This window comes from Drosophila busckii, chromosome 3L (genome assembly GCF_011750605.1).
Source record: "Drosophila busckii strain San Diego stock center, stock number 13000-0081.31 chromosome 3L, ASM1175060v1, whole genome shotgun sequence".
NCBI lineage: Eukaryota > Metazoa > Arthropoda > Insecta > Diptera > Drosophilidae > Drosophila > Drosophila busckii.
Window position 1 is genome coordinate 746,202 of NC_046606.1, and position 72,089 is coordinate 818,290.

A 72,089-nucleotide genomic window follows, 5' to 3' on the forward strand; every position below is an offset into this window, starting at 1 on the left:
GATTACCGCCTGCAGCAGCAGCAGCTGTTGTTGCTACTAGTATTGTTGCCAGCTTTTAGGCACGCGCTCTGCAGCGTTGCCAACACACAGAAAAAGAAAAAGAAAAAAAGCATTAAAAGCCCTTTTGCTTAATTTATAGCCAAGCCGGCCGGCTTGAACTCTGCATTTTTTTTTTCTTAGGGCAGGTTCAGCTTTATGAGCTGTTGTTGTTGTTGTTATTGCCGACAGCGACGCTAGCGCTTCGTTGCGCGTTAACTTCGTGCTCGTTAGAGCTTCGTGTGTTAGTTAGCTGAGTGCCCACACGACTACTACGTGCAGTTTAGAAAATGACATCTCCAAAATGTCAGCTGTCAGCAGTTTGTGGCTTTAAAATGTGGAGCACAATCATATGAATTACTGCGAGAGCCGACGACGACGACGAAGAGAGAGCGTAAGCGCATACGCTGGAAGTTTTATAGCGCTGTCGTTTGAAACGTTTTGGCATTTTGCTGAAACACTGGAAGCTCGGCTCGGCTCAGTTTTATAGCAAGCAGCTTAAGAGCGCGCTGTTTGTTTACTTAAGAGCAACTGGAAGCGGCGGCATTTACATTGCTTGCTTATAAGAACGTTTGACAAGCACACATAATTTAAAAACATAAACATTAACATAATTTTGTTATATGTTTACATAATTATATTATATTTATTTATTGTTTATCATTGTTTATCCATCTTGCCTGACACGCCGAATTATTTGTAATAACAATTTCCCGTTTGGTTCCAGTGTGCAACAGCATGTGAGAGCCAACGTAAAGAGAGCGACGCACACACGAAACTGCAATTAACATGCAATTGCCAAAAAAGGCGCTCGCTCTCCCGCTCTCTTGCTCTCGCATAACAAGAAAACAAAACAACTCATTAATTATAAGCATAAATATTATTATTAAGCGCTATGATATTAATAAACATTTAACATAAATATATATTAAGCATTTAATTATAAATGATGCTTAGGCATTTAAAACATATTTGGACTCAATCACGTATGTATTAGAATTTGCTTAGGCACTCAAGCCGGCTTCACATTGCTACGCAACGCATTGGAAAAAGCCTTTGGCTGCTGCTGCGCTGCTGCTGCGCTGCTGCTGCTGCTGCTGCCTCTGCTCGGTCGCTGCTGCGCTGCTGCTCGCGTTTGGAGCTCGAGTGCAGCGAAGTTTTGGCGAACTGTGTGCAGTTTTCGCTCGCCTTCAGTTGAAAACGAACGATTTAAGCGTAAAGTTCAAAAGCGGGCGGTGTTTGCGAAAATTTGTAAATCAAATGCGACCTAACGGTAAAGCACAACAACAGAATATATATTTTGCGTGTTTTTTGCTACTTTGAACCAAAAACAAACTTACAGTGTTTTGTTTAAATTTTTGTGTGTCTTTAGACTAACAGTTAATCGCTTGAGGCGGGTAAGTTTGCGTTTGTGTGCGTGTGTGCGTTTGCTACAAGTGACGCGTGTGAGCAAAGAATAAATATTTTGCATGTGCTGGCAGCTGTTTTTATTTTACCGTTCGTTGCAGCAAAATGCGTAAAGGCATTTTGACTGCATGTTATTATTTTACAGTTAGCTAAAATCATTTCGAGCACTTTGCTTTTGTTTTCTCGTTTGTCACTCATTTGATTTTGTGGCTGCGTAAGCTGCTTACGTTATTTACAGTTAATTTTGCTTTGTTATGATTGCCAATTATTTGCTTAAATATTGAGACTTGAATTGAACAAAACAGCTGCTCAGTTAGTGCTTATAACAATACTAAATATGCAAATAAATAATGTTAAATAAAACGCGTGTGTTTAAAAACATAAAAGATTTAATACAATTAAAGCAAATTGCCAATTCAAAAGCTATAAACAACTAATATAGGTAAGTGGCGCATAATTTATTTAAATTTAATTGCAACTGCAGCTGATTTGCATTGACAGCTGATTGACAGTTTAATGAATTTTAATTTAGTTAATGAATTATTTTTCGCTGGCCATTGTTGTCAATATTCTGGGAATACGGCGTAGTTGCCATGAAAGGAAAGCCGTAAGCTTTATGGCCTTTGCTGTTGAAGTTCACGACCTTTCAAACAAATTCTGTGAAAGTTGAAATATAAATACAACAAATTCTAGTGAAAAAAGCTAATGAAATTGAAATTTAGCTAGAAAGGCTTGAATATGAAAATATTGTTACTAGTTTAAATGAGTTAATAATAATAGCAGGCGCTAGATATAAACAAAGCGAGCAGCGCTGTAAAAGGATGTCTAACAGTTGTGCTTGTCAGTCAGTCAATCAGTCAAGAGCGCAAGCAATTTGCGTATAAACAAAAGCCAAAAATGCTAAAAAGTATTTTAATTAAACACAAATACAAAAAATACTCAAGTAAATATCAGATGACTGCAGTTTTTAATTTGCGGCAGCCGCTGCCGCCGCCTTCGATTGTCATTTAGTTGGCAAAGTGATGGGCGTGGCAGACATCCAGGCCAGGTGGGCGTGCCTCACTTCAGGTGAAGTGCGAATTGAAGCGCCGCTTGAGTGCGACCAAAAGAAAAGCACGCTGCTCAAGTGGAAAAGCGCTTCAAGTGTGGGTAAAGCCAAGAGATGGAAAACAAAAAAAAAAAAAAAAATAAAGGAAAAATGTTTGCTAAAGATGCAGCTCAACAACAACAACAACGAGAAGAAAAATAATAACAACAGCAACAATCAACTACAGCTGCTTTTGTCAGTCCCGAAGGTTTTTTTTTTCCATTGCTGCTTGCTGCAAGTAAAAAAAACGTGAATGAATGAAAATTGCTGTTGGGAATTTTACAAGCATTATGCGTAGACACAAAAGCAAAAAAAAAAAAACATAAATATATGCACAAGTATGCAAAAGCGAAGGCATAAGCAATGCAAGTCAAATCTATTGATACTTGCATTTGGTAGTTAAGGTCCTTGAGCTTGCGATAAAAAAAGTTGCTTTGGCTTCAAGTGTGTGTGTGGCATGGAGAAAGCGTCTTTGTTTTTCAGTTTAAATTGCAAGCAAGAAAAGAAAAGTGTAAGTTTGATTAAATTTTGTAAATTTCTGGAATTTAAGTTGCTAAATTTTTGCTTGCCAGCGTGAATTCTGTGTAAATTTTAAGCACATTTATTTATGAATAAAACTGCAAGCAACTAACCATCTATATTTGCAATTAGTAATATAAATTTCCAGTCACATAAATCAAAATTTTAATTGACAGTAAACTGTGTACAAATTCTAAGAACGTTTAGTTTTTGCTAACAAAGAAATAATTTTCAGTTATAAAACTATAAAAAAATTCTTGGTAGCATTTCAATGCGTTAAATTGCAATTGCGTTTAACTGAAATTTAAGTAGACTAAACAGCATTTCGTATAATATTTTAATGCTTACAAAAAAAATGAATACAAATTTAGTAATAAATTTTTGCTAGCTGCAGTAATTAACAATAAATTAAATAATATTTAAAAGAAATTTGTGTGTAGAAAAATCAATTTAATATTTGTGTTAATTTCTTTTAAATATAAACTATAAGAAAAATGCATTTTTGCTAGCTGCATTAATTAACAACAAATCAAATAAATAGAAAAGAATAAATAAGTAAAAGAAATAGAAAAATCAGTTTTGTGTTAATATAGAAATAACTTGCAGTATTATAAAAATATAGTCAATGCTTTTGTTTTCTATAAAAATTTATACTTTAGTTCAAGGGATAAATTTTGGGATAGATTTTGCTAGCTGCATTATTTAATAAGAAATCAATTATTTATTAATTGTGAATTGTGTGTAGCCCTAGTCAAAGAATAATATAAACCAACTTAATGGTTGTGTTAGTTTCTTTTAAATATAGAAGGAATTTTCACATCATATAAATATATAGTCTGAATTCCAATTGCATTAAACTGAAATCAAAACAGATTTTGGTAATTTTTAAATGCTTACAAAATATAAAACTTTAGTACAAGTGCTTAAATTTCGTAGTTACATTAATCAACAACAAATCGAATAATTATTTAAAATTTATGGCACATACCGCTGCCTTTTATATGTTTTAAGTGTCTGTAAATAAAATAAATGCAATATATAGAACATTAAACTGCACAACAGCTGCACTGCAATATTAACACACACACACACACACACATTTAGGCGCAGCCTACAATTACACTTCGAATTCGGGTCAAACATTTTTTTTAACTAGTGCGAGCACTTTGCATTTTATCGACGCTTAAAAACTGACAAACCCAAATAACTAAAGCCAATAAATTTAAATAAATAAACTGGTGTACGGAAAGTTTTTTGGGGTGGCCGCGGTAACTAAAATGTGGCAAATAAATGCAAAAACAAATTTTTGCAACGCGTTGCTAACGAAAAGCCATAAAAATGTCAACGCGCATTTCAATTAAAAATGCAACACGAAAAATTAAAGTGCGCTTTTAGGCGCGCACGCACGCACACACAATTTAAAATTAAACAAATAATTACAGGCAAGCGAAATCAATTAACGTTAATTACGCACAGCTAAAAAAAAAACTAACAGTAGCTAATATTGAATACAATATTCACTAAAATTATAATTTTTTTTTCTATTGTTGTTTGCGCGCTACTGTAATAAATATTTCCTGACATTTTGTGGCATTTTCGCATGTCAATAATATTTATTGTTATTATTTCAAAAAGGCATTAGCCCCGTACGCTCACCCCCCCCCCCCCCCCAGGTGGGGCACTAAGCACTTGCTGCTTGCCACAAAATCAACTACAATATGCATAATAATTTGTAGTAGTTACTAAATTGGTTTGGGAAATTGCGCCGCCTACGAAGAACGAGCAATAATTGTTACAAATCGAAAAAATAGCAGCAGCAATTTTTTCTGTAATTTTTCACAACAGTATTTGTTTTTTTTTTATTTCTATTGTTTCTACATTGGCGGCATGCAAATCGATTTGTGGCGTTTGGCACGCAAACTTTGACAAACAGCAAAAATAAATATATATAAACATTAAACAGAGTAAATTGGTTAGATTTTTGTCAGCCTGTGCCTCGCTGTCATGTTGCCTCACTGTTTGCTAATATATTTGTCAAGTGTTGAATAAATATTTGCTAGAGCTTGCAGCTAAAGCATAATTTGATTAAGTTGAAGTTAAGCGAAGTAGCGCGGGTAGTAAATTGGATTTAATACTATTTGATAATTTAAGCTATAAAAGGCAAATGGTTAAAGTATTATTTATTAAAATTATTGTTTTACATAGGCCAAAGTATAATAATTAATACTATATTTTGTTTTTAATTATATCTTCTATTGAAATGCTGTTAAACTTAAAAATTAACATAAATGTTGCTCGCTTTTCATTTATTTGCAGTCTAAATGCTAAAAAGATATGAAAAATTACATTACAAATTATACAAATTATATATTTAATATATCTCTGTCTTACAATTTAAAGTATTTTATAAATACAAGAGCTCTTTACTTATATTTAACCTATTAATGCGTATTAGTTAAGCTAATGCTGATAGAATTTTACTTTATAAAATTGTGTTGCATACTTTTCAAACTGTGGGCGTCGCTGTTTTCATATCTTTATATTTTTGGTAAACTGAGTCGTCATTCTAGCTGTTAAATATCACCAAATACAAGGAAGAGTTAGAATTAGATTAAATATATTCTGATGATTCAGAATTTAGCAACAAGCCAAAGACTAGCTAAGCTAATTAGCTGCCAATTGCTATGACTTAAACAGCAAAGCTGCTTAAATAGCAATGCTAATTAATAGTAGCTGATTTCAATTTTGTAATAAACTTTTTATAAACAATTTACTAAAATCGCTGATTGCTTTACATGCAAAGTACTTTGCCTGCTGCTTTATAAAATTTATCGTGTGTCATAAGCGCATATTGCAATACAACGTGTGTCAATATAGCACTTGCTGTATGTATGTGTGTGTGTATTTATGTACTGTGCACAGTTGTCGACTGACAAGCCACAAAAAACGGCCTCGAGCCTTCGCCGCTTTTGAAGGCACAGCCAGCACTCACTTTAGCGCATTTGAGAGAGCCCGTAGGCTTTATAGACAAGCGGGGAGGAGGGGGGGGCAAGCGGATTTTTGGGGCGCACACAAAAGCGCGTAAGCGTATTATTAATGGCATGCGTGGTGAGTGCTGCTGCATATGTGTGTGTGTGTGTGTGTTTGCAATTGTGCGGCACAAAATCCAAAACGAGAAGCAGCAGCCAGCGCATGTTTCATATTTACTGTGCTGGGCGTCGATGCCCCAACATTTTGAACAGTTTCAGCCACTAGGTCTATCTATCAGCTACAGCTCGCTTCGCTTTTTTAATGAAAATGCAAAAAAAACAGCACAAAGCATTGCTGTTAAATTAAATTTTTGGGCAATGCATATGCAGCTGCTGAAGTTGTCATTATATGCGCTGATTTTTGCTTTAGTAGTTGTAGAAATGAATTTTCTAGCTGCTGTAGCTAAGCTCAAAAAAGTATGCTACAAAAATGTAGCCAAACAAAGAGCGCTGTGCTTACAATTTGTTGTTGTTTCAGCTACTGCTGCGCGTATGTGTGTATGTGTGTGTGTGTGTGTGTAGACTACCCCATAATTTCCGTTTTGATTAATGAATGTTGAAATGTCGAAAATTGTTTGCTGACGTCCAAAGCACGCTCATAGAACTTTTCGCTCTCTATGTACGTGTGTGTGTGTGTGTGTGTGCAGCAGACGCTTGTTAGCAACAAATAAACAACATGTAGCAGCAGCTTGGCAGAGTATGAAGTTTGTACTAACGTGCCGCATAAATGTCAAATATCAATCAAATTCGCACTTTACGGGGCAAATCGCTTATAGCCGGACACGCCCCAATGGTCCGCAGTTGCTTTAATTGATAAGAGGGTAGCACTAAAGCTGTAAATTACAATAGCTTAAGCTGTGTTAATTGTTGCTAATTGAGTTCGAATAAAAATCGATAGCAATGCAATTTTTATTGCCATTTGCAACACTTTATAAACATAAACCTGCAATTTGCTTAAACGCGTATCAGCAGTAAACTGCTAGATCATACAGTTAGTACACATAAGTATATGTCTATGGCAGTAGTAGAAAAAATTATAGTGCGCTCAACACATTTTATATGCCAGGGCCAAAAGTTTTGCATTTGTTGTTAGCCGCGTCGTCGGCTCAATGCATTTTGGTAGCCTGCCCAACATTGCATGTCAATGTTGAGTATACAGCAAACAAAAAAAAAAGAATCTGCCACACCCCCACGCCCTACAAACTCCCACGCTGCGTGGCTTTATTGTCAACAACAAACAAACAACAACAACAACATTGCTGCCAAAGTTTAAACAGTTTTACAAAGTTCAATTTACTGTTGTTGTGTTTTATTTTTTCTGCGTGGTATTTTTTTTTTTTTTTTTTTTGGGGCAAAAGTTAATTGAACTGCTAACGCCCACAAAATTTGTATAGCATGGCAAATGGCAGGCTATAGTTTATAGCCAAACTAAAGTTGAGAGAGTGGATTGACAAACTTATTTGATTGGTTAGTTTTTCATTATCTTGCATGCAAGACATAGCCGCTGCGCTGAAAACTTTAATTTAACTATAACCTTTTTTTTTTAAACAAAAGTGTAAACTATAGGGCTTAGCTTGCTGACAGCTTTAGTAAGCCAAAGTCTTAAGAGCAGAGACAGAAAAAAAAAAACAGACTAATGAACATGTTGGTTAGAAAAAAGTGCATAGAGAGAATGGCGAAAATTCAATTATGGCAAAGCGCATGAAGGTAAAGCAAGCAGCAGAAAGAAATATAAGCCACTTGCCAAACAGCACTTGAATGTGTTAATATGCTAGGTTTTAATAAATGAAATATTTTAAAGCTAAAATTGGCACATTTGTCATTTTTATTAGTGAGCTTAAAGCATTTTCTAAGTATTACTACAAAGTATATGGCTTAAAGTTTATAAACTTTTCCTAGCGTTGCCAGCGAGCATATACACTTATGTGTAAGCAATTGAGCTACACTTTATTATGTTTCATAGTATTTAGTAATATTTTTAGTTATTGATTCTTGCTCAGAGTTGCTTTTTATCGATAGCTGTAAGCAGTAATCAATCTACTATACTTTTTAGCCAATTTGAAGCTTAGATTAGCTAATTAATTTAATGTTTGCTAACTTTAATATTAAACTTATTAACTAATAAGCTTAAAATAGGCTAAAATATAGTACACTTTTTGTATATTAATATTATTTGCTCTAAGTTATATTATGTTTCATAGTAGTAAGTAATATTTTTAGTTATAAACAGCAACTCTGAGATATCGATAAGTATAAGCAGTAGCGCATTTTAAGCTTAGATTAGCTAATAAGTTTAATGTTTTCCTCACTTTAATTGTACACTTTTTATAAAAATAATATTATTTGAAGTATGCTGAACTAAAATATACACTTTTTAGGCGCTTAAGTGCTAAAGCTTTGTTTTATATCTGACATTAGCCTATTTTTAAAATATACGATTAGATAAAAAGTTTAATGTTTCCTAAATTTTTGTAAACAATATTCTTTTCTATAAGTTATATACTTGCTAAAGTAAAGTATGCACGATTAAAATATACACTTTTGAGACATTTTATATAATATATATGTTTCAAGCCCAACTTTGTTATACACTTTTTGTAAAATTAGCATTAATGTTATATGCCTGCTACTGATTGCAGCTAACGCGCTTATTGAACTTGTTTATATGACACACACACACACACACATGCAAACGCTTTTGTTTGCATTTGCAGTTGCATGCATCTAACTCTGCAATATAGCAAACTTTTTGCTTCACATAAACTATAGAAACAGCATAGAAAAAAAAGATAGAAATTGGTAGAAAAACAAAAACGAAACTTTATCTGTGGTTTTGCATTGTATGCATATTGTTGGCTCTCACACACTCTTGCGCTCTCTCTCTCTTACACTTTTGCTGTGGTTACACACACCAGCTCCATGGCATGGGCACACACACACACACACACTTCTTCTGCTTTTTTGGCAAAGCTCGTTGGCTTTTCGTCTGACTCGTGTGCTTAGTCATTGTCTTTGCGTACAACTTCCGTCTGCCATTCGCCGCATGTTGACGTTGACTTTGCCAAATGCCCCTCAAACTTTAACGCTACGCAAAATGTCTAGCCGAAAGAAAATTGCTGCTGCAAAAACCAACAGCAAAAAAATGTTGCATACTTTTGCGTGGAATTTGAAGTATTCTCTGTGTGTGTGTTTTTTTTGTTTTTTGTAAATTTTTGTGTGTTGCATTTGCAAGTGAGTAAAAACAAAAATATTTTTGGTATGTCTGGTAAATATATGGGGTATATATGGGGTAGTAGTAGTAGTACAAAGTGAGTGAGCGATGTTTGGTAAATTAGAAAATATTGCTGAGGTGCTGCAAATTGAACAAACAGCATATGGAGAGCTGATAAATCATTTAAGATATTGATTAAAGCTGCAAATTTGGCACAATTTTTTTCATTTCAATTTAGTTATGCATTTAATTTGATTAAAAGTTGCTTCGATCAGTTATGCTTGCTCTCTGACTGTTGAAAACAATTAAATAGTTCAACAGTTTATGGCCACAGAAATGAATCATTGCCAAACGTGGCCAAACGTGGCCGCACATGCATGTCTTTAAATATGTGTATGTGTGTGTGTGTGTAGTTATAAATTAATGTTAATACGTTGCACATTAATAGGCTGCATAATAAATTAATTATGAGTGCGCGCCTTGCCAGATACTTTTTGATGCACCGATGAAATTGTGTCTCATTTCCGTCAAGTAATTAAAACCAGTCGACAGTGAAATTATGTTTAAAAATAAAAAACAATACGAATGCGAAATTTATAGTAAAAACTGCCATTGACTGGCATTTGATATATATATATATATATTTTTTTTTTTAAATTTACATGCCTTTTGTCAATTGTTTTTAATTTATTTTTCTTTTATTACCACTTAATGAAGAAAAATGTTAACTGGCAATATACACATAGCCATATAATTATTGCCGCCACACAGGATGTGTGCCATGTCTAGCTTATGTCTCTTTCTTTTTTATTTTTTTGTGCGCTGTGTGTTCATAATTAATTATTTGTTGATGTGTCTGATGAGGCCACAAATAAAATAAAAGCGCAAGAACAATGACTGCTGAAAATGTTATTAATGTGCAGCATTTAACTGCAAAAATTGATTGATATGCTGAGCAGTTATAAATGATAGCATTTAAATTTTTAAATTTTTAGCAACCCATTCAAAGAAAATCAATTACTTAGTAATTTCTATATCAATCAAGCGTAAGTTCAACACATGAACAAAAAGTAAGAAAATCAATGTAAGCGCCACAACATTTGTAGGCCGCACTTTACAAACCTAATCAAAGTTTTACACATCAATTGTTTCTAGGCTGAGACAGACGGACAGACAGACAGACGAACGGACAGTTAGTCAGTCAATGCGACAGATATAAGTAAAGAAGCTGCCACATGGCATGAATGAACAATAAGTAAAAGAAAAGCAACAACAAAAGCAAAAAAAAAAGGTATGAAAGTGGAAAATTGTGGAAATCTGTCAACGGAAAATATTTGAATATCGCCGCTGACGTCTTTGGCTTGTGCCCATGTGAATGAATGTTGAATGAGCAGCAATTCAAGTGTGCAAAAAGCACAAACAACCAGTAGCATGCCCCAAAAGCGAAGCTTGTGGCAAGCAGCAGTAGCAGCAGCAGTTGCCAAACCAAAAACCTGTCTGTATGTCTTGTCTGTCGATTTCCGGTTTCGATTTCATTTGCTACAGCGAGTTTCTAACACACACACACACACACACACACACACACTTGTGTATATATTTTTTATTTTTCTGTTTAGTTTTTGTTTATTTAGCAAACGCAAATTGTATACCTTTGTCTATTTCGTTTGCAATTTCTATTTGCTGCTGCTCTGGCTTGCTTAAGTATTTTTCTTTTTTGCTTGCCTTTGCTTGCTGCTAAAAAGTTCTTTGTGCAAATATTTCACGTATAAATTGAGTGTTGATTGGAAGGCAGGAGAGAGCGAGAGAGTGAGATAGAGCTATAGCAACATATCCAGTGGTTGAGCTTTGTAACAAATTGAGAAAAATTCCTGTAAATTTATTTGCAAGTTTCCTTATGCTTTAAGTTAGATTCTTGCTGCATAAATATGCCATAAAAGCAATAAATACAGCAATAAAAAAAACGCATGTTTTTCATATATATAAAAAGCTATTTAAACTAATAAGCCCAAATAGCAGTTTAGCAACTACTTGAAAGTGTTTGGATTTGTCTGCAAAGCAAAGTTTTTTGTTATTTTGTACAAATGCCAAATTGATGTGCCCCAACGTATAAATTTACGCTAGTCACGATTTTGTAATTTGCAATTGTTGTTGTAAGCAAACAATAAGAAAAGCGCAAGAGAGTGAAACTGAAGGTAATAAAAAGGCGCCGAAAAATGATTAAACATAAAAATGCGGCACATATCAAAATGTTCACACACACACACGCAGCTCATTAATGTGCCTGGCGTTGAGACATGCTTGGCAATTACTCATTTTACGATGATCGCACAATGGTCAACGGGGCGTATACGCAACGGTCACGTGAATTGCGCTTAAACATTTGCGGCGGCTTTAATAAGCGCTCAGCCATACCCAATTGTCATTGTTTGAGTTTGTCTCACACGCACAGCAGCAGTCGCTACAACAACAACAACAACAAAATGAATAATGTGGATTTAATGTCCTTAATATCCGAAGCAAGCCACAAAAGAAAGCAAAAGGCGCAAAGAACAAAACCAAAGCAAAGCTAAGCGACAGTTTTGCGCTTACACTGCTACAAAAAATTAGCTAAAATAGATAAAAATAAATAAAGTGTAGTATACAAATGCTAGCTATAGACATGTTAAGTCTTAGATATAAATGTAGAGCATACAGCATTCGTTATAAATTTGCTTGTGGCTTAAGCTTTTTTTGTTTGTAGTAAATTAGGCAACAGTTAAACCAGCTGAGGCAAGCGGCAAGCAGCGCGACGAGTCCTTGCCACACAGTACGCACACATTTAGCTGACAACACACACACACAGACGCAACGCACACACACGCACAGGAAGTTTGAATTTAATGGCGAGCGGCCATTGTTGCGAGGGCAGCGTTTTTTGGTTGGGCGTGGCTTGTGTGCGTCTGTGTGTGGTCGCAACATCTAAGCGGCAACGGAAGTGCGCGCTTAAGTGCTCATTATGTTTAGTTAATGCCGCTATTTATTAGAAAATCTAATGGGTTTTATACCAAAGAGCGAGAGAGCGCGTCGCTTTGCGTTTTTGTATTGTCATTTATTTGCTTATTTGTTGATTTATGCGCCGATCATTTATAACAACTTGGCGCTCAGCAATTTGTAAGCAGTTGTTTGTTGTTGTTTTTTTAGTGCATAATTTAAATTTATGCTGCTTTATTAGGCAAATGGTGTGGAACTTTTTACTCTTGGCGCCCTTGAGTTTATTGGCAGCGCGCTTTTGTAAATGATTGGTGCGCATAAATAAATATAAATGGCGGCCAAAAATGAAGCTGACAGCCACAAGGACATGTAAAGCAAGCTGTGGCCTGAAAGGCTTATGTTTTAAATATTTAACTGAGTTACGTTTGCTTGAGGCGGAGACTCGGTATATTTGAAAACGATTTGTCAATATTTTATAGGCAAGCATGTGAAGCAGTTGAAGAGAAATTTATGCAGTGAGCTTAACTTTAAGTGTAAAATAAGCCTTGCATATTTTTATAAATATTTTTTAAGCCTTAAGAGCTTTAAGAAATTCTTTTGGGTGTAGTTTTTATAGAAAAATTAATTTTTTAATTGCCAACAAATATCAAAGCACAAATATAAGAGCTTAGTAATGTAATAATTGAGCCACATAATAATAAAATATAGCGCATTATTATTATGAACGAAACTGATCGACATTGGCAGCAAACTATTAACAAAATCCAACCTAAATTAGCTAAGCTAAGCCTAAATATAATTTAAGCCTCACAGACAGTTAATTGCTTAGTCAAATTGATGTACAGTTGGACATGCACTATTAATGGCATCGAGTGTGGCCACTGACCGGCGCGAGTCTTGTACATAAATCAAGCAGCCGACATATTAGCCTCAGGCCTATAAAAAATAGAGAGAGAGCGACTAAAAAAAAATTGTGCTGAGGCTGAGAGGCAAAACTGCAGCCGTACGTAAAGCCAAAAAGCCAAATTGACTGAGTGATTGCCCGGCTGTTTGACAGCAACATCAGCAGCTCGCATCTGAGGCCGCAGCCATAGAAATTGTGACAAAGGAGAGAATAGTGAATGGTGGGGGGGGGGGGGGGGGGGGAGGGGCGGGTAATGGCCAGGAGTTTACCTTGGCTAATGTGCTATGCACGCGTTGAATAATGTGATGGCGATGTCGACAGCTGCACAGGGGAAGACGGACGTACAAGAGGGTTGTGAAATTTGCTTGGTTAGCCAAAAAGTAGGCAACATTTCCGAGTTTGATAGACAAATAGCGCAGCGGACAAGAAGTTGAGTGAATAGAGCGATCTGTCAGTTAGAAATTAGTAAAGATGCTTAGGCTTAAGCTAATTGATAATGCTTTTAGCGCAAAAGATTACACTAGACTACAAAAAGTTCATTGCAAACTTGAACTGAATTAAAAATTAGAGAGAAATCAGTTAAGTTGCTAAGCTTAACTAATTTTTAATGCCTTTAAGGCAAAATAATATAAACAATTACAGTATTTAATACTTTTTATATATATGCTCTTTTAAATTTAAATAATTTTTGTTATTATTTTCATTTCATTTATAATAAAAGATTTCTTAGTGATATGTTAGTGAGAAATTTGATGTTTAGGCTTAGGCTAATTTACAAGAAATTATTTTATATTTTTTATATAGTCTTTTTTTAATTTAAATAATTTTTTTTTAATATTATTTTTTATTGCTACCTTCAAATTTAATATTATATATAGTTATTTATTAGCTGCAGCTTTAATTTACTGGCACTTGCAACATTTTCACGCTTTAGTCTTGTTGGCTGTTGCCATAAGGCTGCATGTCTAAAACTTTACCTAACTGTGCACGATAGATGGCGCCACTTAATCTTTTACGCAGCATGCAAAAGCACGAACGTTGCACAAACAACCACAAGCAGCAACCAAATCCACAACAGCGTATAAATCTCATGTCTTGGTCGCAAAAGTTTTTTTTTCTCCAGACCGCACACACACAAACACACACAGCTAACCGGAATAGCCGTTTGAGTCCGCTGGCATTCTTTACGTAAATCCAAAGTTTTGTGCGGCGTATACGTAATACGTCTCACGCTTTGCTCTCTCGCTCACCTTACACGCACATCTCTTGCTCTGCAGCTGTCAGGTGTCAAAGTGTTGCAGTCAATGAGCTTTCCTTGCCAGCTTCGCTGCTCGGCCAACAACAACTTTTAGTGTTGGGCTTGGGTTTGGGTTTGGGTTGTGGGGTCGCCTTTTGGCTGCCCCAATGTTGTTGATAACGACGATAGCATCTTCTTTGCGCCAAAGCCAAAAGCAGCAGCAGCTGTCCTTTATCGTTGTCGTCATTTCTCTTCTATTCGGTTTTTGTCAAAAGCCTGGGCAACAATCCATAAACGAACAAATTGCCTGAAAATCAATTTTGTTGGCCAACGGCGACGTCGACGGCGGCGGCGGCTACTTTTGTATCAACTTTTCTTGCAACGCCTAAGTCGTAGCTTTTCTTTCTTTGCTGCTGGCTTTGTTAGCAAGTGTTTTGCTGCTTACGACTTTTCTCTTATTTTTTCTTTCTTGGCAGCAGACATTGGCATTGGCATAAGTAGCTTGACTTTTTATATATATACTATATATGGCATTTGTTGAACTGTTGAAATTTATGCGCATGTTTTGTCTGCGAACTCATGAGGTGTAAGAATTCCAATGTGTGACCTCAAAGTAGTGTCTGACTGTCTGGCCATAAACTACAGACGAAACTAGTTAGTTTGACTGCCAGCTGGTCAACAACAACAACAAAAAAGGAAAAGAAGTCAAGAGCTCTGTCTGGTAGTTGCAATCGAAAGGTTATGGCATAAAGTTTGCTTTTGATTTTGATATAAACAAAGTCGCGTGGCTTTAAAAGCAGAAAACGTTAAACATGTTTAAAGTTCAAAGATTTACAATATTTATATTAATTATTGATATTGTAAATCTAATAATGAAATTTTTGGTTTTAGCAAATCTTTACTTATTATTTATGCTATATAAATATATTTTTATTATTAATTAAGAAATCAGATAATGAAATTTTGTAGTTTCAAAGCTCTTTTTGGTTGAAGCAAATCTTAACTAGTTTTTTATGCTATGCAGTCAATTAAAATATTATTTTAAAAATATATTTATTATTAATTAAGAAATCAAATAATGAAATTTTTAATTTCAATGCTCTTTTTGGCTTAATTCAATTATATAAAATAATTCAAATTATATAAAATAAATTTTTATATTTAGTTAAATTAAGTAATTAATTTTTTATACTATTTATAATTGTTATTGGCAATTTTGTTGCCAAAATTATTAAAGTTATTAAATTTTGATCGCTGCTCAATTTAAATTCACTTTGCAGCTGTAGCTTAATTTCTGCCTAATATGTTAGCTCTCAAATTCATTAAAGCCAAGTTAGCTTCGAGTTCACAAGTTGCTTTCGATTTGTCACATTAAACGCTTGACTTAATTCCCAAATGCTTATGACTGAACAATTAGCCACCGACTGACAATTGCACAGAGAGAATATTATGGTCAGCTATAGCCTGAGCCTGAGCCTGAGCCTGCCTGCCTGCCTATTTATGCTGCTTAACGATTAAGCTCTAAATGTCACTTAAATGTCATTTGATTAGACGTAGACAGGCAAGTCCTGTAACCAACTGGGCTGTGGGCTGGCAGTGAGTTGCAGTTGCTGCAGCCAAACCAAAGGTGAACAATTATCGGCACTTAAGCGTGGCAAATAGCGCGAGCCAAGGATGCAACATAATTTAGTCTGGGGGGCAGCAGCTGGCGGCCAACGGAGCGCAGCTTCATTTCCTGTTGCTGCAAATGCAACTGAGCGTACATAATTAATTATTTGTGCAACTGTTGCAACTGCCCAAGTATGTATGTGTGTGTGTGTGTGTGTATTTGTGTTTGGCAATGCGATTTACTTTTCTCACACAAACAAATACACATGCGCTTTCACTACTCTCTCTCTCTCTCCTGCTCTCTCTTTGCGCCACAGCTGTGGTCAATTAACAAATGTTTGCGGTCAAAATTGCATACAAATTGAATGACTTGGTCCATGGGCAGTGTATGTTAGTCAACTGATTGATAAATCGATCGATGCATGCATCAAGTGTGTGTGAGACAAAAAAAGAGACTAATAAACTTTTCATTAACTTGAGTTAATTAAAAGAAAACTTTGGCTAATTCATTAGATATGTTATAAAGTTAATGCAGCTCAAAAATTCTGTAAATTGTTTAAAGAGCAAAGTTGTCGATGCTTCAAACTAATCGATACTTTTTTTGCTCGATATTCAATTTAGCTACTAATCAAAATTCCACATACGCTAATTATTATTAAGTCAAGTTCAATAAACAGCAAAAATTATGAAAATAGTTTAAACAGCAAAAATATGTCGATACTTAAAACTAATCGATAATTTTCTTGCTCGATATTCAAATTAGAAAAATTCCACATACGTTAATTATTATTAAATCAGTTCAACAAACAGAAAAAATTCAGCAAAAATTATAAAAATAGTTTACACAGTCTTAGACTTGGAGACTAAAGCTTACAAATGTTGATACTCCAAACTAATCGATAATTTTCTGATCGATATTGAGGTGGAGATTGTTGCGACTAATAAAAATTTATATAAATGTATTAAGCGAAAAAAAAATAGTAGTAGTAAAAATAGTAAAAACAGCTTAAAGAGCAAAGAAATTCTTAGACTGCATACCATGTTTGTGTGTGTGTGTGTGTGTCAATAAAATGACGAATGTTTTACAAGCGGCAATTAATCCGTCTGTATGCTTTGGCTCTGCCCCCCAGCCAACCCACGAATGAGGCAAGCACATAAAATTTTGCGGCATATACGTGACCATAATTGCAACAAGAGACGAAACTGGCCGTAAAACACACAAACACATAAAAAAACACAGAGAGCGAGAGAAGCAGCAGCACAAGTGGCAGCAACAAAGACACACAGAAGCTAAAGGCGACAAAAACTACAAAATTGCGCAGTGCAGTTTGGCGGGGAGGGGGCGCAGCAGGGCGTGGCATATAAAAGAAGAAAAAATTGCAAGGCAGCAGCAGCAGCAGCAGCAGTGGCAGCTATATAAAATGAAGGATAACAAGGATTTACATTAATTCAGTGGCGACATCGTAAAATGCCAAGACAGAAAAGCCACAAATGTTAACTATACAAAGTTGCTATTGTTGTTGTTGTTATTGTTGTTGTTGCTGGCACAAAGTTTTTTAATTGAAAACTAGCAGAGAGTATCATAGCATCAGCATATGGCTTGGCAGTCCAGGATACGCGCAATTAATCAATTGTGGTCTATGATAAACTTCAAATGTGTATAACACGCTTCAATTTATAAAACACGCTCAGCTGGCAAAAGGCGCCAAAGCGACAGCCATCAATCAAAGCCGCTTTCGGGGTGTGTGTGTGTGTGTGTGACTTAAAGATCTTTAAAGGCAGCACTTGCTTTTTTTTTTCAATTTAATAAGTGCTCGCCTGGTTTGGCTCTGGGCGCGCACTCAAGCATATGATAGGGATAATGTTGCATCGATTTTTATACGAAACGCTGTCTAAGGCCTGTAAGCAAACACCCACCCATCCACCCACTCACTCACTCACTCAAGTGTCAGTTGGCATTCAAAAGCTTTGGCACGTCCAGTTACGTAGAAAAATCTTAGCTTAGCTTAAAAGCCAGACGGCCACAGTTTTAAATGCATTGAGAGAAATTTGATTGGCAGCAACATTTATTCAATTTTATAATACCAAGTGCAGTAGTTTATATTTCTATATGTTTATTAAAAAGTACAGAAAGTGACGCCATGTTATGCTTACAGACTTATGTTAGTCTGCTTAACATTTTTATGTTAAAAGCTAACATCGATAGTTTCTTAATATCGAAGCAAAGTTTTTAGTTATCGCTCCTAGTCTGTTAGTCTGTTATATAAATATTATTATGTAGCTAATCTTTAGTCTTGGATTTGAGTCTGCCTATAAATTTCTTGCAGTGTAGCGTAGGCTTAGGCATAAACACTTAGAAAATCGTTGGGCATTTGACAAAAAAAAAAACGCAAGCTACAGCTTTTGTTTACTTGTCTGCCTATATAACAATAACAAATGTATTATGTGCATTGTTTTTTTGCTGAAACGTTGCTGCTAGAATTTACAATATTTAGTAAATTGTTTAAATAAGTTTAGTCAAACTCTTGGCAGTTTACTTTGGTACATTTGCTTATCGATCTTCAATATCAACTCAAAGCTAAAATCAATGGATTGACCACATCGAGCAGACTCTATAAGTCAGCAGGCATTTTAAATAAAATATTTATTGTTATAAATTTTTGCTTTATATGCATGGAAATTGTAAATGAACTATGATTAGTTAATAAAGTGCTTCAAGGCAAAAGCGAAACCTTAGCTATGCCTCAATCTAATTGTTTGCACAGTAGGGAACTGTCTCGCCATTATGCACACGGAACTGCAACAAAGCAATAGGAAGGAAGAGAGAGAGAGAGAGAGAGAGCGCGCGAAACCCACTTGAGTTTGCACCTTGTTGGCTCTTCACTTTGGCCATTTTAATTTCATTTTCGCTTATTGCAATTTTCTTGCTGTGCAAACTTTTTTCGACCCCCACCCCCCACGCCCAATGGCAAAACACAAACGAGGCAAAAGTTTAATTTTCGTGGTTACTTTGGCTCGCAAAACTTGCGGCGTATTTCATTTGTAAATAGCGCAAAATGGCAACAGGATATTGATGCAGCCTGAAGCCTGCAGCCAGCAGCAGCATCCTTTTGTCTGTCTATTGTCTGCAGCATAGTGCACTACTCATAGCTAATGTGTGTGTGTGTGTGCCAGTCTGTGTCTGTGTGTTAGTTGGCAACTTTTCATTAAACACACCTTAAGGCAGCGCAAATGGCGCAAACTTTGTCCTGCCAAGCAGGACACATGTGTCCTTTCTTTTCAAATTTCGTCACACCCCACCGACCCCTTTACTATTGTTGTGTTTTGCCCTCTCGCTCTCACTCTCTCTCTCACTCTTGCTGCTCTACTAAAGTAACTCAAAAGAAATTCTTTTCCTTACGGCGCACGGTATTTGCCTTTGGTTGGCAAGTGCAAATAAAAGCGGAAATGAAAATTGTGTGCCTGCAAGCCAAAGGCGCACCCCTCACCCCTCACCAGCACCCTGAGGAAATCTCTGACTCGCACTCACACACACACAGCTTCGAAATAAGTTAAAGTAGCTAGTTTTTAGCCAAGTTTCCTCTACTTTCGCCTTTCTTTCTGCTCTTCCTTGCCAGTTACATTTCATTTGTGTCACGTCGCACATTCGCCTTTGACAGTTTCAAGCAGGTTCTCTCTTTGCTGGAGAAGCGTGCAAAAAATTGCTCTAAATAGTTTCGAATGTTATTACACTGCCGCTGCTCTTCGCCTCACCCCTTTGAGAGCGTCTTACTTGCATGCGATTTGTATCTGTGCCTTCATTCGTTCTTTATTTTTTGCTTTTAGCGCCACAATTGGCCTGAAGTGGCCATTGATGAAAGGCAGCGCGTATTTTGCCTTTGTGTTGTGCCAATATCTATTTCATTCAATCAGCGCCATGTATTTGCACAAAACTGAGCTAACACGTTCATGTGTGTGTGTGTGTGTGTGTGTTTAAAATATCTGCGGAATTTAGTTCATAGTTTGTTTTCTTTAAATTTATATAGCATAAGCCTTAAAGTCAGTTGCCTACCTCAGACCCAAAGAACTTAGAGAGAGCTTAGCACATTTATTTTATTTGCTAGATATGAATCCATATTTATTCTCCTAATCAGGCAATTAATTAGAGTCAAGCTAGCTATAGACAAAGTCATAAAAGCTTTATATGCCTTGCTTTATTTTTAATTAGCTTTGTGCACATTGAAAATTTATAATATTATTTAAGCTTTGTTATTTCGCTCTTTAAGTTTTCGTTAGCTCTGCGCAAGTTTTTGTTAGATTGTCTAAGATCTGCCATATTATGTTTATATGCCTCAAGTAGCTCATTCTTCTCAATAAGTGAAGATTTTAGAGAACTTAGCTCTACGTTTAACTGTCCATATGATTTTAATAACGCATCAACATTCTGCGCTTTGAGTTTGTCTTGCAGCTGATTCACATATTTTAGGATCGGCTTCACTGTCTCGTATGTATATCTACCACACTGCTCGTCCATAAAGGGTGATGTGAGGGTGCGAGGCTAACACAACAAAAAGTATTTTAAATTATCACAAATTAAATTTCATTTGCTGCTCACCTTAGGCTCGTCGCTGGCTGAAGCTTCAAGGACTCCATTTATAGCCAATATGAAAATTAAAAAAATATAATTCCACTTCATTTTAAAAATTAACTTTCTCTCTCTTAGCTCAACGTATGACTGCAAATAAAATGTAATACGCAAATTAAATCAGTTAAATTGATTTTGAGCTTAAAATTTATTTTAAATGTGACATAAACATGACCAATTAGCATGATGCTTGCTAGCGTTTATTTAATAGTAGAAAATTATAATTTGTATGCTTTAAATGTTATAGTTTATATTTTGAGCTGCATAAATTGTGCATAAATTTAATTAAGCTGCGTTTTCACAATATTTTGAGCGTTATTTAACTTATGTAATCACAATTTGTTGCCATTTCATGCTACTGCCTAAGAAGATGCCACGAAGTGTAAAGTTAACGTTTGATGCTAGTTTGACTTTGCTTTATTGGAAATTAAAAGGTGAACAGCGCTTAGCATTGATTACTGATATTTAAAGCAAGCAAATTTTTAGTCACAATTGTCATTTATCGCTCAGTCCCCCTCAACCTACAGGACGAATGAGCATTTTAACTTATTTCAAGAGCGGTATTATCACGCCAATGAATAGCGAGACTATGTTTTTTTTTGCAGTATGATAGTACTTTACATTTAAATTACTGCAGATAGAGATATATGAATTATTTGCTTAAATATGTTGTGGGCTTTTAGATACATACCACTTAACACAATCATTGTACCACCAACCTCCAGTCCTATAACGCAGTTGCACAGGTTGTAACCCTTCCAACTTTTCAATTATCCCGATCTTTAGTTGTAAATTTCATATGTTCATGGTATCTCATCTGATCGTTATTCTCGTAAGCCCCAGTATATGCACCCAACGATTGCAATTCAAATAGATCAGCCTCGCTTCCCACTCGCAAATTGTCATAGTGAGCGGCGAACCATTCGTTGTTAAACTTTTCTATGTAAATATATAATTCATGTCGCTGTGAGTGTGTAATGTGGTGGATCTTGGTCAAACCCAGAAGGAAATCCCCATCGAAGGATCCAAAGCCGTCGCGATAAGCATTCCAATCCCTCTGGAAATTCTGTGTTCCGTTTATTCGCTGCTGAATGATTGTCCAGCCTGAACCCGGGGCTGTCATCACTGCAAAGCACTTGAAATGGCTTCATACCGGGCACTAGAATCTCATGTACACCAACAGTGTCTGCAAATGCTTAACAACTATTGGGAATATGCTCTTCCGATTCATGAGTTTTATTAGCATCATTTTTAATTTGATCATGTAACTTATCTGTTTGGCCTTGCAGTTCGATAGTTTTTCTAGAAATGATAACAACTTTCTGGGAACAATGTAAACACAATGAAAAGTATTTTAAATAAATTTCACATTATCACAAATTAATTCCACTGCTGCTCACCTCAGTCTCGTTGCTGGCTGAAGCTTCAAAGGCTCCATTTCGAGCCAATATGAAAGCAATTAATAAAGTGGAATTGCATAAACACTTCAATTTTTAAAAAATTCGATTGCTAATAATTTAATTTAAACTGCACGCGTTTGAAATTAAAAGTAAACTAAAGTAAGAATTATATTTGGCAAATGTGTAGCTATAGCGCGGATAAGAGATAACCTAAGCATGAGCAGATCAAGTTGAGCAATAAATTGCGCCCCGAGTATTCATTTTGATGAATAATTCTCTAAATAACGTAAATATATATTTATTATTAAACACTTGTATTCAATTATTTTTAATGCAACATTGCGCGGTGATCAACATAGAAAATATTTCCATACAGCATTTGAAAGTAAAGAGTGTGTTAGAATATATTTTTAATGTTCATTGTTTACTTTATTCAATATTAAAAATTTGACATTCATGATATTCATTAGTTAGAATTATAGGGACGAATCAGCATTTGAACCTTGTACAGAGAGATGTACTTCTCCCAATACAAATAATTCTTATCACCTTTTTTTTCAAGTAGGTGGTACTCTCCATTTAAATTGCTGCAAAAAAGAAATGTTACTTCTCTGTTTGAATATTAAGAGCTTTTAGAAACATACATTCCTCTACAAGAGCCGTGCCACCAACCTCCATACGGTTGCTTCGGACAATAGGAATGTTTCCGATCGTATGTTGCAAATATATAATATAACTCCGGTCTAAAATTATCGTGATTGTCGTTGAACCCAGTATATGCACCCAACGATTCCAATTGAAAATTATTTTTCTCGCTTGCCACTGAAAAATTGTCATAGCGAGCGGCGAACCATTCCTTGCTAAACTTTTCCATGTAAATATATAATTCATGTCGCTGTGCGAATGTCATGTGGTGGATCTTAGTCAAACCCAAAAAGAAATCCCCATCGAAGGATCCAAAGCCATCACGGTAAGTGTTCCAATCCCTCTGGAAATTCTCTAAGCCGTTTATTCGTTGCTGAATTACTATCCAGCCTCTACCCGCTGGGCTGTCATCATTGCAAAGCACTTTAAATGGCATCAGACCAGGCAAATTAATAATTGGTGAACATTTTTTTCTCTCATCTTTAGTTTTTTGCTCTTCTAATTTTTTTTTCTCATCTTTAGTTTTTTGGTCTTGTAACTTAATTATTTGGTCTTGCAGTTCATTAATTTTGTTTGACTTGATGATGAGTTCTTGGGCAGTATTGTTCAGCTTGGTTAGTAACTCATTTTGATTTCTGCGCTCCTTCTCACATTTTTCTGAATTTTCTATATATTTTTCACAAAGCTGTTCAATCTTTTTCCCATTAGTTTCGGTTGGAGCGTTAAGTTTTGCTATTTCATTGTGTATATTGTTGTTAGATTCTCTAAGATCTGCCATATTATGTTTATATGCGTCAAGTAGCCCATTCTTCTCCCTAAGTGAATATTTTAGAGAAGTAAGCTCTACATTTAACTGTCCATTGGCTTTTAGACACGCATCAACATTCTGAACTGTGAGTTTGCTCTCCACCTCATGCAGATGTATTAAGATGGGCTTCAAAGTCTCGTATGTATATCTACCACACTGCTGGTCCATGAAGGGGGATGAGGTGCGAGGCTAACACAACGAAAAGTATTTTAAATTATCACAAATTAAATTTCACTTGCTGCTCACCTTAGGCTCGTTGTTGGGCGTAAGCTTCAAGGACTCCATTTAGTGCCAATATGAAAGCAATTATAAGAAATATAATTGGCCAAATGTTTACACTTCATTTTGAAAACAAACTCTCTCCCTCTTAGTTAAGAGTTAAGAACTTATGACTGCAACAAAATATTTTCAATAATTATTTGGTAAACTGTTTAAAGTTGTTAAAATTCAATTTGATTGGCAATTGGCAAAGCCATAAAAATATATTGAAATATTGTGATATTTGTATTGAGCTGCTAATTTAAATCTATTTAAACAGCTTGCAAGTCGAAACGCAACTAAAATCAGATAAATAGATTTTAAGCTTATAGTTTATTTCAAATGCGGCATAAACATGACTAATTAACATGAAGATTGTTAGCGTTTATGTAATAGTACAAAATTATAATTTGTATGCTTTGAATGTTATAGTTTATATTTTGAGATGTGTGAAATTTTAGCTGTGTTTTCCACCATAGACAAATTCATGAAAAGCTTTTTGACACATTCAAAAATCTATTAAATTATTTATGAAAGCTTAGGCAATTGATTGATTACAGAAACAGAAATAGCAACTAGTTTTCCCCTAGCAAATATCAAATAAGTCCAATAATGATTGATGCTACAATTTAAGCTGTGAGTGAAAGCCAAGCTCAATTGCCTTTATTTGCATTTTGTAGCAGTTGGGGGGGAGAAGAACTTCAATGCGCTCAGCTAAGCCTAGAGCTTAAATTGCTGCCCGCTATTAACAACCCTCGCGCGTTGTTCAAAGTGCAAGCACGAAAATCCAAATTCCCTTGAGGCAAAACAGCAGACGTAGAGATAGAGCGAGAGCGAGAGCGAGAGAGAGAGAGAGAGAGAGAGTTTCACCTGTTTTGTTAGGCTGCTGACTAATTGGGCTTACTCCAAAAGCAAAAGCAAAAGCAACAGCAGCAGCCGCATCAGGCGTAGGCTGACAGCTAAAACTAACAAATTTCCATTACGTCAAGAGCAACTCGAACGAAAAATGTGCGTGTGTATGCGTGTGTGTGTGTATGTGAGTGTGAGCAGACAGCCAGCAGGCCATTAATAGAGCATTAAGCGTTAATAACTCCGATGACATGCAATGACCAATAGGCAGTGGTGCTTGCGGCTTTGGTTGCCCAAAAACTAAGAGCTATTCATGCTGATTCGCTCTCTCTCTCTTTCTCAGCTATATGCCTCATTTGGTGGCGCACCATAATGTAGAACAAATACGAAAATCTGCTGATAATCGGCTTATAGTTTTTCGCCTCTCAGCCAATTTTCGCCAACTACGCAGGCCATAATTTAGCCAGCCACAGCCAAAGCCGAAGCCAAAGTGAAAGCCAAAAGCAAAACGTTGCGCATGGGGTGTAATCATTATTTTCAATGGCGACTACCAAACAATGCAAGTGGCAAAGGCAGCATAATGAACCCTAAATAAAAGTGGAAACTTTTTGGCTTGAACTTTCTCTTCACGCTTAACACTTTTCCGCAACAATTTATCGTACTTGTCGTTGAACGGAAGTGTTTGGCATTGCCAAAAAAAAATATATATATAGAGAAGCAGCAGCAGATGAAGATAATGCCGCAAGACTTGCAAGAGCAGAACTCTTACAGTTGCTACTATTATAAGCAGCAAAGGACCAAGTTTTTTGTAAGCAGCAGCAAATCCTTGGCGACTGCCACTGAGCCTGCCACACACACACACACACAAATTGTCAGTAAAAACTTGCCACGCGTATTGCATTTCAAAGCAGAGCAAGCAAAGCTTTGCTGCTGCTGCTGTGGGAAATCAGTGAAAATACGTAAACCGCTAGCATTATATGAATTTCAACATTGATTACAAATAGCGTGGAAACGACAATACGCATTTAATTTGACAAAAAAAACTTTAGCTACTATTTTAGTTAGGCTATTATCTATAACAAAAAGTCTAGAAAAATTTATTTGTGCTACAAATTGACTGAGCTGCAAATTAAATCCATTTAAATTGCCTTATTATAATAATAATAATTATTTAACATGTGTAATGAATTTTTTAAGCTCAAATGAATTTTTTTTATTACATTTGGCGTTTTAATATTTTTTTAAATTTAAATAATGCTCAAGCACGCATTAGTAAAATGCAATAAAATATTCTTTTTTTTATTTGATTGTTACAAAATTTACTTAATATTTAAAAAATATAATTCATATCAAAATATGTTTCTTTTGTTTTCCATATCTTTCAATCACAAATCTAAAACTGTCTCTAGCCACTTACTTAAGTAAATCAATTTGTTGGCATTTGCTAGCTGTACTTTGGTATATTATATTACGCATACGCTACGTAGCACACAGCACTTACTTGTCGCCGCTGTCTCTCTCTGAACTCAAAGCAAACGCATATACACAATTGGATTGACTGCTGCCTAAGCTAAGCTCGCAGACGTCTGCCCATTTGCTAACCCTCTAGACTAGACCCAAACTAGATTTGACTGCAGCAGCAGCAGCACAAATTGTCTTCAAATACAAAAGAGACAGAGACAATCAGCGTACAAATCAAATATGTAAGTGCTGCAAATTTAATTTACATATATAGCATATACTACTATACAAGTTACTATAGCATTACTAATCCCTAGACAGAGTTTTCAAGGCGGCGGCATTTTGCCATATCATTTGCTCTGATTTTTCGCGTATGCTATAAATAAATAAAAAGCGAGAATAGAGTGAAGTGAAGTAAACAAAGCAAACGCTGGCGGGCAACAGGCGTCCAATATGCCACAGATATAACGTTTGGGGAGTGTGAAGCGGGCGGGCGGCTGCTGCCAATTGGAAGCGCCAACGCGTAAAAGCGTTTATTACTATAAATATTAAAATGGGATTATCAAACAAACGTACTTCAGGTTTTTATTACATTTTCTTGAGCAGGCAGGAGCAGACATTGTTACCGTGTCTCAGTCTCAGTCTCAGTCTGAGTCTCTCTAGAGTTTTAGCCTTGGGGCTGCTGCTGCGTTTAACTGCAGGCTTGCAATTTCTACTGTTGACTTTTGGCATCACTTTCGACTTTTCGGCACGTAAACGCAATGCCTGGTGCGCTCTATCTCGCTCTCTCTTTTGCTTTTGCTGCCAGCGCCACTAGAGAGATTTACTTATGAAAAATAAATTTGCGCTTGAGTCCTGCTAACGTCTCTGCCCTTTAACACGCCGACGTTGCCTTTGTTGCGTTCGCTCGCGCTCGCTTGTTATTTATGCTCGGCTGCGCGTTAATCTTCAAATGGAGGTTGAAGCAGCAGCAGCCACCACCGACCAGTGTTGTATAGCGGCACAATTTATGTGCATGCCGCGGCATGAGGTTAAAAATTATGTTGCATACCTTTGGCAAGGTAATGGGAAATTTTCACGCCACGCTGTGCAGTTGCAACTGCTGCTGGCTGCTGGCTGCAACACAGTGAGTGTGATTAAAGTTTGTACATATTTGAAGTGCCGCAAATGGCGAACGCTAAGCAGATAAATTGCAGCTGGGCGAAAAAATACCGCTGGCATATAATTTAAAAGCTTGCAGCAGCACATTATAGTAAACAGTTGTGGGTCGGGCTAATCAGACACTTAATCAATCAGTTGTGTGCAAGTCCTTTATGTGCTGAGTGCTTATTAAATGGAGGGTTAGTTTTAAATATGAAAATATTTGCAGAAACATGCAGTTTAGCTATAATTAAAAAGCATTAGACTGCGATATACACTTTGCGTCAAATTTTATATTGCTGCAGACTTGCGGATTCAGCAATTAGTTTATCTTTTGATTGTTACATATCTTTACTCCAAATTAAAATGCCCGCTTTACATTATTAAAGTGTATCACTAAACATTTTTTTAGCCTTTTATATGCTAAGTGGTTATTCACTAGAGAGATAATTTTGTATATAGAAATATTTGGTTGCGGAAATCAAGCAGAAAAATATGCATATAAAGAAGAAAGCAGCTTAACTTTAATTGAATTACACTCGACTGCGATATACACTTTGCTTCTAATTTTATATTGTTTGCAGACTTGCGGATACTGCAATTAGTTTAATTAACTTTACTCCAAATGCATATACCCGCTTCTCCTAACTAAAGTGTATCACAGCTCATCTAAATTTATTTAAAATAAAGTTACACAATTATTTTACTCACGTACGCACTCTTAATGCAATTTTCATACCCAACGATCTCGCATAAATGCATGCAAATTGTTGTTTTTAAACTGTTTTTTATATTTTAGTATTGTTTTTTTTTTTTAAGCTTTATTGCATTTTTAATGGCATTTTATTTGGTGCGGCGATTCCCTAAAGCAATTAATGCCTTAGTAAGCCACAACAAATGTCAGTTTATGGCCTTAACAATAAAAGCCCAAAACTGGCTTTTGCCACCTTTGGCTAACTCAATTTAAAACATTGCCACGTGACACTCGAAACTCGAGCGTGTGGCAACAAAAACAAAAGCTGCTAACATATGTATGCATGCCACAAAGGACACACAGACACACACGCATGTGGCACCTAAAACACACACACACACACAGTAACAAATTGACCTTGACTAAATAATTGAGCAGCAGCAAAATTTACTTAACCACACAAAAGCGAGTGAGAGGAGTTAGACTCTAAGCTGACTGTTGTCTGCTGACCAGCGCAAGATAAAAGATAAAAACGCACACACACACACACACACACACATGTGTGCCAAAAGAAAACTTTTTAATTTTAACACATGCGAAAAGTTGCAGAAGGAGAGAGACAGAGAGAGAAAGAATTGCTGCTGCTGCTGCTGCTGACGACACACGATATAAACGGAATAACTTATTTTCGTTGGGGAATTAAGGCAATTTGTAGCATACTTTTTGGGGCTTTTTTTGGGGGCTGCCCGCATTGCCTGTTGTTGCAGCTTTATGATGCCACAACAACAACAACAAAAACGACAAGTCAAGCGGACATCACAAATTAATTTCACGTACAGCGCTTAAGTCTGCGCGTGTGTGTGTGTGTGCGCCATACTTTTAGCCAAACGCTAGCATCATAAAGTTGCTTTGGCGCTCATACTCTCTATATAAACGCAAATTTCGTATAAAACTATTATAGTGCATAGCTCTAGTCGGCATACTAAAAATTATAGCTTTGCTTTTTTTTCTTTTTGTCATATGCAACTTTTGGCGGCACATTTGGGTTTTTGCCTGGCAAAGTTTTAGTGCCTTGCCTTGACCACAAGCAATGCGCATGTGTGTGTGTATACAATTTAAAAAGTATGTGCTTGTGTGTGTGTGTGTGTTGCATGTGCGTGCAGTTGGCTCATTTGGTGCTCGTTTTAATTTAAAACATACTTGCAGGCGCAGCTCTTTATGAACTTGCTGCCTCTCGCTCTAACACACGTTGAGAGCTCTAAGCGTGATCTGCCTGCATTTTCCGTATGAAAAATTAAGTATTTTCTGCCTGCGTGCTAGCTGCACATTTAAATTTAATCATTTTCTTGTGTAAAAATGATTTTAATTGTTGTTCAACGCATTAAAAATTTTGTCGTTGCGTTGCTGCACTTGCCGCTGATTGCATCAAAATGTGGCATAATAGTAACACAAAATTTTAGAACTTGTTTGCTTAAACGATTAATAGCAAACGATAAGCGCACAGCCGCTTATGATTAATGCTTCAAATAATATTTATAGTCAAACTTAATTGAGCTAAATTAATTAACAATTTGCTAATAATTTTTACAATTTGTCTTGTCAGCTTGGGCCACAGCTAACAATTTATCAAACGCGTTACGCCCAAAACTAACCAAAAGTTCCAAAAAAATCTAAAAAAAACAGCCACTCAACTTGCAAATGTTTTTGTTTGATGATTTGAGCGCGCCAGCCCAAACGTACGCTGGCATACACAGGATATGACTTTGAGCCACTTCCGGCAACAGACACACACACATACAACAGAAGAAACATGGCTTGCAGCCACGCCTCTCTCATGTGTGGCGCTGCAAAATTGAATGCCTGCTGGCTGCTCAAGGCTGTTTACGCGCCAGTTAGACAAAATTCAAATAAACTTACAGCAGTTGCAATAACAGCGCCAGCCCAAAAAAGAAAAAAAAAAGCATCTATCAGCAGCGTCTAGTATGTGCTTTATTCTCTCGCCTTTGTGCAAGCATAAAAATGCAACGGAAACCAACTGCAATAGTTGTGCAACGAGGCAATAAAGTTTATTGCAAATACATTTAGCTTGTCTTTCTTTTTTGCTGCCATTTGCTGGGTGCGGCAGACAAACTTTAGCATTGAACTTGAGACTTGAACGTGTAAGCAAGCATGTTAATCGAAGGTGTAGAGCTTATTGATGTGGAACAATATTTGAGTATATTTATTTAATATTTAAATACAATAAATTTATGCTGTGCCTACGATAAGTTTAAAGTGTGTATGAATATTAAACATTTATTTTAGCATGGCTACAATTTTTTAGTCTTTTTTAGTCTTTTACCATTTGGCCATTTAGTTCTTAGCCATTACGCTTTTGGCTGCAATTACAAATACAGACAGTACATAAAACCTGCAGCAACTGAACCATTATTTAGCCACTTTTTTTACAGTTACTTACCTTATACGCCACTGAAATGAATTGCGCAGGCAGCCACTACAATTTCCTGTTCAAACTTTCTGCTGTTTTGTTTTTTTTATAGTTTTTTTTTTATTGCTATCTAATTTGGCGCGCACATGCGAAAATTTGACTAGCCACGCCCACCACTATGCTATCAATGCCGCCTTAAGCAAAAAGTCGTCAGGCGTAGGCGAAAACAAAAAGAAGTTTGAACGTTTGCACGCGTGTTAGAGCTTAGCAGCTGCTAACGCTTATGTGGGCGTGTACTACACCAATTTGGGCAAAAATTTAATCAGCTTAGCGTGTAACACACACACACAGCCTTAAAGTTTAATATTATATGTTCGATTTAGTTTTGTTTGCTTTAGTTTGGGGCAACTTGTCGTCGTAGCCATGACCATAAAGGTTTTGCTATTTTCAATTATTGCTTTTTAAATTGTTGTCTTGTTTACACAAGAAGCTGGCGACGTAACGTAGACAATTTTTTTTGGCAAATGACAGAATATAAGTTGAACAAAGCATTTAATTTCTTGCGTTTTTCATAAGAAAAGCTTGCCCGCTGGCTGGCGCCAACGCTATTTTGTCGTTTCTTTATACTTGACTGAAGTTTTGAGTAAGCTGAGAAATGTGTGTGTGTCTGTGTGTGTGTGTGGGTTGCGCACAGTGATTGATGTTGACGAACCAGTCTATTAAGCTAACAGAGTTGATTGCAACAGATACAAATAGTAGACACTGCAGTCTCTACACAGAGTCTAAGTGCTTGTTAACAAAAGGAAACACTAATTTGCAGTATTGTGTTGCCGCCTGCTGCTGAGTCAGCGATAAAGGAGCAGAAACTTGCAAGAAATTTCTATAAATTTTTTCGTATTTAAGATTAACCAAACTTTTTCTCGCTCTATATCTTGGCAGCAAGCATCAAATTTGTTTGCTATATCAAGAGTTAGTCAAGTATAAAGCAAAGCTAACGGAAATCTGTCAATGGCACTCAAAATGGTTGCCCTTCAATTGTCTGCGACTATCTCTAAGCTGTGGCAACACTGATTGTGTGTGTGTGTGTGCGTGTCAACGTCAAACACTTCTTGTTAGCAAGTGTTTTATGTATGTGAATTTTACCCGCTGCTTTTCAATTTTCCGCAACACTTTGCAACTTTTTTTTTGTTCACAAGCATTTCTGTTAGAATTTTGGGTTGCTTTGTTTTTTTTTTTCTGTTACGATTTCTGTTTAATTTTCAACGCAACGCGTTTCAATTTTCTCTTTAGCCTGTCCGCATGCCAGTTGCTGTTTCTGTTTGAGTTTTCACGCTTGCGAGTGTGTGTGTGTGTGTGTGCTTGAGGAAAACTTCTTGTGCCGACAACGACTGTCGATAAGCTGGCAACAAAGCACGTGTCGCGTTGCCTCAAGCCTCGCCTCGCCTCGCTTCGCGTCGTTTATGGTTATGGCTCTTGGCATTGGGTGCAAAAGCATTGTTGTTTACTCCTTATGGCTTTTGTCTAATAGTTGCAATTGTGGTCAAGTGCCAGGGCGTAGCTCTGGAGCTCTCAACTTTTATAGTGCCCTGGCCTCGCCTTAGAGCCTCTTGACTCTCAAGCAGATTTGAGCTCAGCAGTCAAATATAAGTACTACACCCCTTTTAGAAAAAGATCCCATAGCATTAATTATATTTGAGGTTTTTGCCTCTTTTAGGCATTTGCTATTTATTTTTTTTGTTTTTTTTTTGTCTGTTTAAGTTTTATCAGCTTGTTGTCATGGCCATTAACTATGCAATCCAATTAGGATTGCACGCAGGCTGTATTCTCCGGCAGATCGCAGATGCCCTTCAGACCATTGAAGTACTTATCACCACAGCTTACCTTAATGGCTCTTTGATAACGGCAGATGAAATAGTCATTGCAACGTTCAGGAGATGCCATCAGAAAACCATCGGGTTTGCCCTCACAGCCGATCTCAGCTGCAGTTTTTTTGACTGCTAATGCCTCCAACGCCTCGGGAAGTAGCAGACGGTTTGGTCGCACACGATTTGGGCGCCTACGATTGGGTCTACTGAGCGATGCGGCCGACTGCTTAACCGCTGATCCACAAGGTGGCTTCAATGTGGTGCATGGTGTCGTAATGGGGCAAGTTGTTGTGGCACAAACTGTCGTTGGAGTCGAGCAAGTTGTTGTCGCAGCTGGGGTTGGCTTCGGAGTCGAGCAAGTTGTTGTTGCAGCTGGGGTTGGCTTGGGAGTCGAGCAAGTTGTTGTTGCAGCTGGGGTTGGCTTCGGAGTCGAGCAAGTTGTTGTCGGAGGAATTGTTGGAGTCACTGTCTTAGGAGTTGTTGAGCAAGTTGTTGTCGGAGGAATTGTTGGAGTCGCTGTCTTGGGAGTAGTTGAGCAAGTTGTTGTCGGAGGAATTGTTGGAGTCGCTGTCTTAGGAGTTGTTGAGCACGTTGTTGTCGGAGGAATTGTTGGAGTCGCTGTCTCAGGAGTAGTTGAGCACGTTGTTGTCGGAGGAATTGTTGGAGTCGCTGTCTTAGGAGTTGTTGAGCAAGTTGTTGTCGGAGGAATTGTTGGAGTCGCTGTCTCAGGAGTAGTTGAGCAAGTTGTTGTCGGAGGAATTGTTGGAGTCGCTGTCTCAGGAGTAGTTGAGCAAGTTGTTGTCGGAGGAATTGTTGGAGTCGCTGTCTCAGGAGTAGTTGAGCACGTTGTTGTCGGAGGAATTGTTGGAGTCGCTGTCTTAGGAGTTGTTGAGCAAGTTGTTGTCGGAGGAATTGTTGGAGTCGCTGTCTCAGGAGTTGTTGAGCACGTTGTTGTTGGAGGAATTGTTGGAGTCGCTGTCTCAGGAGTTGTTGAGCACGTTGTTGTCGCAGCTGGAGTTGGCTTTAGAGTTGTCGGAGGAATTGTTACAGTCACTGTCTTAGGAGTTGTTGAGCACGTTGTTGTTGGCGGAATTGTTGGAGTCACTGTCTTAGGAGTTGTTGAGCACGTTGTTGTCGCAGCTGGAGTTGGCATTGTCACTGTCACTGTCTTAGGAGTTGTTGAACACGTTGTTGTCGGAGGAATTGTTGGAGTCAACGTCTTAGGAGTTGTTGAGCACGTTGTTGTCGCAGCTGGAGTTGGGCTTTAGAGTTGTCGGAGAATTGTTACAGTCCTGTCTTAGGAGTTGTTGAGCACGTTGGTTGTTGGCGGAATTGTTGGAGTCACTGTCTTAGGAGTTGTTGAGCACGTTGTTGTCGGAGGAATTGTTGGAGTCACCGTCTTAGGAGTTGTTGAGCACGTTGTTGTCGCAGCTGGAGTTGGCTTTAGAGTTGTCGGAGGAATTGTTACAGTCACTGTCTTAGGAGTTGTTGAGCACGTTGTTGTCGGAGGAATTGTTGGAGTCACCGTCTTAGGAGTTGTTGAGCACGTTGTTGTCGCAGCTGGAGTTGGCTTTAGAGTTGTCGGAGGAATTGTTACAGTCACTGTCTTAGAAGTTGTTGAGCAAGTTGTTGTCGGAGGAATTGTTGGAGTCACCGTCTTAGGAGTTGTTGAGCACGTTGTTGTCGCAGGGGAGTTTGGCTTTAGAGTTGTCGGAGGAATTGTTACAGTCACTGTCTTAGGAGTTGTTGAGCACGTTGTTGTTGGCGGAAGTGTTGGAATCACTGTCTTAGGAGTTGTTGAGCACGTTGTTATGTCGAGGAATTGTTGCAGTCAACCGTCCTTAGAGTTTGTTGAGCACGTTGTGGTCGCAGCTGGAGTTGGCTTGTTAGGAGTTGTCGAGGATTGTTACAGTCACTGTCTTAGGAGTTGTTGAGCACGTTGTTGTCGGAGGAATTGTTGGAGTCGCTGTCTCAGGAGTTGTTGAGCAAGTTGTTGTCGGAGGAATTGTTACAGTCACTGTCTTAGGAGTTGTTGAGCACGTTGTTGTCGGAGGAATTGTTGGAGTCGCTGTCTTAGGAGTTGTTGAGCAAGTTGTTGTCGGAGGAATTTGGCATTGTCACTGTCACTGTCTTAGGAGTTGTTGAGCACGTTGTTGTCGGAGGAATTGTTGGAGTCACCGTCTTAGGAGTTGTTGAGCACGTTGTTGTCGCAGCTGGAGTTGGCTTTAGAGTTGTCGGAGGAATTGTTACAGTCACTGTCTTAGGAGTTATTGAGCACGTTGTTGTCGGAGGAATTGTTGGAGTCGCTGTCTCAGGAGTTGTTGAGCAAGTTGTTGTCGGAGGAATTGTTACAGTCACTGTCTTAGGAGTTGTTGAGCACGTTGTTGTCGGAGGAATTGTTGGAGTCGCTGTCTTAGGAGTTGTTGAGCAAGTTGTTGTCGCAGCTGGAGTTGGCTTTGTGGTCACTGTCTTAGGAGTTGTTGAGCAAGTTGTTGTCGGAGGAATTGTTGGAGTCACCGTCTTAGTTGTTGAGCAAGTTGTTGTCGCAGCTGGAGTTGGCTTTAGAGTTGTCGGAGGAATTGTTACAGTCACTGTCTTAGGAGTTGTTGAGCACGTTGTTGTCGGAGGAATTGTTGGAGTCGCTGTCTTAGGAGTTGTTGAGCAAGTTGTTGTCGCAGCTGGAGTTGGCTTTGTGGTCACTGTCTTAGGAGTTGTTGAGCAAGTTGTTGTCGGAGGAATTGTTGGAGTCACCGTCTTAGGAGTTGTTGAGCAAGTTGTTGTCGGAGGAATTGTTGGAGTCACCGTCTTAGGAGTTGTTGAGCAAGTTGTTGTCGCAGCTGGAGTTGGCTTTAGAGTTGTCGGAGGAATTGTTACAGTCACTGTCTTAGGAGTTGTTGAGCACGTTGTTGTCGGAGGAATTGTTGGAGTCGCTGTCTCAGGAGTTGTTGAGCAAGTTGTTGTCGGAGGAATTGTTACAGTCACTGTCTTAGGAGTTGTTGAGCACGTTGTTGTCGGAGGAATTGTTGGAGTCGCTGTCTTAGGAGTTGTTGAGCACGTTGTTGTCGCAGCTGGAGTTGGCTTCGTAGTCACTGTCTTAGGAGTTGTTGAGCAAGTGGTTGTCGGAGGAATTGTTACCGTCACTGTCTTAGGAGTTGTTGAGCAAGTTGTTGTTGGCGGAAGTGTTGGAGTAACTGGTTTAGGAGTTGTTGCGCAAGGTGTCGTGGGAGGTTGAGTTGTAACACCCGAGCATGGGGTGGTTGGAGCTGGAGTTTTATTGCTGCAGGGCTTTCCTGTTGTTGCTGTCACGACATCCCTTGGAGCTATTTCTTCATTTCCTGTTTCAATGCAGCCAGGATTATATGATACACAGCCGTCTAGCATAGGATCATAGTAGCGGGGACAAGAGTATTCCTTAGGAACACCTCGCTGACATTCGAAGAACTTGGAGCAGCTACCGGGCACAATATGGCGATAACCATCAGCTCGATTTCGGCAGATTGGCTGTTGATATGCATTCAAACTAGCGGCAAATGTGCCACTTAAGGTCACTGTCAACAGAAGTAAACTGAAAACTGAAAAGAATTGAGGCTTAGTTAATATTTTGAGCTTAGTTTATGAACGAAATTCTCTTACCAAAATAGTTTTCCATTGCTATGTCAGTTGCTTCGGCTGGACTTGCTGACTGGCTGCTCTGCACCGATATTTATATGAAAGTGGAGCTCGCGAAATTTGGTAAAAAGTCTTTTCTTTTCGCGAAGCAATCTAATTAGCAAATTAGGCTATGTAATCTTATCAAACATATCAATTGCAGCGTGAGATGCTTATAAGCAGCCGCCGGCAGCGGAAAAAGTTTGTTGCTGATGTTTACTTCACAACTTTATAGCAATAAGTTTATTTTTTTTATTTATTGCTTGTATCAATTGCTGTCTCTTTAGTCGCTGACCTCTATGGGAGATACTATTTATTTTTAGCATGTTTTCAAAGCTGTTATCATTTATTTGAACAGTGTTTGGGTGTTTTGTATTTGTTGGCGGCACGAGCAAAGGCAAAGCGCTACTTAATGGCAGCCAATCAAACATAGTGTGGAATTTATTGTTATCTTAGTAACTAAAACTGTAGTGTGGCAATTTAAAAAATTCTGCGACACGCGCCGAAAATGTTTTTCCAAAAATAGACACAACATTCTGACAGGTAGTTGAACAAATTAAATATATGCTTATTGGTACTTTGCTTTAACAAGTTGGTTTGCTTATCAAGCGTTTAGTCAGTCAAATTAAAACTTTCACTGCAGGCACAACGTGCACCCCAGTGGCTGATAAAAAGTCACGCAAATTTCATTCACAATTGAATATTAATGGAACATAAACGCACACGCATTGCCGCATCATTTATGGCAGTGCTTTAAACTATTTCATTTAGGCAGCTGAGGCGCCACTTTCAGCAAACTTTCAACATCATTAACATACACGCACACACTTAGACGTAGGCGCACATTGCGCATACGCCACGTGTGATGCTGTTGATGACGAGGACATTTCAATGACGACGCGTCTGCCTTATAGCCACACAACCGCAGCAACACACACACACACACACATACACATATACATACGCCCACATGTAAACTTCAATAAACATCAAATGCTGTGTAAATGTCACAAGCAATAAAAATCTGTAGGCGACGACAACTGACGAGTTTCGCCTAAAATTTTCGGCGTGGAATCTGTGTAAGTTGACGAGCCACGTTAAGAGTTTTGTTAGCAGCGACAAACAGTCAGTCAACCCACCCACCTAGCTCCTCCCCCCCTTAAGCTGCTGTCTATGTTTGGCATTGTAGTAGTTCGCATCTAATTGCGAAAATTTTTGGAAAACTGACAAATTTTGCAGCAATTGCCAAACCGCTGGGCGCTGGTTACGGTCGCGGTTTTTTTGGCTAACAGTAACATGCAGCTCTGTGAGCTTGTGTGTGTATGTGTGTGTGTGTGTGTGTGTGTGTGTGTGTGTGCTTGTGTACTCTTTGAGCGTTAACTTTATTACGCGTGCGGTTTTCCACGCGGCTCCAGCGTCAAATACGCGACTTGGCTTTTAGTTGCGCCTTCAATCAGTCAGCAAGTTTTTAGCTGCCATTTTGGTGAGGCTTTTACAGTCACCTTTTAATGGCGGCTGTTTAACGTGCTCTATATATATGTGTGTGCCCGTTTTAGTGCGTTCGATTTGCTCGCATAGTTTTGGCTTTGATTTATAGCTGCTGCTATTTTTATGGCTTTTGTGCTTAGGTTTATATGGCACTAAACATTTTAGTTAACATTTATGCGATTTTTAACTAATAAAACTGTTGAGCTTAAATTTAATTTGTTAAATGCACTCAAAAAAAAATGAAGCACGCATAAAGTTAGTAGCAATAAATTCCAATTTTCAATATAAACTTGATACGCAAGTAGAATAAAAATAAGTTGCTATCAAATTTGGTTTATAGTTTGTTAGTATCAGTTGCTCATACAGACAGAAAATGCGCTAGTGACAAGGGCAGCATAATTTAATATAATTACCAACTTATTCATTTCTTTAATTTTTGTATTGCTTAAATTTCTACTTGGTGCCTGCAGCTTTAAAACTGTTTTGCAATTGCAATAGGTTTTATTTTGTTGATGTTGCTTTTACTTAAATTCAATGCAAATGTTTCACTTTTGTTGAGCAAAAGGATTTGCATTTTACCTAAGCCCTGGAGTAAACGCGAAAGTGTCTTAAGGGCAACTGGGGTGCCGTCACTTGGCATTGACGGTTTGCTTGTTTGTGTAAAAACGGAAATGGCAGCCATTACGCAATAACAACAGCAGCAGCAGCAGCAGCGGCAGCAGCAGCAAGGACAAGTTTCTGTTGCGCTTTGCCTTACTAATGATAAGAAAACAATGCGAGAGTACGAAAATTGTAGCGCTAAAAAGTCAAATGCCAGCGCATGGACACAAGACAACAACAAGCGAAAGTCAACCCAAGTCAAGTCAAGTCAAGTCAGGATAGGACAGCACAGGACAAGACAAGAAGCAGACAAGTGAAGGCATGTTGCCGGCTGCTTAGCGCGCATAAATATTGTAATAAGCATGAAAATTACAATTTTGAGCTTGAGCTTTTTGAAGCTGCCAGAGCTACTTGTCGCTGCCTGCCGCTTGCCACTTGGCATTGAAGCATTTTGTAATTTACATTTAATTAGGGGATTTTGTGCAACGCAAATTGCAATGCAAAGGCAAAGACAACAAGCAGCAGCAGCAACAGCAACAGCAGCCATGACATGCTGGCAGCACAAAGAGTTAGTCGTCGTCAGGATGTCTGCGCCCTTTTGTTAAGGTGTTGGCTGCCGGCTTTGGCAAGCGCTATTTGCATAGGGTGTGCTGCTGCTGCTGCTGCTGGCCTGGGCTTAAAGTCACTCAAAGGATTTGCTTAGCTAGGAAGTTATAGACTCGAACACAGACTCCCTAGACGCTGGCCATGACCGCCTCGCACCACGTAGCGTATGAGCAACATTTAATTAAGTGACTTTGTACACTTTGAGCTGACTACCACTACCTCTACTCTCCTTTTTTTTTTCGTTACTATAAAGCTAGCTGGCTGTCCTGCCTGCCTGCCATTGCGTGTTGACTCTGCTGCTTGCTGCTGCCTGGTTATAACTGGTAACAGGAAATTAAGTTCTAAGCCGCTGGGCGACGACGTTGACTACTGAGCGTGAGCCGATTGGCTGCTGTAGCCAAAGGTTATAGTCCGGGCATGCATATACATATGTATATAGCTTGCATACGAAGCAATGAAGCATGTTGAAAGCATAATTGAAGGCATTTGGAGGCGCAGCTTAAGTGAATTTATTGCGGCAAATGGAATTAGGATTAGGATTAGAAATGCTTGCAAGCGGCTTTTGAGTATCATTTTAAATGAGTTAAAGTCCTACAAACTAGCAAGCTGTGGTCAGCTAAGGAAATCAGCGCTTAGAGCAAGTCAAGCTAGTGTAAGCTAAAGCTATGGCGGCTTATGCAATGATTGAAATATGAATAGAGTTAGAGTTGCTTAAGTCGTAGTAAGAGAAGTAAAATTAGAAAATAATATTCATCTAAATTATAAGCCTTGTTATATTTAAAGCAAACTAGAAGTAAATCAGTTTAAATATTAATTAAAAACACATACAATTTGTAGCATACTTTTGTGCTGCAAAAAATACTAAATATAATTTCAACACTTTACATTTCTTGTACAATTTCTAGCTGCAAACTGCAGCAACTATTAACAAATTCTCCAGATAGTTGAGCACATATTCTAGGCTAATACGCTTGAGTGTCACTTGGCGTATGCGCAATGTGAGGAATGCCAATCAGCTTAACCTACTATAGAAGCTGCCAAAAAACACTTTAAGCCCTTGTGGCATATTTTTAACCAAACAAATGCCAGAAATACCAAAAGTGCCATAGAAATATGTTAGAGCCTGCAGGCGCTTGCTAACAATTTAGCCGTCTAGCACTAATTTTATGCCTGCTTTAAGCCTAAATTAGAGCAAAGCTTAAAGCTGCAGCTAAAGTAGCTCGAAGTTGCGCGCATTCTACCAACTTTTTTGTAGCTAAGAGTGAGCAGAGTGAGTGGGTGGAGCAGGCAAATATGCGCAACTGTTGCCCAAGCTATGTCTTTGACGCTGTTCAATGTGTGTGTGGGTGTGTGTTTGTCTTTCAAACAATTTTGGCACAGCAAAAATTGTTGTCGAAATTTTCAACAATTTTTGCATACACGTGTGTATATGTGTGCGTCTCAGATGTATTAGTAACTGTGTTTGCGTGTGCTTTGGGGCTAACTTATATGTTTGGCACACAGGCCTAAATTCAAATTTAAGCTCATACAATTTGTTTATCTAAGACATTTTCAAGGCTTAAACATTACTTACACTCAATTCAACATTTTAGCCATGCCTGACTAACGTTTGACTAAAGCACAAATTCATTTCCTTACAGCTGCGCTGGCAAATGTTTGATTGATCATGTGTCAGCAACTGAAGCGTAATGCAGTTGAATTTACTACAAGGTAAGTGCTAACACATTTTATTTATTTTTAAATGCAAGTACTTTAAGCTTAAATTGTAAGCTGCAACTTGGCTGCACTTAACTTGGCTTTTATCTAAAATTTCTTGATAAAAAACTTTGTGTTTGACCCAAAGACGTTGCGTTGAGTCAAAATGCAAGCTTTTAAAATCGTTTTGCCCTCGAGCGCTTATCTCAGTGTACGAACTAATTTCTACAAATTATAAATGTGGCCCATAGAGCTTAAGATTTTTTTTGTCTGCTCTGCCCAGCACTAATAACTACATGGCTTGGTTATTATAAAACTTTTTCCATTTTGCAAAAGTTTTGTGGGCTATGGAAATTTGCTGCTGCAACGCAGAAGAAGAAGAAGAAGATTTTGTCGTAAAGCTTTGCACACGCACATGGAAAATGAAACGATCAAAATGTGGAAAAAGTGAAGCAATTTACTAGAACACGTTCAAGCATTATGAGAGCTACTGATGGCCATGTGTGTGCGCGTGTGTGTGTGCGTGTGTGTGTGTGCTGCAAGTGACTTAAGAAATTTCAACTTTTGCAGCGACTTTTGTAAAGCTTTTACTCTGTAGCTGAAGTGCAGTGTGTCTTGGTTACAAATGTAGCAGAGTTAGAGCAGTGATAGGGTGTGTGTGTGTGTGTGTGTCCTGTAGCCAGGCGCAAACTTGCAAGGACAGCATTTGAATTTGAAATTGAAAACAAGTTTATAACGTGAATTGGTAAATATAGCGCACACTGCAGTGAAAGCCAGCGAGTTTGCAGCCATGCACGACTGACAATGTCACACGCACACACACACACACACACATACGTAGCGTAAGCTGTGCCATATTGACGCACTTGCTGCTGCTGCTGCTGCTGCTGCTAAAGTAGCAACACTCAAAAGGACTCTGGACTTTGCTTGGACTTGAACGACTTTCGGACGCTGCGGGGCTGTTGCACTTGCTGGCTTCCTTTTGTTGTTACACACACACATACATATACACGTTTTGCAACTTTCATTTGCGTAAGCCGTTTGCAACGTCAACGCCGTGGGCTAAATTGTTTGCTCGCCTCGTTTTCCATTCAAATAGCTTTGCTTTTTTCCCTTTCTGCTCTCTTATAAATATAAATATGAGCGCAGCACATATATAACAATATTTGCTTATACATATGTATTACATACTATATAGCATATATATGCATTTGCTGATTTATGTGCACATGTTTGTTGTTCTTAGTCGCATTGTGTTCCATTTACCTAGAGAAATGCAAATGCAACTGCCGCTGCTGCTGCTTCAAGTTGTTGCAAATACAGGTCAAGTTTCTTGTTCTTAAGTGCGGCACACACACATGTATGCGTGTGTGTGTGTGAGCTTTACTTTTATGCAAGTTTTAAGTGCACAGCTGCTGGGACTTGCTTTAAGCTGCAAATCAAATAAGCAATGAGTTTTGTAAAAAATGTGAAATTTTAGAAAAATTGTTTGCTGCCTAAGCATATCAATTTCTAAGCCATTAGTTGGAAAAGCAATGAGTTTGCGTGTTTAGCTGCTACAGCTGCTAAAAGTTTTGCTTATATCGCATTACTGTTAATAATTATTAGCATTAGATGCTTAAAAATAATTTATAGTAACGTATCAATGCTATGAGGTAGAATATAATCTGAAGCTTAATGATTATTTATTTATTTATTTAATGTAAAGTAATTATCAATGATTTTTATTTAGATTCGCTGTCTGAAAGTTTCGATAGTTTCAATGGCATATGGCAAAATGTTTTGCTTGTATTGTTGCTTTTATTTAATTTATTGCTGTGCTTGTTTATTTAATTGGAATTGGTCTAGCAGCTGTTGCTATTAGCACTAAAGCTTAGCTTGGGCTGCTATATAAAGCGACGCGTCTGGCTTTAAAATCAGTTCAGTGCCCTGTCAGCATTCAAACAGTCAACAGCATTTCTAGAGCTTGTTCCAAATATCAATTTCTAGCAACATGAATAGCTTCGCTTTGTTTGCCAACATTGCTGTGATCGCTTTGGTGCTTGCTTTAAGCACTGCTGCTGATCATAGCAGCTTCTTTAACAAGAAGGACAAGACTGGCGGCGAAGTAGTGCACTGGACCACTGGCGCCAATACGCATGGCGCTGCTATGCTGAATCACACCAATCATGCCAAGCAAGAAACGGTGACTCAAAACCCAAGTGTAGCCAGCAGCACTGTAGCTGGAGCTGCTAGCAGCACTGCACATGCGCAGACCACAGCAGGCGCAGCTCATGCTGCACATGATGCCACCACAGCTGCGCCAAAGGCTGAGAGCAGCACTCACGATGCCAAGGATGCCAAGTCGACTACCACAGCTAAGCCAGCAACCAGCAAGCCAGCCATAAAGTAGAAGCAACGAACTATATTTTTTATATATAACAAACTTATGAATTAAATTTATATTGCAAGCATATAACAAATACTGTTTAATATGCTCAGCGCTGACTTTTCACTGCAATAAGCAGCAAATATTGCATTCAGCTTTAGTTGCTGTTGCTATTGTTTGCTTACCTGCAGCGTCTTTTTTAACAAAACCAATTATTTGATTTTAAAATTCCATTAAAAGATAAAAATGGAGTCAGACGTGTTGTGGCTGCTCCTGCTGCTGCTGCTGCCTGTTGACATGCCCAGGCCGCCGACCTCAAAGTCAAGGAGCAACTAGCAGCCAACGTCTTTGCTCAGATAAGCTAGAAAAAATGCCAAGCGAAAGGGTTTAACACGTGCAAAAGTCCTGCACGTTGCGAGCCATAAATAAAAGTCACACTTAGCTGCAGACAACAACAACAACAACAAGGAAAAGGGTAAAGAATTATAAAAGCAGCAAAGTTTTGCTGCAAACGAACAAAGCACGTTGACAGCGGCCAGGCATTAAGACATAGTAACTGAGACAGCTGGACATATCTTTGATAATGACGACAGCCAATCGAGTCAAAGTGTGTGTGGGCTACTTGGCTGACATTTGAACAGTTTAATTGCCAAAGGTTAAGCTTCAAAATAAAAGGCAGAAATTTGAGATACTGTAAAGCTTAGTAATCAATAAAAATATGACGTGAAATAATGTTAATGTTTAATTTGCACTGCTTTCAATTAATCAAAAATAAAAGCAGTAAGGCTTCAAATTCGTGGCATTGTATATTTTATTTATTTTAATTGTAGCCTTGAATTAAATTCTATAACAATTGGTATAGCAACAAAGGCCTTCAGGCTAATTTTTTATGTTATGCTAATTTCTTATTTTTAATTTGTTGATTATTAGCTTCATAGTCTCTTATGTTGTTGGGGTTGACCTCTGCGAGGAGTTGGTTTGGAGTGAGAATTTTAAGGGTGGTGCAACAGTATTGCAAATATTGTATATATTTTTGCTGATTGTTATTAGTATTATGTATAATTTTTATTATTTATGTACTGGTGTCAAAAGTTAATGCTTATCAATTTATTAAAGTATTAATTCAAATTGATTTCCATATAATCAGCTCCATTAAGCAATAATTAAATATAATCCAAACTTCAATCTTTTAAGCTTCGTTGCTTGATTACTTAGATTTTAGGTTATGATATAGTTCTTTTATATGCTAAGCCTAAACTAATGATTAATGTTATAATCCACGATTGCTCATTATTGGATGCCACTTAATTAGAAATGCTTGCCAATTAATCAAAAATTAAATCAGTAATGCTTTAAGTTTGTGGGAATTATATATATATTTGATTATTATTAATATCTATAATAGTCAAAAGTTTATGCTTATAATTTATTAAGTATTAATCAATTGATTCCATATAATCAGAAATGAGCTGCATTAAACAAAAATTAACGTATAAACTTTTAAGCTCGTTGGATTACTTAGATTTTGGTTATGACTATTATTGATTCTATATATGCCAAACCTAAACTATTAATTATCAAACAGAGCATGACAAGCTTTCTAATGTTTAATAAATAATGCAACTAGCAGCTATAATGATTAATAACAATTATGTAATAGCTTTGGTTTGAATACATTAAATGTGAAAATGAACTAACTAAAATATTTTGAAGCTTAAATTTAGTTCATTGAGCGAATGTAAACCAAAGAGCTTAAGAAGCTAGAAGACATTTGATTGTAGCTTGAGTAACTCTGCTGCCATTTTGTCATTAAATTCATGAACTGTTTATGCACGCGCGTTAACAAGTTAGTTTCAAGTTGGCAATGAAGCTGCTTGAAAGCCTCTTGCACTTTTTATATGCACAACATAAACTGCACATTAAGCAGAAGGAGAGAGTTGCCATTGCCATATGTTTTGTACCTATAGCTGTACTAACTATATTTATTTGCTGCGCTGCACAAGTTGCTTATAGCTGTTGCTGCTGCTGCTTGACAACTGACAAAATGCTGTTGAAGTTTCTTGTGTTTTCTCTCACATATCACAACTGCGCTGCGCAGTGTCAGTTACAGCCGTGTAACTGTTGGTAAGATGTCAACAATTTATGTGCTGACTGCTTGTTTATTAGCACACACACACACACAGCGGACAAAAGGGCTAAGCGGGCGTACAACGGGGCGTATGAGTTGAAGTTGTGCAGTGTGGACTGGACTGCAATTAGAAGACATCAGCAAAAGTACAATGGCGTGCCATTTAACAATGTGTGTGTAATGTGTACAGCAGCCACGCCCACAACTGACAGAGTGCAAGGCGTAGCGAATGATTACTTTATACAATTTCTTTACTTTTCTTTTTTTTTTTGTTGTTGTTGCTGTTTGCTCTTTGCGCCAAAGTGTAATTGAAATGCACATTGAAACTTTGAGTATAATGCGCTTACAAGTTTTTTTCTTTTCCATAACTATAAAATACATTTTATATGCGTGTGTGTGTGTGTGTGGCAGCAGCAGCAGCAGCTGCAAGTACATAAGTAGAAATTATGTGCGCATAAGGATGAAGCAGACGGCATAAAAGTCAGACTTACAGTCAGAGTAAAGACGGCGGCGCGCGCATATGCGAAACAAAAAATAGCAAAAAAATAGTTGCAGCAAATATGATTTAATAGTAGTAAAAGTGCTGCTGGTAACTTTTGCTCAAGCTGCTTGCCAAGCGTAATTTTGTTAGCGAGTCAAGTTGAGTTGCAAGTCAAGTTGAGTTTTGAGCCAGCAGCAGCAGCAGCAGCAGCAGCAGCAGCAAACGGACAGCAGCGCAGCTGTCAAGTTTTGTGGCTTATACAAAATTTAAATAAATTGATGAACGAGCGAGCGAGTGAGAGAGTGAGAGAGCGAGAGCGAGTGAAAACTTGGCAGCAAACTTGCAGTTGATTTGCTTAGCCAGCGGGCTGCCAAAATGCAGCGATGAGTGAAAATTTTTGTTTAGGGCCAAACGCGCGCTCTGGCAAAAACTTTGCTACAAATTGTATTAGTTAGTGCATGAAATTCTGTTGCCCTGCAGCCGACTGCAGCAAAATTACATTAGTATGCGTATATATAGAAATTGTAGTCCCAGTATGTGTGGCGGCAGCAAAATTCAGAGGCACACATGTTGATGAATTGTGGTAACAGCCACACAGCAACTTGCAGCACAGCTGACAGCTAAAGCAGCTGCATAAGTAAATGCCTTTGCTATAGCTGCGGTTGTGGTTTGAGCCAACTGAAAAAATAATTGCTAAGAAATAAAAGCGTTAGATAAAATATTTGCGCATGCATAAAAAAATAAGCAAGCATATTTATTTATTTAGAAACAGCTATTAAAACTATTAATATTGCTTGCTGCTAAATTAAATATTTAAACCAACGAAGCTGATTTTATAACGCATACGCCGCGTTGTCTGTATAAAATGCCTTTTAATCGAACGTGTCATTAAACTTTTCTGCAATTTGTGACACACACGAGTTAAACGTTAAATGGCGTTGACAAGTTTCTGCTGCTGCTCTCTTTCACTTTTTAGCCTGGACATGGAACTTTGGCTGCTTATAAACAATTTAAGCCATACATGTGTTGTTTTTTTTTTGAAGCACAAGACAAACACTACCCCCCCTCTTGTTGCGCTCAACTGTTTTGTGCAGCCAAAACGTGTTTATGTCTGTTCATTGTCACATTTACTTGTAAAGTTGTTTTTGTATTTCTGTGTGTGTGTGTGCTGCTTACCCAACTCAAGCTAAGAAGCTGGCAGCATTGCAACGAAACTGCTGCTACTTGCCACTGCTACTTGCCACTTTGGCGCAGGCCAAGAGTGTCTGCCTGCTCCTTAGACATGTCAGCGTACACACACACACAGTCCTTGCCGCTCAGCTGGCTGGAGCAAGCGCATGCAAGGAAAAAATTGAATGCTACTGAGCAAAACGGAAGCAAATAAGCAGAGCAGCGACAGCGACAGCGACAGCAGCAGCGCTGCAGTTTGCAAGAGCAAAGACGACGATTAAAAGTGCAGACATCGTTGGGACATAAACAAGGCAGGAAGTTGTAAAAAACACATAAACAAAGTTGGCAGGCGAAACAACTAAAACAAAAGCAAGCCTTAGCCCTCAGCCAAGAGCCAAAAGAATTTTTTTTCTACTCACTCGTTCGCAGCGCTGTCGTTAACTTTGTGCCAGGCACACACACACACACACACATACACACAAGTGTGTGGCTGTCGAATTGACAGTCTTAAGTGTTGACATAGGTCGTAAGACAAATACGCTAGTTGCTAAGAAAAGTATTCGAAAATATTTTTTAAACCCAAGCGAGTTGCTAACAATTAAATGTAGAAAAATATAAAAACTTAATTTTTAGTTGCCAAAAATTTAATTAATAATTAAAGGCAGTAAAAAGTATTAAAAAGACATTTCTAAAATATATCAAAGTGGTCATAGCAAGTCTATAAAATGTTGTAAAAATTCAGAGCAGCACTTTTTAATGAAAAAATTAATTTTTTTTTGGAATAGTTATTCTTTGTATTAGTTTTAGAATTAAAGCATATTTTAATAAAGAATTATTTTACGCTTGCAGTACAAAAGGCGCGCGCTTATAAGTAGGCAACAATATTTCATATATTTGGTTTGAGGCAGTAGCTGCGGCCTTAAGTAGAGCAGCTGCTTGTTCAAAGGTTAGCCCTTGGCAACGCCGTTAAAACTTGGCTCAATTGCTATTTTTATACATATATATATATATATTATATATATGCGCTGGCAGCCCGGAAATGTCTGCTTAGCGGTTGCATTTCCGCGTTGCTATACACAAACATAGACAGATGCAAATACCAATACATATGCATACGTGCAGACATTGTAAGCAGTGCAGTGAACGTGGCAGCACTTCCACCCACTTGAGAAATAAGGATTACAATTTCATTTCAATTTCCTGCTGTGCACACACACACACACAGACGCACACACACACACAAAAATGCAGCTGCTGCAGTCAAGCTCAGCTACTTGCCAAGCCCACAAAACAATGCAGAGCGTTAGCCATGTAAGTGTCTGTGTGCGCGTGTGTGTGTGTGTTTGTTGTACGTGTGTGTGCGTGTTGTTTACTCAAGGCTTAAGGTTTAAAATGGATTTGTTTGACTGGCAGCAAGCCGACTTGAGCACGACTACACACACACACACACACACACATACACATAAGGACACACACACTTACAGCAAACACATGTCGTACATGCTCAACGCCATTTAAGCTATTTAACAGCTTCCTTGAGCTGCAGTTTTCCACTTTACTTGCCTAGTTTTCAATTTACTTTAGTTTTCATTCTTGCTCGCTCTCGCACTCTCGCTGTCTCTGTCTCTTTTCTTTTTGCGTTTTTGTCTGTGCCATGGCTTAATTAGCTTTTGTTGGCTTTGGCTAAAAAAAGTTTCGAGCTGTGTTTACATTTTGTTTGTTTTGCCTTTTGGCCTTTATTATTATTTTTCAAGCGTTGCTTTTTTGTAGTTTAAGTAATTTTTATGTCTTATCATCATCATCATCATCATAGTCTTGGCAACTTAAGCTGCAATTGAGTTTGAAGTGTAATGGCCAAAGTTTAATGGAAATTGCTTAAGCTTAAGTGAAAACGTTTTTGCGGCTGCTGATTACGCACAAACTGTTATAATAAATAATATTATTGTACGCATATCGGTTACAGTTTATTGAAACAACAGCGTGTGGCACATAAAAACGCTTGAGTCAACAGCACTGAGCCACAGTCTTGTGCTCAAATGCATGCAGTTCAGTTATTTGTTGCTACTTCGCTCTTAGCGCTGCTGTTAAGCGCAGCTCAAGTCGCTGCTAAAGCGTCAGAGCTTACAGCTGCAACTTTAGTTAGCAGCAGTGTAAATCAATCACAGCAGCTGACTACAACTCACAGCCAGCAACTTGCAACGCTGCCCAGAAGCAAACGAAGCGCAGCTTTGAAACGCCCAAAAACTGGCAAAAAGAAAATGCAGCGTAAACGGCCCAAATTGAAGAAGCGACTGTTTAAAAGTTATAAAAGCTCGCCCTACAGTCAGCAACGCATGCGTAAGGCGAAATCGCGTTTAAACAATCGTGAATATATTATAACATAGCACGAATTTAAAGTAAAGTAAAAGTTAGCCATATACTTAAACAAAATGATTTATTAAAGTTGCTCTAAATAAACAGTTGGGCTTAAAGGCCAAAAAATAATTGAGTTGAATAATTTCTTAATGCTGCGCACTTAATTTAACTTTTAATTTATCTATAAAAAATATAAATAAAATTTTTGCATAACTTTATTTATTTATTTTAATTGTAAAAGAGCAGCTGAGGCCTTCAAGCCTTTCTTCATAAATTAAATAATATACAATGTAAAGGCAACAATTATTAGAAAAATGTTCTATTTTTTATTAATTGAAGATTTATTTTGCTGCATACTTTGGCGCTCCTTTTGAAATAATTTCTTAATGAAAATAAGCAAATTTTAAGTAGTACTTAAATAAAATATTCTTCATTAAATTAAAAATATAAATGTAAAGCAACAAACATTAGACAACTTTGTACTCCTTTTAAATTAATATTTATTGTGCTGCATACTTTGCTTATTACTTTCGAAATAATTTCCTTAATTAAAATAAGCAAATTTTAAGTAATAAGTAAAGCTATTACTATAAAAAATATAATTATTATTTATGCATAAATTTAAACTTATAAAAATGTTAAAAAAACGTTTGAGCAAATGTTTTAATTTTTTTTTAATTTATGAATTTATTTTGCAATGTACACTTTGCTTGCTTTACTCTTTGAAATGAATTTCGTTAATGAAATAAGCAAATTTTAAGTAGAGATTTTTAAGCTATTAACTATAAAAAATATTAATTACATGCTATGCATAAATTTAAACTTATATAAATGTTAAAAATAAACGTTCGGTAAAATGTTTTAATTTTTGCTATATACTTGACACTCTCATTTCGCAATAGAAAAGCAAAGCAGTGCAAACATTTTCTAAACAAATCTCTAGATAAGCTACAGACTTTAGGCTTTCGCTTACTCAACACTGTTGCCTAACACTGCCCATGAAACGCACACATACGTATAATTTGCATAGACATTGCGATTGCAGACGCCTGTCATAAATATTCATTGATAAAAGTCGTCAGCCAGCTAAAAGACTAGAGCTATGAAAGTGAACAATAAAAAAAAAAAGATATAGAGAGTAGAACAGTTACAATGCATGCAACCAAAAAATGTTGCTGGCTGCCACAGTGGCAATGTCGATGGCTTTTGTTTGTCATTTTGCTAAGTGTGTGTGTGTGTGTATTGAAATACATTTCTATGCAACAAATATGAATTGTGCTGGGGCAGCAACAGCAGCAGCAGCAGCATCTCTGTTGTGGCAACAACAGCCGCAGCATTTTGTGGTGCTGAAAATCGGGCATTAGCGTTTTGTTTGATTTAGGTCAGAGCTACATAGTCATAGTGCCCAGTCCCAGTGCCACGAGTTACAGTAGCAGCAAAAACTGTAACTGCAACGAGTTTGAAGTCGCGCGCTGGCAGCAACACCCAACTCCCAACTCCCAACTGGGTGTTGCTGCTAACGAAGGTTTCGTCGTTTCATTTAAATTTAAATGAAGCACGTTGTATTGTTGTGTGTGTGTGTGTGTGTGGCGCGTTGCACGCCATTGTTGTTGTTTTTCTTCTGTTCTGTATGCCTTTGCTACTTTTAATCTGTGTCAAAATATTTTCCGTATGCGCTTGGGGATATGTAACGTTACATGTACTATAAATTTGTTTTGAAAATATTTTATTTGACTCTTTCTGTTTTTTTTTTTCTAGCACTCGTAAATTTATTTATGCTGCAAGTTTTACGTTTGGGATATTTGCATTGTTTTGCTTTTCAATATTTGAGCAATTGTTGGCGCTTCTGTGATTTGTGTGTGTGCGCGTGTGCGTCTGTGTGTGTGTTTATATGGATATGTGTTTTGTTACTAGGGATTAGTTGCATGCTACTGCCAAAAATATGAATTGCTTGCATTAAATTGCAGCACTGCTGAAATAGAAAGAGATTTTAGATATGATGCATATGTGTGTTTATGAGCATGAATCTTTATTGTGTGCATGTGTGTGTGTGTGTGTTGGGCTTTAAGTAAATCTTTGGCTAAGCACAAAATATGACACGACTTTGGTTTGTGCTGTTTTCGATTGGAAATACGCTTTTGTTTAATAAAAAATAAGAAATCGAAGCATAAACAATTAATTACATTTTATATGAATAAAAATACTAATGCTTATATAATCAACAAGCGTTAAAATAAACAATTATTTACTGATTAAGTCCAAATTATTGGTCATAGGTTGAGATAATAATCTCAAAAATATTTATTTATTTTAAATAAATTTTTAAAATAATATTTTTGATTATTTTCTATTACAATAAGCTCAAAAAATATTTTGCTTTATTAGCAGTCGTAAAAATTACTCAAATAACTTTTCTAATAAAATATTTATTTATTTTAAATACTTTTTAAAATAATAATTTAAGTTCAAAAATTATTTTGCTTTATTTGAGTTGCTTATAATAACTCAATTCAATTTTTAAAATAATAGTTTTGATTATTTTCTATTATAATAACCTCAAAAATTATTTTGTATTATTTGTAGTTCTAAAAATTGCACAAATAAATTAAAAAATATTTTTAAAATAATATTTTGAATTATTTTCTATTACAATAAATATATTTAGCATTATTTGTAGTACTAAAAATGACTCAAATAAATTTTCTAATAAAGCAACTAAAGCGATTCATACTAGTAGTGATTATTTTAAAGTGTGTGTCACTTGCTTTAAGAGTATTTAAAATTGTTGACTGTTTCACAAACATTTATTTGTGTAGCTTGCTATTTTATTAAATGAATTTAGCTTGTGTGCAATAATTTATGACTAAAATGGTTAATGAATTGAAAAAACTGCCTGTGTCAGCAAGGCAGGCACATGGAAATGCTTTTTATGCAGTGGTTGGTACCAACAGCTCAGCTCAGCTCTATTGCTGTTGTTGTTGTTGTCTGTGTGCTGTGGTTGGCGCTGTGATTGGCAGTTGCATTGATAAATGCTGCAGGGCTATAAAAAAGTAGCCATAGCCTGTTACAAACGTATGCAGTTTATTTTTGTTTTTGGTCAATTGGCTGACAAACAAAGCAAGCATTAAAACTTGGCCAACTGGCTTGACTAACTACTGAAAAAAAGGGCTGGCAGCTTAACTATAAAAGCTGCTGGCGCTGCTGCAAAATAAAACAGTACAGAGTAAATCTTCAAAGTAAAACAACATGCATATTGTAAAGTTTTTACTTGCGGCAATGTTTGTGCTAGCGGCTGGAGAAGCGCAGGATACGTCTGACTTTTTTAAACGCCATCACCTCATCAATTCGTTTGTAACTCATCAGCCCACAACGCCTGCAATGTTGATCTACATAAATCGCAGCTCTGCCAAAACTGTGCCCACAACTACAACGACAACAACAACAAGCAGCGATTCAACGCTTAGAACTGTAACCAACAGCACTAAGCTGCCCACAACAACACAAAGAGCGCCAGTGGACTTTAAGTCGCTGTTCGCCTTGAACAGCACACGCGCTCAAACTGAGAGCACCACCCATGCAGCCATCACACGCTGGCCAGTGCCACATCATGCACTAAACAAAACTACATACAATCTATTCTCACATTCTCATCACTCTACGACTACTGAGCGTCTTGTGAATGCAACTCAAAGCTACAGCAGCAGCTCTGCGCCTACAACGCTCAGCGTTGAGCATCAAACTGGCAGCAACAGCTCAACTACTGTTGTTATTGATTCCAAATCAGTTGTTAATTGCATTTCCAGCGGCGCAGCTAAACTGAAGCTAGCAATGGCTTTTGTCTTTATGCTGCTGCCATTGGCCATACGCAACTGAGCTCAAACTCATAAATGTTTATGCGAATTACCTATTTATGTATTTAGCCTTAAATATTTAAACATGCAATAAAATTAAACAATGAGCAAGTTTATTTGTTATATTTACTTTGCCAGCAATTAAGCAAAGGCAAGCACTTTATATAAATCAAGCTTAAATAGCTTCGATAATCTAGTTGTTAGAATATGAATAGTCTCAGATTTTTCTAGACTAAGTTTGCAATTAATGAACTCAGTTAATTCTGCAATTTTGAAATAATTTTTTGCTTAATTAGAATTTGCATTTATTTTTAAACTTTTAATACTCAAGCTTATTCATTAGCCAAGTCCAGTCCAACAGCCATTTAAAGTGAGTGTCATATTAATGCTGAAACAGGATTAATTTAACAATTTAATCCTGGCGCATGCTTAAATCAAGTTTATTAATACTTGATTTATTCGCTCTTTTGTTTTTGCTGCGTACTTATGACTGCTACACGTTTTTAGTTTATATAAATTTTTTTTATAATATTTACCTGCAATTTTTTTAAAACTGCTTTTGTCCAGCAACATGTTTTATTAACAATCGTGCACACAGTTTTTTTCCCCAGCGCATGCTTAATTATTATTTAAATTGTGTGCGCTCAATTTTCAGGCTGTTTTCAAGTTTTAAGCTCTAGTTTATTTTGCGATTATAATTTACATAAAAAAATTCGCAATTGGATTACCAGTCAGTGCATAAAAAATTAGCTGAAAAAATGTCACAGCAATCAAATATATTTTTTTGGACGCTGTAAAATGCTGCGAAGCGGTCTTTTAGTGCGGTAAAGCGCAGTTACATAAGCGACGTATACTTAATGTGGCTGCTAAACTGAATGTAGCTTAATTTTTTTTTGGCTACAGCGTCTAACGCTGTCTAACTGATTTTTTCTGTTTGTTATTTGGTCAACAGCTGTGTGCAGCTTTAGTCGAAATATGTCACAAAACTGTTCATAAATTCATTTAACGCATAAAATTGGCGCCGCTCGCAGCAGCGCAAGTGGAATTGGATGTGAATTATTAAGCATTTAAAAGTGCATTTTATATATGTTTTTGGGTTCTTTTTTCTACAAGTTTATGCACGTTCGCCATTAGTTGGCGCGTGATGTCATTGATAAGCATTAAAAGCAACAAATAAAAAAGTATTTTTTGCAAGTTGGCCGAATGTCAAGTTCAGCAAAAGTTTGGCTGACTAAGCGGCCATCAAAATGCCATGCAACAGACTATAGCTGACAGCTGCGTTACGTATACGCCGCATATAACGTACACACACACATTCGATTCAGCTGCCACAGCCACAGCAGCTGTTTGCAATTTTCACCTTGTGTGATTTTTCCGTTTCAAGTTCACATGACTTTTGCCATGCTGTTTCTCTTCCATGTTGACACAGCTGACGGGCTCAAAGATGGCTGCTGCAACATTTGCAACATGACTTGGCGCAAAGTTTGCGCTAACCCAAAAACTTTTAGCCGGCGCCACAAAACTTAAGTAAACTTAAATCTGCAATAAATATTTCGTACAAAATTCTTCTAAATTATTACAGCGAAATTTATTCAAAGTTTATGCTGAAAATTAAGCATAGCACCCCATGGAAATGCATTTTGTGGTACAAATTTGGTTGTTGATGTGCTGCTGCTGCTCGTCGAAGTTTCTTTGCCAGTTGCAGTCGCTGTTTGGTTGCCCACATTGGAGTCCAGGGCTGCTGCAGTTATTTGCAAACTTTTGTGCGTCTTTCTAGCGCTGCTTAGAGCTAACAGCAACAAAAGTATTTTAAATACATGCCAAATCATAATTGATTGCTAACAATTCTTACGCTGAGCGTGCTAAACAAAGCACTGACTTTAATTGTTATAGTTGCAAGCACTTTATAGTCGTTTTGATATCAGTTAAACATATGTTTTACTATATAAAAAAACAGCTGGCGATTATAAAACAAATTTTAAAGCTGAGTTTAATAGCGGTGTGGATTGATCTAGTGCAGAAATGAATTTAAAATAATAATATTAATATTTTGCATAAGCTCAAAGCCTTATCAGAGTTAAGTTGTTAACAAAAAAAATATTAGACAAATTTTGTAAGTCAAGCAAAACTTGCTAAATTTATTTTATATGAATTTAAAGTATAAAGAAATCAATAAAAAAATATTGCTGAAGCATTTAGTATAATATTTTTAACTTAAAGCAGTTAATTATAAGCATGAGCGTTAGACTTAGTAATATATATACAAAATATATGCTATAGACACTTTTGTGTACAACTAAGACTGCTGTCTTTAATATAAAGCCTATATAATTGAATTGTTTAAAGAAACATCAATATATGTTATTTACTATAATTGCATTTGCTTTATTTTGCTAAATATTTCGCATTTATAAGATTTTGCTATAAATATATGGCTCAGATTGCCGCTTGTGTGTACGTCGCTTGCTCTTGCTCTTCTTCTTGCTTGCCTTAGCAGCAGCTGTAGTTGCTGTGCTGCTGCTGCTTGTAGTTGTAGCTGCTATTGCTGCTGTATTAGTATTCAGCGCCTTGGTCTTTAACAAAGCAAATGTGCTGTCATCAAAGTTGACATAGGTAACATCCTTGGCAGGCTGCAAGTCACTGGAGTACTTGGCAAAAAGCACATTATAAGTGTCCTTTAGATTGGTAGCCTGTGCAGCCAAAATGCTCAAACTGCACAACAATAAAGCAATAGTTATGGTTTTCATAATGCTAGTTAAGCTGCACTGTAGCAGCGAAATTAGCTGCGTTGCTATTTATATGAAATATTGAAAGCATTATTATTATTTTTTGAATGCATGTTCTTAAGCTAAAGACAAATGTTTAGCAAAAACAGTTGGCACTCCTTAGAGCAAAGAAATGACTCAAGCTGTGCTGTTTAGCTATAAAAGCTGCAGCTGCGCCAGCTTCAACATCAGTTTGAGTTGAGCAATTGAACAAGCAAAATGCGTTGTGTATTACTTTTGTTAGCTTTGGCTGCGCTGCTGCTAACGCTGCAAGCCGAAACCTTGCCTAAGCCCAAAGCAGATCCCATTGTATCCGAGCTTGGTGATCTAAAGCAAAAACCAAAGGCGAAACCCAGCAGCACTACAATGTCCACCAAGAACTTTTTCCTGATGCATCGCAGACCAACAAAGCCGCCTAAAGTTGCAACCAAAGCTACGCTCAAGGCCAGCACCAAAGCCAAGCCGCAGGCAAAGACAAAGGCCGTACCCAAGGCCAAAGGCAAGGCTCATGTGCCACACGATAAACACACAAATCGCAAGGTGCGCTCCCACAACGCCAAGCAGAGCATGTTCCAGGCAAGCACCACCACTCATGGCACCACCACGCTGCCAGCTAAAACTGTAGCGCCCACGATCGTTGCTGCTGCTGCTGCGCCTCATGCCGTTGAGATGTTGCCTGTGCCCAATATGAAAGATAGCACCACTACCACCACTCTGCTGCCCAATGGCACACTCAAGGAGGTGCGCACCAAAGCTGAACTCGTTGCGCTCGACAGCGTCAATGGCACTTCCAAGTGGGGCACTGTTAAGCCTTGAGGCTTTGCCAAGTAACACAAATTAAACATTATGCATGCTTTTATATTGTGTGCCTGAATATTATCAAAATAAATAACTAATACATAGAGTTGTAGCGCTTAACTGAAGTTTCATTAGCATTAAAATGCAATTTGGGTCAATTAGAGAGCGCCTCAAAATATTAAAATCTATTGATAATAAACATGCAACTTGGCTTAGCACAAATGCAAATGCCAAAAGGCAACTTAAACGCTGCTAAAGTTGTAACAACGAAAGCTGAATGCGCTTTGCTATTAAAAAGCTAACTGTTTAGAATATTATTGTTTAATGACAAAGTTTAATTAAAACTTAAAAGTTAAATTAAAATTGTTCATTCTTCGCATCTGTATTCCATTATCATCAGAATAAGCTCCGAAATGATGAGTCAAATGTCAAAATGTAAAGATTCTGCTTGAGAGACGAGACGCTATAGAAAGAAAGACAAACGGTCTTTTAGTTGGGATAAATATATAAAAAGCTAAAAAGAAATACAAAGCAGCTAAAATTTTATTGACAAATTTAGAAACTCTAATTCAATTTTATTACAGCTTATTACAGCATCAATCTGAATATCTCTATTAGCTTAAGAATCAGTGTTGCCAACAGTTGATCAGGAAAAAAAGGCTGTTTCTGGCTTTAAGCAAGGTCGACAAAAAAAGCTGCAGTGAATAAATTGGAAAAATTGAGAAAAAGTGAGGTGAGCGACCTTTATTTTTAGTCATAGTCTTAAAATTATTAAAAAAGCAGACCAAACAGCTCGCTACCTTTTTTCAGTCAGATCGAAAAGGCTGCTTTTAGTTTGAAAAGCGCTATATTTCCCGCTAGACATTAGTTTACAATTTGTGCCGCATTTAGCTTTTGAAAACAGCCAGACATAGCGGGCAAAAAGCTAAAATGGCAAATTTGTTACTTCGCATTACAAATTATTTTAAATTCTGTTTTAATATAAATATAAAAATGTTTAAGCTCTTTTGCTATTTCAACTTAAAAGTTAAGCTTTTAATGCTTAGTTTGCTACAAAGCCATTTAACTCTTTTGCTAGCGCAGTTAAAAGTTACGTCTAACGTATTCAAATGCATGGCCATAATTTGCAGTTACTTTTTTCTAATCTGCTGATAATATTAGCGGCCATAAATTTTCGCATGCTTTCATAAATTGTTCGTGCATAAATTCTTGCGCTCAAAAATCTCTGTTGCTGTTAGTTAACCCGCACGCTCTTACGCTCTATCGCTCGTTTTTTAGTAGTACTGAAAATATTGTTGGCTGCTATAGCAGCAGCAGCTTTTCAAATATTCATTCATGCAAATTCATTAACGTATTTTTTCGCTTTGTTGTTGTGGCTGCCGCGTTATGAATGCAAAGGCTGCACAATGAGCAGACAGCGAAAAAAAAAGTTATTACGTATACGTATTGTATATTACGTATACAAGCGAAGCGCTGCAAAAAAAATAAGAATATGTTTAAAGAGCGGCAATGTAAAGTGGTTTGTTTTGCATTCTTTGCTGCTTTTTTTTTTGTAACCACTGTAGACGATTGAGTTTTCTTCTTGGTCAGAGTCACTGCCGCAATTTTCCACGTAGGCAGCGCTTAATGCTGTCTGTGTGGGAAAATAAAATTTTTGCACAAAAAACTTGCTGCTGGGCTCTGGCTGTTATTAAAAATACAAAGTAGTAAATTAAAAAACACTGCAGCTAAAGCAAAATATTAGAAAAACGCAGTAGGAAAAATAAAAGCCACCACACAACTTGCTTATGTCTGGCGCCGTCTTGACTGTGTTGCTCTATTTTTTTTTCCTACTTGCTTCTTACAGTGCGCTTTGCTTGTATTTGCATACACAGCGCTTTCGCAGTTGTTGTGTTTTCTTTTTGGCTCGCATTTGCCGCTTTTTTAATTTCTCAACAAGCTTTTTGACGTCAAAATAAGCGTAATATTTAGTTGTACTTTAGCCACTAGAAAATATGAGAAATAAAAAGTGCGCTCACAATGCGGAAGTAAGCATATTATTTCGCCATTTTTTGCTGTTTCGAGGCGCTTAATGTAGCCGTAATTATGCACGTGAAAATGTAAATTTCCGTGAAGTGAAATAAGCAGAGTTGAAATTGTTTTTGAGCTGCTCGTTTTGTTTATGAACTGCGCTCAAAGTTGCAACAACACGACATTTGTAAATAAATAAATAAATTGTATGTTTTGAATTTTATAAATTATGTGAATATATGAAATGCACAAATATAAAACATTAAGTGCTAAAATACTAGCAAATTATTGCTTAAATACTAGCAGCTAAAATTTATGATCAATTTATTTACTTTAAATTAATTAGTAAATTTATTTTAATTAATATATATTTTTTATATTTTGAATTTTTAAAATGATATGAATATGCAATTAATAGAAAAAAAAAATATAAGCAAAAATATAAAACAATTATTGCTAAAATAGTAGCAGCTAAAATTTCTGATCAATTTATTTACTTTAAATTAATAGAAAAAAAACTATAGGCAAAAATATAAAACAATTATTGCTAAAATACTTGCAGCTAACATTTATGCTTAACTTTTACGCTTAATTTATTTACTTTAACTAATTAAAGTATTTTTTTTAAATATTTTCAGGTGCGTACATTTATTATTTACTGAATTTAAAGGTAAGCTTTGTTTTATTTAACGCTCTATCTTGACGCTAATCAGCCGCAGACAATCCGAGCATAAACAAAAACAATTACCACAAGTTTTTTGCTGTATAAAACCACAAAACTGTTATGCACAGCAAGCGAACCACAAAAGCTAAAGCGGCGTCTACGCATAATTTTGTTTATAGTGTTTATTTACTAGCAATTTTATCATATTTTGAAAAGCCTTTTCAATATATTAACTGTCAACTGGCGGTTGGCAAGAATTATGCCACAACAACGATTGAGATAAATATCGCGCATAAATATCATAAATGTAAGCGCACATAAAAAAAGAAACAGTCAGACAGTCAGACGGGCAGACAGGCAGACTGGCAGATTATATGGCTGAAGTATAGATATCAGTGAGAGTTTATTTCTAGCGGGTGGCAAAGTCGCAGCAGCCAATGTCAAAGCAATATGAAAAATGTAGCAAGCCTAAAAATATGTTCACCACCAAAGCACCAAATGCAAAGCAATTTAGCGTAAAAAGGCAAAGCGAACGAACGAGAGAGCGAGCGAAGAAATTTCAAGTCAGCCTCTTGTATATTTTTTGTTGAGGGCGCCGCTTTTGATGCTGTGGAATGCTTTTGTGGCACAGCCAAGGCTTTCAAATCAAATGAGTGGGCACAATGCCGCACTAGCTAGCATATGAGCTATAGCCACAATGTGGGCAGCCTGTTGTCAGCTCGAGCGAGCGAGCGAGCGAGCGACAGAGCGAACGCACGCCAAAACTAATTTATTACTTTAATTCGCGCTCAAAGTGGCTGCCGTTTGTCTGCTTGCTGCTGTTTTACAATTTTTGTTGAGTGCCAAGTTATAAATGATGCGTCATTCAGTCAGTGGCCCATTCCACACATACTAACATACAGTCTTACATCAAATTATGCGCAGCCATGGGTGTCGTAAATCGCTTTTCAAATGCACCAGCAGCCATTGGCATTGGCGTGTTTGACATTCGATTTTATCAGTTTTGTGGGCAAATTCAGCTAACCCAGTTTTCTATGCATGAATTTATGTCTTTGCTACAAGCTACACAAGCTACACAAGCTACACAAGCTACACAAGCTACACAACAGTTGCTGTCTCTTTTGTATGCAGCGCTTATTGTGATTTATTGCATACTTTTTGGCGCTTTGTATACAAGTTTCTTTCGAACTCGTTTTTTGTTGGTTAGCACGCATATTTATTTGGTTCAAGGCCTAAGCAGATTGCTTAGCTTTGATTTATCAGTCGCTGAAACTTTAAAGCTTTCAAATTTTAAACGCATTGGCCATAAGTTTAAACTGTCTGCTCATGACACTTTAAGTGCTGCTGCAAGTCCCTCGTGTCGCATGTGTAATAACAGTATAAACAAAATCTAATGCAAATATCACTTGACTGCCGCATACCTTAACCCAATGCGCGCCAGTCCAATAACCACTTAACACGTACACGACGACGAGGACGAGGACGTCGTTGTCAAAAGCGCAAACAGCGCTTGAGCCAAGCGCAAAAACGTCGACGCTCCAATAACAATCATACGCCCCATTGTGCAGCGGCAGCTTCAAAAAGAAAACCAGCAAAAAAGTTTAACATGCTGAAATCAAATTTTCAACCTTCATTTAACGCTTTGTTGACAACGAGGCCAGCAGCAGCAGCAGCAGCTTTAAACAGGTTGCTGTCGTTGCTGCTGCTGCTGCTTAACACTTTTTTTTATCATTTAATCCTGCGGCTTGCAGCAGGACAATGCCAAGCTATTTGACTTGAACGTCAGCAGCCACGAACGTGGTAATAAATTTTAAGGACATTAAATTTGTTAACAGCAATTTAACTATTAACGGGCCAGGCCAAAGCAGCAGCACACTTTACACTGCACTGCAAGAAAATGGGAGTGTAAAAGTAAACCATAAAAAATGACTACACTTGTCTTATTTAATTTATATATAAACATTTATTTATACATTTGTTACAAATAACAATTGTTACATATTGAAAACTCTTGTGTTAGCTAATTTTTTGCGCTGTGTACAAGGTCGTCCATTAACAAGGATTACCAGCGGCTGCAGCTTCGTCTTTATTTCGCTGCTTTCTCAATTTCTTACTTGGCTTGATCCCATGCGTAACGTATGTGGAATTTTAATTCGGAATGCAAAAAGCGGCAGCCAGCACGGAAGTGTGTTAAAGGCAAGACACGCACATGTGTAAGATACACACACACACACACACTCATATGCATATGCATATGTTTGTCTATAGTCTGGTCTCTGCCCAGCTCTGAGCTCTGCTGCCAGCTTGTAAGCCATAATATCGATTAAGGATTATGATAATGATTGTGTGCTTAAGTTGTAATTGCAAAACTCAAACAGAGGTTAGACACACACATACACACATATACATATACATATGCTTTATGCATGTTTGTGTGTGTGTGTATTTGAGGTTTGTTGTCGCGCAGGTTTTGAATGCATGAATAAGTCGTGAAGATTGATTAGGAATTTGTGTCATGGCATTAATGCGCGTGCTGCTGCTGTTGTTGTTGTCGCTTATAATTGCTCAATGTGGCGTTGTTATTGTCTGCCTGCACCACAATGTATTATAGCACACACACACACACACACACATACATATAGCCGGAAAATCCGCTTGCTGCTTAATTTGACAACAGCTAAAATTTTGCCAAACTTTGTCTCTGTCGCTCAAATTATGTTTTGCTTTGCAATTTAATAATTTATAACTAATTGACTGTGGACTGCTTAGTGCTGTATCTACCATAACTTAATCCAAGCGATTTAATAGCTGCTATATTAAGTTTTACTTATTCGTCACCAATTAGCGCTGCCTAGAGCTTGAAAATAAATGCTTACAGCTCTGACAGCTGCGCTGCACTCTCTTGCCACATTATGCTCAACATGCTTTTACCATTTATGCAACGTTTTTTTTTTTTTCTCAGCAGCTTTTGCTTTGTTTTGCTAGTTTTAGTTTTTATTAAAAACAAAGCTACACAGAGCGCGGGGGGCAACCAACTGACGGAATTCTTTGTCACTTTTTTGCCGCCTCTGGTGTGTGTCACACAAAAAGAAGCGCAAACTTTGTTGCTAAACAGCCAAACAAATAGATATGAATTTACGTGGCGCAAGTGAATTGTTTTCTTCCTTTTTTTTTTTTTTAACACACATATAGTTATTCTCTTTTAGTTTTTACTTCCCGCTGCATTGTTTTTCATTAGGCATTAAAAATTGTTTTCCCTGCGTTGTCGACTTAACGCAGCGGCGAGTTAGCAGCACCCCTCCCCCACCCTGTCCCCCTTGCACACACAAATAGCGAGAATTAGAGCAGGCGAGAGCGTTGAGTAAACGAAAGTTACGTGTGGGACTCTTTGTGTGCATGTCAGGACTAATGCATGCTTTGCTCTCAGAGCGTGTTGGAAGTTTTTCTATTTTTTTTTTTTTTTGTTGGTTGGTTTTTGCTCTAGAACGGCAAAGCGTGTTGGCAGCTGTCTGGCTGGCTGGCTGGCATATGATGATGCCAAAAGCTCTTAGCGGTAATTAGATGCAGGATAAGGCATGTAAATTTTGTTAACAGCCCGTTGCGCTAATTTAAGGAGAGCATAAGAGCCGCGCTGCCTGCCACATAGACTAATGCCAATGAGATTAAAAATTATGGTCTTATCCTTCTATGTGTGCGTTAACTAGTTCAAATGCGTAGCCCATCACGCTCAAGTTTAATGGGAAATATAATACAGCACTCGTTGTTTTGCTATACTCGTTACTGCGTTCTGTTTACTCGCTATGCTAAAAAAGGGAATTAAATATTTAACTTGTTTGAAATATAGTACAAACACTCGCTGCTTTTACTGTTACACTCGTTACTGTTACTGCTACACCTACTCGCTATACTTAAAATTTTTATTTAAATATTAAACAATTGGATAACTAGTTCAAATGCGTAGCCCCTGACGCTCAAGTTTAATGGGGAATATAATAAAGCACTCGTTGTTTTACCCGCTATTTTGCTATACTCGTTGCTGCTACAGTTTACTCGCTATGCTAAAAAAGGGAATTAAATATTCAACTTGATTGAGTTCATTTGATTTTAGAGAAATATAGAACAAACACTCGCTGTACTGATTCATTCACCTACTCGGTATTTTTAAAATTTGTATTTAAATATTAAGCTTGATTAAGTTTATGCAATGTCTTGTATGCAACTTTATCAAACAAGCGACACCAATTTGTAAATAAATAGTTATTTAAAATATTTACTCGTTACTGACTGCTACACGCCACTAAAGTTCTTATTTAAATATTAAGCATGCTTGCTTAATTTATTCTTCTCTCTGTCAATATAACCTTTGCAGACAGCACCACAGTTAAATGAACTAATAAACAAGAAAATGCTGGAAATGTTGGCATTGGCATTAGCCACAGTAGAACGCCTCTAAATGCCTACACGTGTCTGGCATACGACAATTGTTATCGATTAGGCCATGGCAAACAGCAAGCGAGTAATAAAGGACACCTTGTGGTGTGTGCTTAAAGTATGCGCTTAAATAAATAAAATTTCAGCGTTTATCCCAAAAAAAAAAAAATAAGAAAAAACAACAAGGCATGCGCCTTGAATACTGGAAAGCGGTAGCGGTAGCGGTAGCTGTCGCACATGATAAAATATCATATGAGCGGTTATATAAAAAAAAAATATTTGCTTTTAATAATCTGTTGACTCATGATTTTATAAATTATATTTCTACAACACAAAAAGGCAACATGAGTGCGAGTGCGAGTATACTCGGGCTCAACGCTCTGTGTCTCTCTGTGGATGTGTGTGTGTTTGTCGTGTCTCTGTGAGTGTGCAAATATTATGCTATTTCCGGCCAAAGTGGTTTCTGATAGTCATCACCCTAGCAGGCAACTTTGTCTGCCACTTCAAAATATCGATTTATGTCTTGAGTTCTGCTCAACCCAAAAAGCAAAAAAATGAATAAACTTTGTCTGCTTTGCAAATAGCTGGATTAAGTCGCAAGCAAACACACACACACACACACACACACACGCTGTTTAAACGTTTGATTAGCAAAAGATTTGCTCTTCAAGCAAAAAATCTTAGCTCAGTTTTCAAGCTGCTTGCACGTAATTTGCTCGCATTTGCTAATTTAGCTCAATATGCTGATAGCTGCGCTGCATTTTAGTAACTGCCAAAGTGTACACTTCGTCTGGAAACTATTTTTTAATAGAGCATTCAAAATGCCAGGCACGTGTCGAGCTTTAACAACAACAAAAAAACTTTCAAAGCTGCAGTGAGTGACGAAAAAAAAAAAACTGAAGCTGCAAGCTGAAGTAGTTGATATGAAGTTTGTGTAGCGTTTGGAAATAGAGTTAACTAAAGCTTAGAAATTAGAACTCATTTGGAAAATTTTAAATTTATTGAATTTTATGTTAAAAGAAGTTAATAGAACTCTCTTTCTAATGCTCGTTTCAAAAGCGAGCAAACTTTCTAGAGTAAAAATAAATCTTAGAAATTAGAATTTCATATTCAAAATGTATTGAATTATGTTTTTGAAGTTAATAGAACTCGCTTTCGTTTAAAAGCGAACAAACTCTATATGCTATTTGCTATAAGTGCCACCGATCTATGCATGGCAGCCGCCTAGGACAACATCCGATGACTCGCAAGGATACTCGCTGCGCTAGCTGCAACATTATGCTACACAATTTTTAGCACGTATTTCTAATTAGCACATGCAATGCGCCACTGAGCCCCGGAAGAGCAGCTGAGACTGCTGCTGCTGCTGCTGCTGCTGCTGCCACATGCAGCGTGGCAAGGGGATTGCTGCACGACAAGTGCATTAGATGCAGCAACGATGCTAACTGCGGCAATTGCCAAACTGTTGGGGGTATGGGGGGGTCTGGCGCACGCCAAATAATATGAACGTCAGCTGCAGCAATTTTTTGACATTAAACTTGCAGAGTGAATGAACCTTGGCAGCGAATTGGACGTGAACGTGGACGTGCCTTAACGCCTGTCCAGCAGCTTTCAAGTTGGTTTTTAGCAAGACGCGTCTGCTTGCCGACAAAAGGATCAAGTTGTGAGTTTGCCAAGCCCTGGCACGTGTTCAGCTGCTGGCTGCTGCTTTAAACGCTGGGCCAACTCAACGCTTAATTGCTGAACTACAAAAAAAAAAGCGAGCATTCAACCAAGTCATGTTTGTCCACTGCCAATCAAATTTCATTGATTTTATTTAACAAATACCCAAATTATATAAATATATATATATGCGCCCTTTACTGTTGCATTCATTTGCTGCAGCATGCCTGCCATTCGACAAGTTTGTACAGAAGCTGTCGTAAGCCCCACAACGTTTGTATGCATAAAAACAATTGGCTTTTTGCATAAACAAATAACATTCGGTGGGTGGGTGCTGCTGAGCGCCTGTCCAGGCTCTTTGCTGTGACAGATGATGTCATACGTTTTTCCATGTCAACAGTTCAAGCGAAATTTTGTACGCAAAACTTACATGAGCATAAATTTAATTAAGCTGCATTTTCACAATATTTTGAGCGTTATTTAACTTATGAAAAAGTTTTTACTGCTGTAAACACAATTTGTTGCCATTTCATGCTACTGCTTAAGAAGATTCTACGTAGGGTAAAGTTAACGTTTGATGCTAGTTTGACTTTGCTTTATTGGAAATTAAAAGGTGAAGCAAATTTTTAGTCACAATTGTCATTTATCGCTCAGTCCCCCTCAACCTACAGGACGATGAGCATTTTAACTTTTTCAAGAGCGGTATTATCACGCCAATAATAGTCTAGAACAGTGTAGTATTCTTTCAGATCTCGCAAAGAGTAGTTTGAGAGATGTAGTAGAGTTTTTTTCATATTAATAATGTTATGACAGATAGAGCCAGAATATTATATGATATTAACTCTATTTCATTATTGTTATATACTTATTGATGGCTGTGTAGGATTTGTAGGATACAATCACCTCAGTGTAAGCATCTCAGTCAAAATAATTTTGTGTTTATGCACGACAAAGCTCCCAGTTCAGCCGCATAGAACATATGTTGAAATCCTCTGTGTACACCGCATAGCCAACTAGTCTGAATTATCCCGCACTACTTAACTCAGTATGTGAAAAGACATTTCATATGTTGACTACTTGTCTATTAGAGTCCCATCCCCTATCGAAGTATCCAAATAGCTAATTTCGATCGACGATTATAAAAGAGTTCAGGCGAGCTCACCGCTTATGGGAAAAGTCATATACACTACAACTTATTTAATTATCTGACTATGTCAGACTATATTGACTCTTGCCAAAAATGAATGGCTATAATAGAACCGGATATTTATTATAGTATCAGCAAAAATAAATATATATAGATTATAAAGAATGCTCAGAAGGCTTAAACGACATAATTCGCTCAGAAACAGATACAACATACATTAATGTTGTACAAACATATATTCTAATATTACAACATATGTGGCTCTTGATAAAGTAGAAGTGTGTAAACTTTATATTTTCAATTTATAGTATTCGTCAGGGCCTTCCTAGTAGCTTATTGCTCTTGTAGGGTAAACATGTTTATTTTTCATGCTTTACAGTTTCGTTGCTAAAGACAATCTTTGCCACTATTGGAAATATATAACTAATATAATAGATGTTAATTATCAAAAATGTTGAATGTTCACCCAATTGCATTATTAGATTTCAGAAATTTATCTATAACCATTTATCTTTGAAATGATTTGATGGAGGTGTGCGTGATAGAGAATAAGTTTGTGGTATAGATAGGCGAGTGCAGAGGAGTGTAGTGAGAATTTGAAGTCAGAAATTTGATTGTGATAAGCTATGAATAGAATAATAGATCTAAAGAGAGAAAGAGATGTGTATGGAGCTTTAATTTGTTGATGTGCTCCATTATTTACTTTATTTCAAATTTTCAAAAATCACATGACTGCAATTATTGGGAAATAGAAATTGAGTCGCAACAATTAGAATATTAGTCGTCAGGACAATTAGTGATTTTAAAACTGTTCTCCTTCTTCAGAGTTAACAGGGTTATCCTGGAACGAATATGAAGCCATATGAAATCACAGTTACTAAGTCCCTCTCTCACCCATGTGCCATGTATAATTCTCGTATATTAGCTTTAAATTTATAACCAATTGCTCCATTATAGATTTGCTGCCAGCATAAGGAATTTTAATATTATTTTTTTATATAATTTAGGAGTTTTAAAAGACCATTCGTTATTCTGGAACTAGTTCTCTTGTGAACCACCAGACCCTCCATACTCTAGATAATCGGTCGCACAGTCTACAGGGCGATTAAGCCATGGATTACCCGACGCGTGAAGTTGTAAATTTCCTACTTTTGCCAGATTCAAGTCAATTATTCTGAGAGTTACTACACTGTGTAAATTAGCGTTAAAATATCTCACGGCGGAAGCACCCAGGCGATTCCAATAGAAATTGACTCGCCTCGCTTCCACTCGAAAATGCTGCATAGACGTGGAGCTGCAAAGACCGAGTATTGAACTAGTCCTATCACTACACACGGTTGTATCGAGTCTGTTGGTTAAATCTTCGATATGAGAGCAAGTGTTTTCTTGTTTGTACTGTAGAGTTTTGGGCACATGCTGATGGATTCAAATTGTAGGAAACTCCATTCGCTGCCAAAGCCTAGAAAAAGAAACTCCCCACCGAAGGATCCAAAGCACGTCACGATAGTGTCCTCGCATATCCTGACTGCAAATCACTACAATGTTGGCTAAAATGATCGTTGCCAAATGCTTGTCGCTGAATCATTAGCCAGCCCTGACCCTCATGTTCGCCATCAAAACAAAGCACATTATATGGCATGTGACCAGGTACATGAACTCTATGTATTCCAGGATAACCCATATATACTATACAACTAGAAGCCTTGGTAATCTTCAGTTCCAAATCATCAATTATACTTCCTACCTTCATTAATTCAGATGGTATATTATCTAATTGGTCTTGCAATTGTTGATTTTTCTTTGTTTCCATATGGAGTTGTTGGGAACATGTTTCCTGCAAAGTTAGTAGCTGAATTTGATTTTTCACCTCTATCGCACATGTTTTTGAATTTTTACTGGTTTTGTATTGTTTTGCTGAAATTCCACGTTTAAGCCTTCTTATTTCCTTCGTTAAATTATTATTAGTTACTTCCGTATTAGATATTGCCATATTAGATGTCTCAAGCTGTAAATTCTTTTTCTTATCTTCCATACGTAGCTCTTCCTTTAAGCGATTAATTAGATCATCATCAACGTGGTAGTTTCGTCTCTCTGTATTGTACAAATACCTGCGGTGCAAAGGGGATTTCATGCTCTCGGCTGAGGTGTTGCTGCTCACAACAATATTACTGAAGCCTGAAGCTTCAAGGACTCCATTTAGAGCCCATATGAAAACAATTAAAGGAGTATAACGTTTGCACTTCATTTTAATGAAAAACTCTCACTCTTCCACTCTCTTTGATCTGAAGTCAACTTATGACTGCAAATAAAATTTATTGATCAGGCAAAATAAATTTATTTTAAATGCGGCATAAACGTGGCTAATTAATGTTTCAAAACTATTTTAATTTACATGCTTTAATAGATTATAGTTTATATTTATAGTTGTGGGCTTGCTGTGATGCTTTGTTATTTCATTGTTTAAGTTATCGTTTGCTCTAAGATTCTCTAAGATCTGCAATATTATATTTTAGTTTTTTATGTTCTGCATTTATTCAGAAATTTATCTACTTTATTTAAATGAGCTGGAGTGTGCTGATAAGAGATAAGTTTGTGTATAATGGGCAAGTGCAGAGATGGGAGGGCAACATGATTGTGCTATGAATAGAAAATAGATCTGAAGAGAGTGTCGTAGTAATCGTAGCTGCTTATAGAATAAATATTAAATATTATAGAGTTTTGATATTTATTGCTCGACACTCAAAAACTTTGCGCATTGCATACAAAAATGTTTGAAATATATTTTGCTAATTCTTTTATACCTAAGCAGATAAGCAAGCATAAAAGAGACGTTAAATAAAATGCAAAGTGTAGCAAGCAACAGAGAAAAAAAAAACAGAGAAGCCAAACATTCATATACATTTTGACTAGCGCATCGAAGTAATTGATAACAAAAGCAAGAACAATACGCTGTCAATATAGAATACTGCATATATATATATATATAAGTAGTTAATGAGTCTGTTACATTCAATTGCACAACTTCATGATACCCTAATTAATTGTGTAACGGCATGCCGCACTCCCAGCAGCAGTTTGAGTTACGGCGTCCATTGTCAACGCACTTGGCAATCTGCACAGCGTGTGGTAAGTCAAAGCACAGCAGTGCAGCAGCAGCAGCGTTGCTTAGCTCTACATGTCAATGTGGCAAAGCTGCTAGAGTTGCTTGAATATGAAGCAAACTTGCCACACCAATTGGCTTGAACTTAGCTTAAACTTTTAGTTGAAGAGCAGTTTGTCTGGCAGATATCTCTAAAAAATGTTAGGCAATTGAATTCATTGAAACTAAAATATATTAGCTGAGTTAATTCTGTTGTTTTCTTTTTTTTATTGAAACAGCAAATGAAAGTAAAGAATGTGTTGGAGTAAATAATAATGCTCATTATTTACTTTATTTCAAATTTCAAATTACACATGACTCAATTATTGGGAAAAGAAATTAGTCGCAACAATTAGAATTATAGTCGCAGGCAATTGTGATTTAAAACGTTCTCTCTTCTTCAGATTACAGGACGAATGAGCATATGAACCATTCTAAGTCCCTCCCACCCAGCCCAATGTATAATTCTCGTACTATTTGCTTTAAATTTAACGAATTGTCCATTTAGATTGCTGCAGATAAGGAAATTTTAATTATTATTTTTTTAATATTTCAGGCTTTTAAAAACATACCAATCGGAACAGTTTTTGTACCACCAACCTCCACTCTGATAATCGGTCGCACAGTTACCGGGCTCCCATAAGTCATTATCCCGATCGCGAGTTGTAAATTTCATCTTTTCACTTATATCTGAAGTTATCATTCTAAATTGCGTTAAACCCACTGGAATGCACCCAGCGATTCCAATAGAAATTGACTCGCCTCGCTTCCCACTCGAAAATTGTCATAGCTAGCTGCAAACCATTTGTCATCAAAGGTTTCCATGTAAATGAACAATTTTTGTCGATGTGCATGTGTAATGTGGTGGATCTTGTGCAAACCTAAAAAGAAATCCCCATCGAAGGATCCAAAGTCGTCACGATAAAAGTTCCAATCCCTCTGAAAATCCTCGTTGCCAAATGCTTGTCGCTGAATCATTAGCCAGCCTCTACCCTCATGTTTGCCATCAAAGCAAAGCACATTATATGGCATGTGACCAGGCACATAAATCATATGTTTACCAGGATTGTATATATATACTAGACAACTAGAAGCCTTGACAGTCTGATTTTTCAATTCATCAATTTTACCTAGTACGTTCATTATTTCAGATGGTATCTTCTCTAATTTGTCTTGCAATTCTTGATTTTTCTTTGTCTCTATACTGAGTTGTTCGGAACATGTTTGCAACTTAGTTGGATCATTAGTTGCAATTTGAGCTTTTAGGTTTGTTATTTCATTCTTCAAATTATTATTTGCTTCTTCCAGAGCTGTTATTTTTAGGTTTCTCACGCTGTAAATTTATTTCTTCCATACGTAGCTCTTCCTTTAAGCGATTAATTAGAGCATCATCAATGTACCACGATTGTCTCCCTGTATTGTACAAATACCTGCGGTGCAAAGGGGATTTCATGCGCTTGGGTGAGGTGTTGCTGCTCACAACAATCTTACTGAAGGCTGAAGCTGCAAGGACTCCATTTAGAGCCCATATGAAAGCAATTAAAAGAGTATAACGTTTGCACTTCATTTTAAAGAAAAACTCTCACTCTGCCGCTCTCTTCGATCTGAATTCAACTTATGTTTGCGCAAATAAAATTGAATTTAAATTGCACGTCGATACACAAATTAAATCAGTTAAATTGAAGCATAGAATTTATTTGAAATGCGGTATAAGTATGACTAATTAGCATGACGTTTGTTAGCTAGCGCTTATATAATGTTGCAAAAAAATTATTATTTATTTGCTTTAACTTTGGTATTTACAGCTGTGGGTGTTGCGTTTCCAATTGATTAAGCAGCTGCATTTTTTCCACACCATCAATTCCAAATCAATCCAATGTCATTTCGCTATGAATCATGCACATAAATAAAGGTGTATGCCAAAAAAAGAATAATAAAACTACGGTTAGATACACATACACACACACAGACACAAACTTACAAGCAGCTGCTGCATTATATTTTATTAATAATAATGTTGTGTGTGTGTGTGTGTATCGTGTAAACCATTTTCATTTTAAAAGCAGCAAAACTTTGTCTACCCCAAGATTTTCAACGAGTTTTTCCAACAGCGCTGAGTGCTTGACTAAGCACGTGTGTGTTTGTGTGTGTGTGTGTGTGTGTGTGTGTGTGGCTCTGGTGTCAAGGTGTGCGCTTGTGTGTGTGTGTGCATTTGACGCATTTTCAATTAGTTTCAATGGCACTCAGCACAGTTGCGCTGCTGCCTGGCAAATGTTTCCACGTCATCCGCACGAGCTCTGTGGGCGGCAAGGCTTGATAGTCGGGCAAATAGATTGGCAATAAATGCACCATTAAATCAGCTCTAACAGGCGTACAAAACTATGTCCTCTGTGTGTGTGTGTCTTAGTGTGAGCAAGTGCTCATGTCATTTTGTGCAAAACTTTTGCATGAATAATGCACAGCTACAAGTCTTGAAAAGAAAATTTCTTCCATTTTCGCTCGATGCTGCTGCGCTGCTTGAACTTCAAGCAGAGCCATCAAATTGCTGCAATTTATATTAATTTTTTGTAGTAATTAAGTAGCTTTGCTTTTGAGCTTAAGCTTAACTTAATGCATTTAACTATTTAAGCGTTTGCGCGCTCATTTGCATTTAAATTCATTTAGTTATTTTTTGGCCCGCATACGTTTTCCCTGTGTGTGTGTGTGTGTGTGAGTGCAAACATTATTTTTTTATTATTATTATTATAATATATATATTTTTTTCATGTGTGTGTAATATGTAAAAATGTGCTTTTAATTAAATTTCGTTAGCAGTGCAAACTTTAAAAAAATAAATTCCACACATGTGTAAGTGTGTTTGCATACCTTTGAGCTGAGTACAGTAAACGCTCGCTTGAGTGTAC

At 37.2% G+C, this 72,089-nt stretch overlaps 3 protein-coding genes across 3 annotated transcripts; 1 reads left to right on the forward strand and 2 right to left on the reverse strand.

The window, feature by feature from the left end:
- Positions 1-22,460: 22,460 nt before the first annotated feature.
- On the reverse strand, positions 22,461-23,770 carry LOC108599169 (fibrinogen-like protein 1). Its single transcript, XM_017985955.2, has 3 exons — positions 23,732-23,770; positions 22,677-23,674; positions 22,461-22,619 (listed from the first exon to the last, which is right to left on the reverse strand). Exons 1-3 carry the CDS (start codon positions 23,768-23,770, stop codon positions 22,499-22,501), a joined length of 1,158 nt encoding a protein of 385 aa, XP_017841444.2. The 3' UTR covers positions 22,461-22,498.
- An 8,323-nt stretch (positions 23,771-32,093) lies between these two features.
- On the reverse strand, positions 32,094-35,843 carry LOC108601176 (mucin-2). Its single transcript, XM_033293682.1, has 3 exons — positions 35,814-35,843; positions 34,876-35,752; positions 32,094-33,229 (listed from the first exon to the last, which is right to left on the reverse strand). The coding sequence occupies exons 1-3, from the start codon at positions 35,827-35,829 to the stop codon at positions 32,116-32,118; spliced, it is 2,007 nt and encodes a 668-aa protein (XP_033149573.1). The 5' UTR covers positions 35,830-35,843; the 3' UTR covers positions 32,094-32,115.
- A 19,711-nt stretch (positions 35,844-55,554) lies between these two features.
- On the forward strand, positions 55,555-56,151 carry LOC117134770 (transcriptional regulatory protein AlgP-like). The gene has a single exon (XM_033293434.1). The coding sequence runs from the start codon at positions 55,555-55,557 to the stop codon at positions 56,149-56,151; it is 597 nt and encodes a 198-aa protein (XP_033149325.1).
- Positions 56,152-72,089: the final 15,938 nt, after the last annotated feature.

Excerpts from the sequence above, each read along its gene's own strand:
- LOC108601176 (XM_033293682.1), bottom strand. Across the intron at positions 33,230-34,875 it reads ACAACTCCTAAGACAGTGAC|TGTAACAATTCCTCCGACAA; the intron begins CACAAAGCCAAC and ends TAAGACAGTGAC.
- LOC117134770 (XM_033293434.1), top strand. The coding sequence starts at position 55,555 with ATGCGTTGTGTATTACTTTTGTTAGCTTTGGCTGCGCTGCTGCTAACG.
- LOC108599169 (XM_017985955.2), bottom strand. The coding sequence starts at position 23,770 with ATGGAGTCCTTGAAGCTTACGCCCAACAACGAGCCTAAG. Across the intron at positions 23,675-23,731 it reads CGCCCAACAACGAGCCTAAG|CCTCGCACCTCATCCCCCTT; the intron begins GTGAGCAGCAAG and ends TCGTTGTGTTAG. Across the intron at positions 22,620-22,676 it reads CACGGCTCTTGTAGAGGAAT|CAATTTAAATGGAGAGTACC; the intron begins GTATGTTTCTAA and ends TCTTTTTTGCAG.